Genomic DNA, 72089 nt, shown 5'->3' on the forward strand with positions numbered 1-72089 from the left:
ACTGCTTTATAAGAGCAAAATCATGGTAAAATTTGACAGAAATAGTTCCAGGATTGGTTATGGATGTAATGGAGATAAGATTCAATTCATATTCTAGGACAAAGAGAACATCTCTAAAGAGAATATGTGAATTAGTCTTAATATCCCCAATATAATGAACGCATATTTTCGATTGATTTGGTAATAACACCCTTGTATCCATAATTTGCTTCATACCCACAAATAACCCTTTATCATTACAAATATGTCTTGTTGCCCCTGAATCTAAAATCCACACATTTGACTTGTAATATCCAGTAGTTAGATTGAGAATATAGTAATTACCTGTTGAGGTCTCATGAGAAGAAGAAATAACAGTTGTAAAAGCAAGCTTGCCAGATAACAAAGCTATAAGTTGTTAACATTGAGAATTGGTAAGATTGGTCACAGCTTCACAATCATCCATAGGGATATTTGTGGTATTTTGAGTGTTATGCCCTGTGGAATCTTCTTGGTTGAAAGAGATGGAGTTAACACGATTATCATTTGAAGACTGGTTGTTTCTGTATCCTGGAGGAAAGCCATGAAGCCTATAGCATTTGTTGTTGTTCTTGTAATTAGAACGACTTTGAGATCTGTTTACAGAGTTAGAATCTCTATTTTTATTGTTAATGCGAACATTAAAAGCCATAGGTGTATTTGCTTGATTCATTCCAACATCCCTCTGTCTTTCTTCTTGAATGACAAGAGAAAAAAATCGTATTAACAGAGGGAAAAGGATCCATAAGTAGAATCTGACCCCTAATTTAGGCATATGTATCATTTAAACCCATTAAGAAACTCATAGACTGCTCTGTTTCTCTAGCTCCACCACAAACACATAAGCCACAAACTTTGAGTTTAGTGAAGTAGGTGCTTACAGAGTCCTGACCTTGAACGAGATTCATGAGATCTCTTTTAATCTGAAATATTCGTGGTTCATTGCTTTGTTGGAATCTTTCCTTGAATTCCTTCCAGATTGCTTCAGCTGTATTGAGATAGATCACAGAAGCCGACATCTCTTTGGAAATGGAATTGAGAAGCCACGAAATAAGAACTAATCCTGGATTGTCAGAATGATGCAAAAAATATGGATCATTTGCAGAATTGTGATCCATATTATTGCTAGTTTGAGTCGGATGAACATATTCTCCAGACATGATCGAAGAAAAAAAAAACAGAGATTCAACTGAATGAAGATCAAAGAATGAAGATCAATGAAATGTAAACAGGAAGATTGAAGAAAAAAAATCAAATGATAATGAAATCAAATGAATTGGAAGAATAGAATGTAACACAGACAAGAGCATCATCTCTGATACCATATTGAAGTTCACAGAAAGATGAAATTATTTCTCTTATTACTGAATTTCATCATTACAATCTGTTTATATACAGGCTCTAAACATTGCTAAATAACACCTCTTATCATACGCTATATTCTTATCATACGCCTAACAGCTATAACAATTAACTGAATGAACCGACTAACTGATTAGCTGTCAAAGAAAACGTTTGTATAAGTATATCTAATAGCAGAGGTAATGTTTAATTGAAAGCTTGCTAGTTCGATTCCCAGCATCACCATAATTTCTTCCTTCATTTGATTTTTGGAGTAAAAGAATAGCGACTGAGGTGGCTTCCTTAGTCAGCTGCCATGTCACCGTTTACAGACTAGTCAATGTTCCAAAAAGGCTTGGAAACCTTTTTTTTTTTTTTTTTTTCTAATCCTTTGATAAAAATATTAGTTCTCTTCATAAAAAGTAGGAAATAGAACCAATTAAACTAATAAAGATGTCGTTTTCCATTCATATCTGGAGTTGAATACTCCATTCAAGAATTGTTTCGGATCCAATCCAGAAAACAGCTAAACTGGAAAAAAGGGTTTAAATGACAAATTTTACCTAAATATAAGGCATCAAGGAACATAAAAATCAACTTTGGGTAAACCAGCAATTTTCTTCAAACTTAAGGGTTTTTGTCTCATTAACCCAAAAAACATCTTATTTGAACTATACAATTTCATCGGTCGTATCTTCGTGTTGCGATGACCTTGACTTTTCCCAGTAAAGGTATCTTGCCCTAACACTTATATTTTTTGGAAATGACAAATGATTAATTGGAAGTCTACTCGTATATTTTTTGGAAATGACAAATGATTAATGCCCTAACACTTACATGGTAAACCCAACCCCCATAGGGGTTTCCAGGGAAAATTTCCCCACATGTGGCACAAGTTTAAGAGTCACCCAAATTGGATTTTGCAGGGATTGAACTCCGAACCTCTGACCCCACGTGAGTATTAAACTCGGTACCTCTTCCCAGCTAGTAGTAAGGATCCGTTTCTTACAAAGGTTGACATCATGGGCCAACATTTAATAAATACTTTCATTTTATGTCGTATAGGCCCTATAATGTTTCTAGGGTTGACCCATTTAGCCAGTTAACTTATTTTGTGGCTTAATAAGGGAACAAATTAGTCTTTGTCGGGTCAATTAAGTCCTTATTTCAATTTTGAAGTGTAACATCCGAAAAACACAACCAATTTAAAATTTTCAAAACAACCCGATTTTCATTAAAATGTTTACAAAAGGTTTTCAATACAATTCATTTAAGTATTCCCAGAATCACGTTGTTACGAAATCATGAGGAACGGTACGATCGCGCCTTCGCCTTGCCACAGTCTCCTGAAGAACCTGAAAAACATTAAACCACAACTGTAAGCCCGAAAGCTTAGTGAGATACCCCCAAAATACCAACCACGTATACGCCCTTCCAGGCCGTGACCTTCCGTTCCAACACATATAAAACATACATAGCATAACAGGACATAGAACAATCATGCATATCGGGTCTACCGTGACTGGTCCGCCGTATCGGGCCTTCAGTCCATCGGATCCATCCTCCAGGTCTAGTCATGTCCTTCGAGTCTACAGTGGGGTTGGTCCGCCCGCATCGGGCCTTCAACCCACCTGGTCCACCCTCTGAGTCTACAGTGTGACTGGTCCGCCCGCATCGGGCCTACAGTCAGCCTGGTCCACTCTCCGAGCCTCGGCATGTCTGGTCCGCCCACGTGGGGCCTACAGCCTATCCGGACCGCTCACTGGGCCTTCGGAACAACCGGTCCGCCCTGGGTATCTTGGCCTACAGCACAAAGCAGGACCCGCCTCAACCCATCTCTAGTCCAAACAACCATGTGCACAAAACATACATTCATATAACAGTCATAATCAACAAACCGAGTAAGCAGATCACATAGCATATCATTACCCTAACCGGGCTACCGACCTAACCGGTCACTAGCATAGCATCACTCTTCATATCGAGATACTGACCTTAACAAGGTCCCCTAGCATGTACCATCCTAACTACCAGGATGCAGACACAACCAACAACAACATGATAGACGTAACTGAATCTCAATACAATAAAGGGTCGGCCTTGGTGCCTTAGACCCTGTTGATATAGTGAGGATAACTCACCTCGAGACTGACGGCTGAAAAGGTAAGATCCCGCTGCTCCGAACTCTGACACAACTCCTCCACTGAACATCAAACAATAACCCAATAAATACCCTTAATTACCAAAATACCCCTGGAAGACAACTGGTCAACCCTGGACAAGTCAAAGTCAACCCCTGACTGACCCTACTCGTCGAGTCAACCCAATGACTCGCCGAGTCCTTATGCTCAGAACTTCCCTCAATTAGCGACCCAACTCGCCGAGTCACCCCAAGACTCGTTGAGTGCAACAACTCTGAGTCCACTCGCACCCAACTCACCGAGTCATCCCTCGACTCACCGATTCATCGACTCAACCAGAAATATTGGGACTTCCTCGACAAGACTCGCCGAGTCCAAATGGACTCGTCGGGTCCAAGGCCATCTTCAACCTACTCGCCGAGTTGTTCTTCCAACTCGTCGAGTTCAAGGCCATCTTCAAGCAACTCGTCGAGTCCACCCATGTGACTCGCCGAGTACCACCGGTCTGAATCCATACAGAAGCATCTCAGGCCATGCAATTGATCCAAAACATAGATCCAACCTCCTACAATCCATCCATCACGTAAAGTGGCAAACTTTACGTGAATCTAACGAGATCTAAGCCATTTTCACCTTAGAACCAAGGTTTGGGACATGGTAGCTTCATTAACAACATAAAGATAGGGGCTTTAATGCTCTTAAGGTCTTCTCCACTCCAGATCTGAGGTAGCAACCTCAGATCCATCCTCCAACATCAAAATATCACACAACCAAGCACCCCACACAACCCAAAATGATGGAACTAGAAATGCACAGCCTAAGGACAAAGATATTACCTCCAAAAGATGCCTCAATAGCTGCTAAACTCGAATCCAAGCAAAGCCCTTTGATCCAAACCACTTCTCCTTCAAGATCTCTTCAAACCACACTTCTCCAAGCTCTAATTTGCTCCACAAATGATCTCTCCACGAACTTAGGGTTTCTGGAACTCAAGGGGGGAATAAGGGAGGCTGTGGAGGGGTGTAAGGCTCTTTATATAGGGCTTAACCCCGAAAATTAGGGTTTTCTTCATACAGCACCTACTCGCCGAGTCCATCCTGAGGACTCGCCGAGTAGGCCACTTGACACGCGACCATAGCCACGACCTGACTCGCCGAGTCTATCCATGGACTCGCCGAGTCACCCTCCAAACTTACACTTTTGGTCCTTCAACTCTACTCCCGCGATTCCGGGATGTTACAATTCTCCCCCACTTAGATTAGGCTTCGTCCTCGAAGCCTACGACATCTCATCTTCAAAATACTTCCCACGACGTGTCACTTGACCTTGACCGAACCAAGTCCCTCAAGGTACAACCATAGAACTAGAAGCTCGCTTCCTCCTTCCATACGGTGTCCTCACCACCTACTCAAACCGGGCACCAACTGTACCCTCCGATAACCACGCTCAACAACCGAGAATTACCCATGATGCATTATTACTCAAATCCTCATCTTTCACTTGACTCATATGGCTATAAAGCCACGAACCATCGGAGTCCCGATCCGAATTCCACTCTATCAATCCCATGCCGACCGAAAGACCCATTCCTCCATTTCGGAGCAACTCCCCCGAGTTCTCCTCTCGCCATCACACACACATGCTGATCTAGCTCTAGCACCCTCAGGTGTGGATAATCTGATATACTGACGATATCCTCAACATCCTTCCAGGATAAACCACTGATACATACCCAGAACCCTGATCAGAATCTCACTGAGAGTCCAAGACTCTTGCTCTGCATCCCTTCCGAACTCCTCTCCCTGGCTCCACGTCGCGATATTCCTTCCGCGCCCAGAGCAACATATCGAGTCGAATAAGCTTATATTCTACCGCCGCAACACACTACTCAAAGACCATCGACGGACCACTGCGATCGCAACTCTACACTACCGCTTTCACTTCCGTGAATTCGCACTCCCTTTCCGGAGTTTCATTCCTCCCTCTTTCCTTACCAAGGAAACCACTCGCGTGCCCAGTCACCATGACAGGCACCATGGTGCTCATCCTACGCCACATTACCTCTTTAAAGCGTACTCAACATCCATGCATTACCGCTACTCTGACTCTCATCACAAGGACTCTCAAGCCCATGCACTACCTTCACTGCTCAAGATCGCTAGCCGGGGCCAGACCTCCCAATGTATTCTCACTGCAACATACGCAACCCATAACCTCTAACCGATCTAACAATACCCGCAGAGTCTTCAGCATGACTGGACCGCTTCCCCAGGCCTTCAGCCAATCTGGACCACTCTCAGAACCTTCAGCCAATCTGACTGGACCGTCCTCCGAGCCTTCGGCCTGACTGGTACGCCTACCGGCCTTCAGTCTATCCGGACCGCTCAACAATCACTCATCATTCCGAACTATCTCTTCGGGAAATCCTCCCGTGCATACCGTTCTAGCCCTCTAGGGGTTCCGAACTCTATCTCCATCATACATACTCGATCCCGGCCTGCTCCCATGCCTTCCTCAATCAACTGCTCTAGGTCTATATTCCGCCCCGTACGCCTGTTACTCACCCATACGAGCCTGCTCTCGTCTGATAGAAATACCGCTGAATTCCCCAAGCGGCTAAACAACCTTCCATGCCCAACGATCATCATGAGAATTTCCAATTCTCCCCCACTTAAGACACTGACAGATAGTCACCGGTCGTCATCACCGATCTCCCCAAGCACCTTGCAGGAATCAACTCATGCACTCCAAATGTTTTTCACCAGCACCAACAACTTTCATACAAATCATGCTCCCACGCTGTACAACCCGCTCGAAAGCGACCCAATCTTCAACTATCCATTCCTCAGATTGCAGAATCCAACTGGCCTCCAAACTAATGCCGCATCCGCCACCAATCCTCATAAAGATAATCAACGATGGCTCGAAGTACAATTCCATAACCATAACGATCCCTCAGGGAACACAAGATACTAAAACGAAATCTCGATCACAACTCGCCAATCCCTCAAGGAACAACGAATACCACACGAAAACCCGAAACGCAATTCCATAACCAACCAATGAAACTAGCAGATATCAATACTCTACAACAATCATAAATAATCAAAACAGCAGAAAGAACATACCCGTAGCAGCAAGCTGAAAAACACGACCCTAAGCCCGTGGGGGCTCCGCTCCACCCTGACCTCCACCTGTGATCCTCAACGTAGCCGGTGCTGGAGCCTGCACCGGTCCTGTAGCAAGCTGTGGACAGTTGACCTTCAAATGTCCAACCTGATGACAATGATAGCATATCCTCAAATGCCGAACCAGCACTGACTGCCGACAATCCCTAGCATAGTGTCCCTCCTTCCCGCACTTGCGGCATGCTCCACCGGACCGACAAACCCCGACATGACCCCTTCCACACTTACCACAGACGTGGCCACCCTGATCTCCCATCCTGAAATCAACGGTCTTAGACCGTTTCGTCGCCGGCTGCAACTGAACCGGAGCTTGCCTCAGCTCACGCATCTGTAACTCAATCTCTAACTCACGCCGCCTGGCGGCCTCCTGCAACTCCAGCAAAGTCTCGCACCTCTGCGCAGACACAAACTGTCTGATGTCCCTCTTTAGCATACCCAGATACCGGGACATCTGGGCCTGCTCCGAAGCGAACTCAGGGCAAAACATCGCCCGCTCAGTAAACATCCTGGTGATTTCCGTCACCGATTCCGAATCCTGTTTCAGCTCCAAGAACTCCTGAGCCAACCTCTCCCTCTCGACCTGTGGAACATAACGAGTGCTGAACATCTCTCTGAACCGATCCCATGAAATCGCAGCCCTCTGCGCATCCTAGTACGATCCCGTGGTCAATCTCCACCAATCCTTTGCTCCGAGCCTCAACAGGTTCAAAGCACACCTCACCCTCTGATCAGCAGGGCATGAACACGTGAAGAAACATCCCTCCACATCTGATAACCATCTCATAGCAACGATCGGATCCTGAACTCCGTCAAAAGTGGGAGGCTTCGTATTATCGAAGTCCCTATACTGAAAACCTCTACTGGCTCCTCCCCCTGCCGCCGCTACTGCTGCGGTAGCTGCCGCGGCAGCCGTCTCCGTGAGAGCCGCATAGCGCTCATCAAAATACTCCACCATGGCGGTCTTGATCGACCCAAACAACTCTGGCAGCTCAGCCCGAAACAATGCGGCAACCTCATCATGCAGGATCTCACGAATCCTTGCATCCAACTCGTGCGTACTCATCTGGCTGACAACCTCTGGCTATGCAGACCCACTTGGAACTCCCTCTCCTGCTCCTGATCCTGACCCGGATCCACTCCCAGCGTGCCCTGAAATCTCCATACTGAAAATAAAACACCAAATCTCAGACATATTCCACTATCCCGGGAACCAGCTCTCATCCCAACCCTAGAGGTCATGGTTTCCCTGATACGCGTATGAGTCCGTGCTTTCAGTAGTACGGGCCCATACTACCTTCCACAACAACCCATATTTGTATGAAGTACTCCCACAACACCCTAGCGACACACATAACAACGCTCTATCCTCACCACTAGAGGAACACTAGAAATCTCTCACAAGGAACCCTAGGCTAGCAGGCATCATAAATCAGGCAACTCATCAATAAATCCTGCAGATCCCTAGCCTAACTCTAGCATGCTGTTCTATCAAAGCTCAATAAAACAATTGCCATGTATGGTATTTTGGGGTTACTTACTGGCTCCGGCTGATCGTACCTCCGCGTCCTCCTTTACTTATTTTGAAAACCATTTTAATTTCTCTTTTGAAAACTCTCCTCGATTTGAGACTGGAGTCACACAAGTGTTCCTCCAATTCACTCAAACCAAGGCTCTGATACCAACTTGTAACATCCGAAAAACACAACCAATTTAAAATTTTCAAAACAACCCGATTTTCATTAAAATGTTTACAAAAGGTTTTCAATACAATTCATTTAAGTATTCCCAGAATCACGTTGTTACGAAATCATGAGGAACGGTACGATCGCGCCTTCGCCTTGCCACAGTCTCCTGAAGAACCTGAAAAACATTAAACCACAACTGTAAGCCCGAAAGCTTAGTGAGATACCCCCAAAATACCAACCACGTATACGCCCTTCCAGGCCGTGACCTTCCGGTCCAACACATATAAAACATACATAGCATAACAGGACATAGAACAATCATGCATATCGGGTCTACCGTGACTGGTCCGCCGTATCGGGTCTTCAGTCCATCGGATCCATCCTCCGGGTCTAGTCATGTCCTTCGAGTCTACAGTGGGGTTGGTCCGCCCGCATCGGGCCTTCAACCCACCTGGTCCACCCTCTGAGTCTACAGTGTGACTGGTCCGCCCGCATCGGGCCTACAGTCAGCCTGGTCCACTCTCCGAGCCTCGGCACGTCTGGTCCGCCCACGTGGGGCCTACAGCCTATCCGGACCGCTCACTGGGCCTTCGGAACAACCGGTCCGCCCTGGGTATCTTGGCCTACAGCACAAAGCAGGACCCGCCTCAACCCATCTCTAGTCCAAACAACCATGTGCACAAAACATACATTCATATAACAGTCATAATCAACAAACCGAGTAAGCAGATCACATAGCATATCATTACCCTAACCGGGCTACCGACCTAACCGGTCACTAGCATAGCATCACTCTGCATATCGAGATACTGACCTTAACAAGGTCCCCTAGCATGTACCATCCTAACTACCAGGATGCAGACACAACCAACAACAACATGATAGACGTAACTGAATCTCAATACAATAAAGGGCCGGCCTTGGTGCCTTAGACCCTGTTGATATAGTGAGGATAACTCACCTCGAGACTGACGGCTGAAAAGGTAAGATCCCGCTGCTCCGAACTCTGACACAACTCCTCCACTGAACATCAAACAATAACCCAATAAATACCCTTAATTACCAAAATACCCTTGGAAGACAACTGGTCAACCCTGGACAAGTCAAAATCAACCCCTGACTGACCCTACTCGTCGAGTCAACCCGATGACTCGCCGAGTCCTTATGCTCAGAACTTCCCTCAATTAGCGACCCAACTCGCCGAGTCACCCCAAGACTCGTCGAGTGCAACAACTCTAAGTCCACTCGCACCCAACTCACCGAGTCATCCCTTGACTCACCGATTCATCGACTCAACCAGAAATATTGGGACTTCCTCGACAAGACTCGCCGAGTCCAAATGGACTCGTCGGGTCCAAGGCCATCTTCAACCTACTCGCCGAGTTGTTCTTCCAACTCGTCGAGTTCAAGGCCATCTTCAAGCAACTCGTCGAGTCCACCCATGTGACTCGCCGAGTACCACCGGTCTGAATCCATACAGAAGCATCTCAGGCCATGCAATTGATCCAAAACATAGATCCAACCTCCTACAATCCATCCATCACGTAAAGTGGCAAACTTTACGTGAATCTAATGAGATCTAAGCCATTTTCACCTTAGAACCAAGGTTTGGGACATGGTAGCTTCATTAACAACATAAAGATAGGGGCTTTAATGCTCTTAAGGTCTTCTCCACTCCAGATCTGAGGTAGCAACCTCAGATCCATCCTCCAACATCAAAATATCACACAACCAAGCACCCCACACAACCCAAAATGATGGAACTAGAAATGCACAGCCTAAGGACGAAGATATTACCTCCAAAAGATGCCTCAATAGCTGCTAAACTCGAATCCAAGCAAAGCCCTTTGATCCAAACCACTTCTCCTTCAAGATCTCTTCAAACCACACTTCTCCAAGCTCTAATTTGCTCCACAAATGATCTCTCCACGAACTTAGTGTTTCTGGAACTCAAGGGGGGAATAAGGGAGGCTGTGGAGGGGTGTAAGGCTCTTTATATAGGGCTCAACCCCGAAAATTAGGGTTTTCTTCATACAGCACCTACTCGCCGAGTCCATCCTGAGGACTCGCCGAGTAGGCCACTTGACACGCGACCATAGCCGCGACCTGACTCGCCGAGTCTATCCATGGACTCGCCGAGTCACCCTCCAAACTTACACTTTTGGTCCTTCAACTCTACTCCCGCGATTCCGGGATGTTACATGAAGGGGTTAGGCAGTCATTTTAATTCCACCTCCTTCTACTAACACCACATCGGATGCTGACTGTGACTTTCGTCTAATGCCATGTCTGTAATTAGTCGCCTCCTTCGTAATGTTCGTATATGCTTTATAAAAGAGCCCTTTTACATCCACTGTTCAACACTTCATCGGTAAACCCTTTTTCGTGAGCTGCTTCTGAATCCTCAAGCATGAAACCCGTATTCTTACAAGTAGATGTCCACTTCCAAGGAATGTTCGCCAGAAACCCCATACGCTACACCGGTGGAATTACTTAGAGGTTTTCGGACATTGATTTCGCAGGAATGGACAAGGATGGGTGTGTTGCATTCATCGAAAGGTTCACTGGGGAAAAGTGTGAGAAGCTCTATTACTGCCAACCTGATATTGATTTCCCAAAAGGTTTGACTCTAATTTGCAATGACCCCGATTATTACGACTTCATTGAAATTGCATATGAATGTGGTGTTATACTCCCTATGTACGTAGACCATTTTGGGGATAGTAACATACAGGAATGGTTGGATGAACACAAAGATGAGTTTGTTGGTAACGTTGAGGAAGAAGTACTTGATGGTGCAGGACTAGTTAAGGAAGTTACACCAGGGTATCGGGATGTGGGTGACAGTGACACGAACGATGAGGTACATAATGGCGATGATGATGACGACGAGGATGAGGATGCCGATGGCGATGAGGATGACCATCAAAAACCTCATTTTTTTTATAAAGGGTAATGAGAGTCAGGTAGAGATGTGTGAGAAAGCAGGTGCAGGTGAGTTTTTCGAAGAAGACATGGGTGACAATGAAGATGTTTATCCCGAATTGCCAAACATTTTCAATGATAAGCTCAATTGGAAGGAGCAGGAACCTGTTTTAGGTATGAGGTTTGAGAGTCCTAAGCAATTGAAACACATGCTTTGTAACTATGCTGTCGCGAATGGTTATCAATTATGTTTTGTTAAGAATGATACTAGACGATTACTTGTCAAATGTTGTGATGGCAAATGTACTTTTAGGCTTTGGGGTTCTTGGATGAGTGAAGATAAGTCTTTCCAGATAAAATCTCTTATCGGTGAGCATAATTGTGCAAAGAATTTCAAATTCGGATCAATTGTGACTTACAAATGGATAGGGACCCACTTTAAGCACCAATTTTATAACAATCAAAAGATGAGCATCCGAATGCTTAGAGAGGAGGTAAAAATAGATTTTGGGATTAACGTGAGTATGACTCCGTGTAGGAGAGCCAAGAAGTATGCATTGAGTCTAGTTGAAGGGACAATAGCTGAGAATTATGGAAGATTATGGTCATATGGTGAGGAGATTAAAAGATCAAATCCTGGATCCACAGTTAAAATTTGTGTTGATTCAATGCCTGATGGTAAGAATTATTTCAGCAAAATATACATATGTTTTGCTTCAGTAAAAGAGGGATGGAAGGGAGGATGTAGGAGGATCATTAACTTGGATGGTTGTTTTCTGAAAACTTTTTGTCAAGGGGAGTTACTTTGTGCTGTGGGTAGAGATGCTAACAATGGAATATTCCCAATTGCTTGGGCAATTGTTTCTGTGGAAAACAAAGAGATTTGGAAATGGTTCTTAGAAACTCTTTCAGAAGATTTGCAATGTTGGAATGATGGTAACGGTTTGGTTCTAATTTCGGATCAACACAAGGTATGGTTCAAAACTATTGCATGTTTTAAATTTAGTTATTGCTATTCGAATTTCAAACATTAATGTGACTTATGTAGGGTTTGATTGAGGCAGTAAAGGAAGTATTTCCAGCAGCTGAACATAGGCAGTGTGCTAGACATATTTATGCAAATTTTAGAAAGAGATTTAGTGGATCCAAGTTTGAAAATCTGTTTTGGAAAGCGAGCAAGGCAACAACTGAAGCACAATTTAATGTAGTTATGAAAGAGATTGGAAAATTAAATCCGGAAGCAATTGTGCATCTTATGGTTAGAGATCCAAAGACTTGGTCTTTGGCTTTTTTTCAGAGTTCATAATTCTTGTGAGTCAGTAGAGAATGGTTTTTCAGAGAGTTTTAATAGTGTGATTTTGGATGCCCGGAAGAAACCAATAATAAGCATGTTAGAGGACATTCGTATATATGTGATGTAAAGGATGGTGACTATGAAACTAACCGGACAAGGATGGAATTCTTATTCTGTTTGTCCAAACATCAGAATACGGTTGAATATGCTCCAAACTGAGCAAAGGTTTGTATATTTATCCAATTACAGTAGTACTTTACTCTTCACATCTCATGATATTTGCGATTTTCATCTATATATGTAGGTATTGGCATGTCATTTCTTGTGGGGGGATGAAGTTTGAGGCAAGGAAGATGGACGAGGCGTTTATTGTGGATGTTGAAAAAAAGGAATGCAGTTGCAGGCTTTGGCAACTTAATGGATATGGCTGCGTACATTCAGTTGCCACCTTAGCCTACTTAAATTTGACACCTGACGGTCCATATGTAGATCCAATGTACTTGGCTGCATTATACCATAATACTTACAAACAGCCAATCCATGGGATGAATGGACAAAATATGTGGCCTTCTACTGACTTGATACCCACTTTGCCTCCATTGAAAAGACGTATGCCAGGAAGGCCAACCATAAAGAGAAGAATAGATGCTTCTGAACGGATAGGAAAACATACCATCTGCAAGGCAGGGAAGAAAGTTTCTTGCAGCATATGCAAGGAGAAAGGACACAACAAGGCTACTTGTAGTAAAGGTGTAGGAACATCCAAACAAAATGGAACAAAGAAACAAAAAACTATACATACGCAGGAGTCTGTAAACGTTGCCACAGGAGTAGGGGATGATGAGGTAATCATAGATGCTACTGATGCTTTGGATAGGCCTAGAGATGAAGAGCGAATGGTGGGAGTCAATGGACGGGATGAAGGGGTGAATGTCAATGCTCGAGTTAAGCATGTTAAACCACCTAAAATGCAAAAGAAGTCAGAACGAATCATTAAACTGAAGCTTGCAAAAAATGTAGGAGGTGAAGGTAGCAGTGTTGCAACGGCCATGGACTTGGATTAAGTAGTTGTTTGTTATTTGTAGTGAATGTGTGTTGCAGTAAACAAATTATCTTTGTATGTTCTTTTATGGTGTACTACGAATATTTAGGGGTATTATGGGCATTTTAGCCAAAATAAAGTAAACTGACCATTTATGATGTGGGGGTATTTGAATTATTACTATTTAAATTGACCATTTTGGTTGTGGGGGCATTTTAGTCATTAGAAATTAAATTTAACATTTTGGATGTGAAGGCATTTTAATCATTAGAAATTAAAACCATTTTTGGATGTGGAGGTAATTAAGTCATTACAAAGTAAATTGGCCATTTTAGATGCAGGGGTAATTAAGTCATTACAAAGTAAATTGACCATTTTTCATGCAGGGGTAATTAAGTCATTGTAAAAAACAGGGGACTTGTGACTTAATCCATTCAACATGAAAAGGCTATCTTTAGAAAACTTTATTCCCTTTTTTTTTCTAAAAAAGGTTTGCAGACAAGCAGATATGGTTCAATCGTGTGCAAAAGAATTTTTTGTCCTTTTTCCCAAACTGCACCATTTGTGGTCCCTGTCTATGCGCATAAAGAAGGTAAATTCATTTTGCTTTGTCTTGTGGTGCCGTCCCTGTCGATGAAACATATATAATACCCAAATGTTTCTTTCTTTCATGCATACATACAGATACAAGTGAAAGACAAACCCTAATTTTTAATAATAACATATTAAAACACATTTCACCCATGGGTTCGTTTACATTGCTTTCTGCTAATCAATAACCTATTACAGAGATCATCGATAAAAAACTTCATCAAAAAACGATGACAAATCAGCAACCCAGCAACACCACCACCAAATCTACAGACCAACATCACAAACTAATACCAGCAACCCACACAAAATCTACTACTAATATTGACACTAAACAACATAGGCAACACACCAAAACACAAACCTAGGAGTGAAATGCTTCAACCTACACAACATTTTTTTTACTTAAACACCAAATACGTTAGCATAGATGCACAAACAACACCAAAAATCCCAACACAAGACATCAGCTTCTTACGTTTGTTGTCCTTGAAGACCATCTTCATATATGCTCCTTGCAGAGAAACGAGATGATTTTTAAGATCAGCAACCATATGTGAGATATCCATCTGACCAACGCGAACGTCATCGACCTCAAGGTTCATGGCATCTAAGTGTCGATTAACTGCCTGACGGAGCTCACACAACTGGTCTTGGAAGTCCTCCCATATAAGAGACAGTTCCATCTGGGTTTGCAGTAGACTGATGGCCATGTCTTCGTTGGTTACACCATTCGAATGATTCTCATCCATGTGACGGCCGTAATTTGGAGACCAACTGTGTTCTGCACGTCCGCTCGAAGCCATTTTGGAGTAAACTCAGAGACAAGATTGGGGTAATGAAGTTTGCAGATGTGCCCTTTTAGGTCAACGAAGTCTTCATTTTATATGGAGGTGCTAGAGCTGTCGACCCTTTTAGGTCAACGAAGTCTTCATTTTATATGGAGGTCAACGAAGTCTTCATTTTATATGGAGGTGCTAGAGAATGCAACTAATATGACTATAAAAGGAGTATTAAGCCAACAACGTTAGTCACACCTCCAACAACTTGCACAACACCTTTACTTTTTTTTTTGTGAGAGTCTTCCATAGCCTCAACAATTGCTATAATTGTGATCACAAACGCAAAATCCACATTGGGAGAAATGGTCACCTTGAATTTCTCATTAACGAACTTTATAATATTCTCCGATGACAGCATTTTGGACATCTACAGGAATAAATGTCATTAGTAAGTTTCAGATTGAGCTTTAAGTTATCTACAGAATCTTTTGAGTTAAACAGACATAACTGAAAACATGGAACTCTACTAGAAAACCAACTAAAAAAGGTTTGAAAATTAAATTACTTGGGCTATCATGGTTGAAGTATCTCCCATATAAATAGTGCAGTTTCTCTTCGACCGGCTTCCTTCGACCTTGAAATCACAAACATTTTTACTACTGGTTTTGTTTGCCAAGAACACATCTACATCACTCTTAAACAGCTGGATCACGCAATGTCTTTTTGTGGTAAATATCATATCCGATTTGCTTTCACTGTCACCCCTGAATACATACCATCCATCGTGTGCAGTCATGCTCTGGAAAATAAATCAGTCCATTTAAATGTTAAATTTAGCATCAAAATTTCAAAACAATCCAAAGTAATATATATATATATATATATATATATATATATATATATATATATATATATATATATATATATATATATATATTAAAAGTTAAAGTTAATAAACTCACCTTATTGCGCATCACAACGATGGGTTTGTCATCAGCATCGAGTAGTACTCGCTGCTCATGAAAGAACGAGTCGCATGGTTTCACTTTGAACATGATTTTATGGTTAATATCTGAAATCAAAAGGATTCCGCTTGAAATTCTATCAACTATAATATCGAGTTGATGTGGTGCTAGGAATTGAGACCCTATCACAGAAACCAGAGAGGATGAAGGTGCTTTGTTGGATTCAGCCATCGCCAATACTCCACACTGCAGAGAGGTCGTTCTTGATAGAGAGTGTGAGTGAAAGGCTTCTTATCAGACTATAAGGAAGATTTGTCCCTATGGGCCGATTACTTTTCTTGGGTTATATAGGAAGTTTGTCAGACACAACACATGATTGTATTGGCAAATTAAGCCTGACCTCATCTCTGGTGTAGTGCTCTCTTATTTGGTGAGAATGCATCCACACCTCCGTACATATTTGTTTTTAGATAGGTTAGAACAAGGGTTATTTTGTTTAATTTGTTTGAGAAAATATGATAGTTGTATGGATAATCAATATTTGAACTTAAATTCTTAGTTATTTACTGTATATTATTTGGTAAAAAAAGCTGCAAATAAATGTTAAACATATAACAATGTTAAACAATATCTCGTGATTTTAAAGTTATCAATAACTTATTTTTTACTGTTGTATGTTGTGTAATGTTAACAAAAGGTTGGTATTAAACCTTGTGCACCAAGGTAAAGAAAAAAGAATTGAACTCTTGTTGTGAACACGTTAGAAAAAAGAAATAAAACTTGCTATGATATTTTATTCTAAAAAACTAAACAATCTCAAAGTTTGACATCTCTTTATACAAAACAAAATAGAATCCTATTGCAATAGCAAAACTAGCAAAACACAAATCCTAAAAACTTTCCTATTAAACCATATTTAAACTAAACAAAATAAACTCCTAAAATAATAAAACTGATTAATCCAACAATCACCCCCTTAATCGGTTTGGTCATACGAGCCACTCGTCGTTCAAAACAATGTCGGTTCCTCTTCGATTAGACTCACTTCTTCCTTTTCCCATTTAGGACACTCGTTTTTATAGTGACCAAGCTCACCACATTTGTAACATCTAACGTGACTTTTATCCCGGACACGTTCATTACCATCTCGACTTCTGCCGGACCCCCGACCTCTTCCCCGGCCACATCCAAAGTCATCCCGATTTGAACGTCCATTACCACAATGCTTACAAACATGTGACTTTTCGTCACTAGCCAACAACAACCCACCTTGAGTGTTCTCCACTTTCTCACTTCCTCTTATACGCTCATCATACGCCTTTAATCTACCAACTGTTTCATCGAATAACATTGAATCCAACTCGAAACATTGCTCTATTGAAGCCACGATTTGGAGAAATGACTTACGCATCGAATCTAGTAACCTTTTTACCAAGTCACCTTCTTCAAGCTCATCTCCAAGACTCCTTACTTTTGATGCTAAATCGGATAATTTCGTCACAAAATCATCAACCGTTTCATCCTCTTTCATGCGTAAACTTTCAAGCTCCCTTTTTAAGGTTGCAAGTCGAGCCGTTCTTACCCGATCCACTCCCAAATACCGTGTTTTTAGCCCATCCCACACTTGCTTTGGGTCGGTGTAACTCGCCATTTGCAACACCATGTCTTCGGGTATCGCTTGAAACAAAAAAACAAGAGCTTGTTTTGACTTCTTTTGATCTAGTGCTTTATCTGACGTCTTTGGTTCGACCGTCTCCCATATGCCATGTGCATCCATAATTGACTTAACTTTAACCGCCCACACCGGATAATTCGTTGGAGTCAAAACCGGAACTTGATATGGCAACGGACCTCCTTCTTTAACCAACGACATCTTTTTCTCCTTAACCCCGACTTCTTTAATCAAGCTTGTTCCGAGAGCAGTTTTCCACCGGACAACAAGACAAGGTCACGACCACCTTTACCGTCTTCCGTCACCCGCAAAACGAACCGAATCAAAGCCACCCGCTTTGACGTCTTCCCGTTCGTTTACTCCGCGCCTCCGGTTAGTCTCTCACAAGCCCAATTAAAAGAAACCGGGGTTGCTTCTAATCAACCTCGAATCACACCCCCTTCAAAGAAACCGCGCTCTAATACCAAGTGTTAACAAAAGGTTGGTATTAAACCTTGTGCACCAAGGTAAAGAAAAAAAAATTGAACTCTTGTTGTGAACACTTTAGAAAAAAGAAATAAAACTTGCTGTGATTTTTTATTCTAAAAAACTAAACAATCTGAAACTTTTACATCTATTTATACTAAACAAAACAAAAACCTATTCCAATAGCAAAACTAGCAAAACACAAATCCTAAAAACTTTCCTATTAAACCATATTTAAACTAAACAAAATAAACTCCTAAAATAATAAAACCGATTAATCCAACATGTAATTAGTTTATATTTATATATTACATTAGAAATGACATAAATAGATTATAATTATGTGGTAATTACATAATAATATTTTTAAATAAGAACCATTAAACGTCTGTATAATATTTACGTCTTATATTCTTGTAGTTCATATTGACCAACACAAAAAACCTTTGATTTTTTTCCCATAAGAACCGGGAGAATTATATTAATTGTATTTTATAACCATTGCGTTTCAATGTAAGTTTAAATCAGTTAATGGTTTCGGTTATCAGTAATTATCGGCTACCCATGTTGAAAAATTAACTATATTGTTTAAATAAATATAAAATACATTGCTATAAAAGGTTAAAAACAGAAAGTAGACTGCTATTATGCAAATCTTTTATTGAACATTTTGCACATAATTAACTTTGATTTTTATTAGTATCTGGTATAATTAAAATGCAGTATTTATGTTAAGAATAGTCTGTTCCTACCCATAGTTTGAGAAAAACCGCATGTTTGTTTAGATTTGTTTCTTTATACACCAAAAGAAACTACGCACATTGCAATTCTGCAAACGTTATATTAGCCCTTGATAGAATTATGAAAGTTTGAAAGTGTGGAGAACGTAATCTTCAATCCATTTGCCCTTATGCCCTTCAATCAACTTAAATTTGAAACATCTTACATCCACACAAAATTGCAAGCGCTTATTCATTTCATGATTTATTGACTTTCATTTATTCAATTTTATGAGCATTAATTGATGGCTTTTAAAGAATATGTAATTAATAACGTATCTAAAATTTATTAGGTAAAACTCACAAAAGGGTAGAAAATAATCCTAATGATAAATATAGAAAAGTGTTTCTTAATTGTGTGTGTGTATATATATATATATATATATATATATATATATATATATATATATATATATATATATATATATATATATATATATATATATATATATATATATATATATATATAGGTGGGTTCAATTGAGAAAATAAAAAAGGTTGAGAATGGGGGAATCATTCTCAGCCATTCATTTAATCTAAGCATAAAAGACACGGTGACAAACTTGTAAATCTACTAATAACCTTCAATCTCAAATACGTAACTATAGAGAATTCGATAACTGTTCGTTCATCATCAAATTTTTTCCTTCAACCTTCAATAATCATCCAGATTTCTTTAACTAAACCGGAATTTCTTCGATGTTCATGAAATTGGAATCGGAGTTCTGGACTCGCAATCACAGTCGACATTGAGGGACTTCGAATCGGTACTCACAGGTTCCAATCGGATTTTCGAGAATCAAAATCAAATTAAGAAATCGATCAGAGATAGGGTGTCGCATCTAAAGTCGAAATCGGAAGTATATGATGATTTGGAATTGATAACTTGATGTTTTTAACATTTTTAAAATAGTTAACTTGTTTGCACTCCAACTGTTTGATGAAATGCATAAACTAAATTACCACGTTATATTCACATATGAATATGTGTTTCTCACCTGAATCAATATATGATTATTAAAAACACAAAACAAATATGCAAGTCTGTATGTTATTCATATGTGAATAACATATAAAAATTATATATATTTGTCAAAATACCTTCAATATTCATAAGTGAATATACCTTGTAATATTCATAAGTGAATATACCTTGTAATATTCATATGTGAATATACTATGTAATATTCATAAGTGAATATATCATCTAATATTCACAAGTGAATATACTCTGTAATATTCACATTTGATATACCATGTAATACTATGTAATATTCACATATGAAATATAATTTAATACTCATAAGTGAATATACCATCTAATATTCACAAGTGAATATACTATGTTAATATTCACAAGTGAATTCATCGTCCAATATTAAAATATGAATATACTATGTTTATTATATGCTATATTGATATATGAATGATACTTAAATTGTAAAAAAAAAAAACATATTTTTTATTCATAAGTGAATAACGAATGTACTGTAATAAAACCTGATGCATTGTTATTCATTTAAGAATAACGATAGCTGAAAATATAAAAAAATAAAATTTTTATTTTATCTAAAAACTATATCAATATGGATGTCTATTTATAGAGAATAAAAAATCATGAAGTTTGGTATATTTAAAATCATTTTTTTAATAAAAATAGCTTATAAAAATAAAAAGAAAAACGAAAAAAAACTATGTTTTTGTATATATTAAGGTAATGATTAGCATAGTTTAAGGAAATATGTTATGTTGGAAAACACATGTGCATTCATTTCTCATTTCCGCCAGTACATTGAAGCCTTTTGCGGCAAAAATAAATGATTGGCTGAGAATGATTCCCTCATTCTTAACCTTTTTTTTTTCTCAATTGAACCCTCCCCTATATATATATATATATATATATATATATATATATATATATATATATATATATATATATATATATATATATATATATATATATATATATATATATATAAAGCTTAGGAATAGTAAACCGGACATTTTTTTGGCAGAAATGATCCCTGCACTTTGCTCCTAATTCGTTACATATTTTGATATTTTTGGTCCTTGCAATCAATATTTTACACTTTTTAGGAACCTTTTTAATATTTAAAGTTTGACCACAAAACTTTAACGGTTTGACAACTTTGAATCATTTTCTAAAAATTTATTAATTCCTACCCCTTTAATTCTTTAACCGTTTTGAAACTTCTGATCCTTGCAGTCAAAACTTTTACATTTTTCAATATAAACATGAAAACCACGGTCCGGGGCAAACTCCTGGTTTTTCATCATTGCACTTTCTACGTTTGTCGTATTTATCGATTCGAAAACAATATTGAAAGTTTTTGGCCCCCGCGTAACGGGGGTAACCTTTCTAGTTCTCATTGTATCTTTGTATACTTTTATAAGTTGATTACACTAGAGTTATTTTGATTTTTACCAAAGCTTTTATAAATTATAGTTAGATACTGGAATAATAAATAATATTTTAGAACTCTATATTAAATATAACGTTATTCTTCCAAGGGTTGATGAAATGGGGTTGTATATTTGTAAAAAAAAAGTGGTAAAAAGGTGTGAAAGCGTTATGATTTAGAAGTACTCAATAAACACAAAAATATCACGATGATAAAGACGCTAAGACATATAACAGATAACACAAGAAAATTTAACATTTGTCACTTGTCAGAGTAATCAAGCTACGTCCACATACAAACTAGAAATATCTGATATTTGACAATCAATGTTGATATACACACTCACATACACTCTTTTCTGTGCATCCTTTTAACAATACAATCAATGAGATTATTTATAGTGATGTTGACCTAAATCTTATGGGCCGGTTCATGGGCCTATGATGTCGTCGGCATAGGCCGACCTTGAATTCACATACCCAAATTTTCAATTAAGGTAGAACATACACTTGTTTACTACGGGGGAGGGAATGGAGAACACCGAAGGCAAAGCTCATGAGATGAACTTCACTGCCCGTAGTTGCACTTTGGTACATGCATTCACTAACAAAGCTTCATACTTTAGTCTTCAACAGATGCTTCATTTCTTTTAAACCATGAATTCGCTTTCTACTGAAGCCTTGCCTCTTTCTAGCTACAATCCTTGGATATCCTTTGTCAAGAGTATCCTTTATCTTTGAAACCTTCACTAAGTGAATACTCCATGGTTATTCTCTAGACCAAATCTCATAACTGTGTTCCTCGATTTGGTGTTAGATCATGCTTATCTCCCAACACTCTCTCACTTGTAGGCTAATTGAACCTCTATTGACCTCCAAGCAATACAACAAATAATATTTATTTCTTGTTATTTTGTAACCCCGTAAATTTCCAAACAAAATTTTTATTTAAAAATCACATTAATTTCATTATCACAACCATAAAAATCACCAAATATCGAGTTATAAAAAGCACATGTTCATTAATTGTTTAAAACACAATCCAGGATCCTCCAAAAACATATCTCCAACTCGTGTGTGTACAATCAAACCAATGCCTTCCCGTGATCCTCATAAGTACCTGAAACACAAAACACATAACACGGTAAGCACGAAGCTTAGTGAGTTTCCCAAAATACCAAACATGTCGCATTGGCATCTCATGGCTATACTTAGATAAGACCCTCCAGTCAATGTGTCTCAGTGGGACCCTCCGGTCCCAGAAAATCGGGTGGACCCTCCGGTCAATATGTCTCAGTAAGCTCAGAATAATACACATCATAAATCACAAAGACATAATGCATGATATCACAATACTCAATATAAACACATAAGACCCTCCGATCACACACAAAGTTACAACTCTAGGTAAGTATAGTGAGAAGACTCACCTCGTAAGAAATCGGATAACCTCGAACTCAAATCACCGATTTATCCTCCACCTAACACATACGATAATTATTTCTAATTAATAATAGCTCTAAAAAAAGCTAGACTAAACCCTTCTACAAATTCACAGAAAGGATAAAATACCATTTTACCCTTCCATGCCCTTAATAGCCCACAAATTAACAGAACCCTAAAAGTCAACTAAAAATCAATGGCAGTGCGTACGCCGCGTGTACCAGCCCTCTACGCTGGGCGTACTCCATCGCCATGCATGCTTCGGGGATTCTCGAACTTACGCTGTGCGTATTGGGATTACGCTCAGCGTACGTCCTAGTTTTGCTCTTCCTACTCATTTGGTCTTAATCCGTTTAAACCTTAGCTCAAATATCAGATATGGACGCCCTAAAGGCTCATACTCGAAAAAGTCTATGACTTTAAGATTTTGCATGGCTGATAAAGTCACAAACACCAAAAGTCTGACTCTCTATTCTCAAGAACGCTCATATGTCATGCATGGGTAGGTTTAAATGTCCACGTCTCGATGTTTATGACTTTACACCTCTAAAAACACTTAAAAGAGCTGATAATAAACTCTGGAGCTCAATATCACATAAAGCATCCAACTTTGGGTACAAAACCCTAAAATGACCTAAAATGATGCACAAAATCAAAAGGCTGAGAAGCTTTGAGCTTTATACCTTTGACTGAAGCTCCAATCACAGATAAGCTCACATCAAAAGCCTGGACTCCCACTCCTTCCTTTTCAAAGCTCCTTCTTCACTAAAAAGAAACCACAAGAACAGTTAATAGCTTACAAATGGACACACAAGCTCAAGGGACGAGAAATTAGGTTTGAGAGGATTGATGTTTGGGAATTGTGGCCAGAAATGAGGCTATCATGTCCTTTAAATAGGGACACACCCTAAATTAGGGTTTTCACTTTGGGCCTAGTATGCCTAACATACCCTCTGGTATGCCTAGCGTACTAGGTGGCTTCCGCATCAAAAACATGAACATAAGTACGTTGAGTGTACACATGCGAATGCCCATCCTACTCATTTACCACCTTTTTCTCAAATAAGGGTTAAACTTGACAATTACTAAAAGAACAAGGGTTTACAAGGTATACCTGGTCTTGAGATGTTGTAGATTTGCTTTAGTAATGACGAAAGACAGTTCAAGTCATACACAACTTCATGATTGGTGCTTGTGGTTTGCAAAAGGTATCACGTTAAGGTTAACTATCACAAACGTTACGTTTCTAGTCATCATGTTTTTATTTTGTTGCATGATTAGTCCCTTGGGACTTAAATATTATGTTTGAGTTGTTACTTTTTTAAAATGAAAAATATACCCTTTGACCAAATATGAAAAATATAGTACACCTCAAGGACAATTTTCGTAATTACACTCCCGTCTCTTTACACTTTCTCTCTCTTACTCTTAATAACTATATTTGTCTCTACATCCTCACCACTCTAGCCGACCATCTCCCATATCCCTCTATCATAGACAGAAATGCCTCATCTATCATCTACCATATGTCCTACATAAACTACCATCATCGCCTTTACACAAACCCCATTGGATTACTTGCAACAAAACTTTTCATAGCCAACACAACCTCCTCCTCTATCTCCACCATAGCAACACATATTTAAGAAAGAGGTTGTTGGATAAGTGAAGTTATATGGTGGATTTAAAGGGCCACTAGAGCCTCCATGACCGTAGTTCAATTGAAAACCATGATTGGAGTGATAAGTGTCTCATAAATATTGGCTCGACCAAGTTTTGTTAAAAAACATGAAAGGAAGGGGAATGATAGATACATTAAAAAGTGCTTCCCGATTGAATGTGGAAATATAGAATATTGCTTAAGAGAGATTTGGTAAGTACTTTTGAAGTTGTATTGTCACACCCCGACCGTCGGCGGAAATGTCGCGGTTGCAATTTAATAGTTTGGATCACAATTAACAACACATATTGAATAATACAAGGATTTATGATTACATTACATTCTTCCATAAATCCAGTATGAGGAATTATATTGTTGACAATTTAACAAACGGTAACTACTTAAACAAGTTTTGCATAATGTAAGTCAAAGTGGAACAAAAAGGCCTAACATGTCGGCCAACCATTTAAACAAAAAATGTATTATTCCATGACACACAAGGTGTGTCTTGCAGCTCCTAGGTTCCTGAAGATACATACATTTGAAAACAATACGTCAAGAATAGTGTTGGTGAACTTTATATGTTTTGACTATGTATGTTTTTATCAAGGTTATAAAAGGCAACATGTTCTACCCTTGTAAACATATACAAGTAAAATATATTTGTTTATCGTTTTGACTTCTTGTGTTTTTATAATAAAAAAATGTGTATAGACCAATGAATTATAAACATGTAAAGTGCAAAATGTTCTACCCTTGTAAATCCATACAAGTTAAAGAGGGTTTTTTTAATCATTCCGACTTCATGTATTTTTATAATCACAAGTGTGTTTAGACTAATGAATTATAAAAGTGCCAAGTATATTGGGTTTTACACTTGTAATCCCACACACGTAAAAAATATTTGTTTGTCTATATAAATTACCAAACCTAAGTTATAAAAGTGCTAAGTATAAAGGGTTCACGACCCAACTCGCCAAGTCAGATGAGCGACTCGTTGAGTCGTTTACATACCATCACCATACAGTTGATTTTAAACGATTTCAATGCATCCAATTCATAGATCTTGGCTTCTAGGGCTTGCATAACACGTAAACTTGCCAACTTTACGTGCATACATTGTGATATGAAGCTAAAACATCAAACTAGGCTAGAAATGGAGACCTAAGGTTTGGGATAGGGCCTTGGTTGAATAAAGGTGGCTACCATGAGCTCCTGGAGCTCAAGGGTGTCCAGATTTGAAGTCCATAACCCCATGAGAGCTCCAATTCTCGGGGTTATCATTGAAATGACCCAAAAGTCACAAAAACAAGCATAGATGAAGATCTAATAAGGGAATGATCAAGTTTGAGGCTTGATTACCAGAAGATGTAGCAAATGACGTGTTGCTCTTGGATCTTCTTCTTCTCTTTTGAATCTTCTACCTTCTTCTTCTTCTACAAGCTCCAAAATACACAAATTCACTTCAAATTGGCAAGAAATCACTCAAGCTCACTAATGGAGGGTTAGGGTTTCGAAGAAGGTGCTGTGGAAGTGATGGAGGCTGGAGTGGGGGGGGGGGGGGGGGGTGCTATAATGACGTTTAAATAGGGTACAATCCCTAAAGATTAGAGTTTCATCCAGCCTGGCCGACTCGCCGAGTCGTGAATATTGACTTGTCGAGTTGTCCCACCAATCTCCGCGTACTGTCCCATATCTAGTCGATAAGTTAGGGCTACCGACTCGTTGAGTAGCCCTTATAAAATGGAAAATAAAATAATTAAAATTACATATCAGGATCGAGACGTAACATGGTTTTGCAGGGATTAAACTCCCAACCTCTGACCCATGTGGATATTAAACCAGGTACCTTTTCCCAGCTAATAGATGTGTATCTCATAAAAGACCCCAACATTTATGTGAATTATACAATTTAGGACTCAAGGGGTATAGTAATCATCCGTTTCTTACAAAGGTTGACATCATGGGCCAACATTTAATAAATATTTTCAGTTTACGTCATATATCTTATTTCAAATTTATAGTATTATGTATTGTGTTTAGATATTTTTCATACTAATACAATTTTTTATATTAACTTAAAAATATAAAAAAGAAATTACGCAATTAAATAAGAGCTAATTGATACGTGTAGAACAAAATCAATATTGAAACAATTTTACTAAGCCTTTTTATCATAAATTTTAGTTTTAGTTTTATAAAACGAAGACAAATATTAAATATGTTTTTGGTTTTATAAACATTCTTTATTTTTGTTTTATAATTTTAAATGTGAAATATAGATATTAAAATAATAAAAACATGAAACCCATTTATGAAATACACATCTACGTCCACAAATTGCTTAATAATGAAAGTGGACTGGAAGGACTTAACATAATATATAGGAAGAATTGCTAAAAAGTATTGTTTAATACAACATCATATTTATGAAATGAACACATACATCTGGACTATTGCTAGATATTTATATTACAATGTTTGATACTATTGAATAGCACTTCTTAATTGTTACACAAACTTCAAAAAAAAATTCCAAAGCAGCATTTATTCTTCGGCACTAGGATACAACTAATTAACATGTCCAGATTATAACTTAATTACTTCTAATTAACACAATTAAGGAACCATAATTTGAGCCTATCATGGTAATCATACCATATCCATCACGATGTGAAAAGATGAAATGAATTGCCGGATAAGCCATATATAAACCCGTTGATCCATGGAAGAATTTAGGAGTAGAGAATGCAACTAATATGACTATAAAAGGAGTATTGTGCCAACAACGTCAGCCACACCTCCAACAACTTGCACAGCACCTTTACTTTTTTTGTCGGAGTCTTCCATAGCTTCAACAATTGCTATCATTGTGATCACAAACGCAAAGTCCACATTGGGAGAAATGGTCACCTTGAATTTCTCATTAACGAACTTTATAATATTCTCCGATGACTGCAGTTTGGACATCTACAGGAACAAATATGTCATTAGTAAGTTTCAGATTGAGCTTTAAGTTACTTAAGAGTCTTTTGAGTTATACAGACATAACTGAAAACATGGAACTCTACTAGAAAACCAACTAAAAAAGGTTTGAAAATTAAATTACTTGGGCTATTGTGGTTGAAGTATCTCCCATATAAATAGTGCAGTTTCTCTTCGACCAGCTTCCTTCGACCTTGAAATCACAAACATTTTTACTACTGGTTTTGTTTGCCAAGAACACATCTACATCACTCTTAAACAGCTGGATCACGCAATGTTTTTTTGTGGTAAATATCATATCCGATTTGCTTTCACTGTCACCCCTGAATACATACCATCCATCATGTGCAGTCATGCTCTGGAAAATGAATCAGTCCATTTAAATGTTAAATTTAGCATCAAAATTTCAAAAGTTAAAGTTGATAAAGTCACCTTATTGCGCATCACAACGATGGGTTGGTCATCAACATCGAGTAGTACTCGCTGCTCATGAAAGAACGAGTCGCATGGTTTCACTTTGAACATGATTTTATGGTTAGTATCTGAAATCAAAAGGATTCCGCTTGAAAGTCTATCAACTATAATATCGAGTTGATGTGGTGCCAGGAATTGAGACCCTATCACAGAAACCGGAGAGGATGAAGGTGCTTTGTTGGATTCAGCCATCGCCAATACGCAGAGAGGTCGTTCTTGATAGAGAGTGTGAGTGAAAGGCTTCTTATCAGACTATAAGGAAGATTTGTCCCTATGGGCCGATTACTTTTCTTGGGTTATATAGGCAGTTTGTAAGGATTGTATTGGCAAATTAAGCCTGACCTCGTCTCTGGTGTAGTGCTCTCTTATTTGGTGAGAATGACATCCACACCTCCGTACATATTTGCTTTTAGATAGGTTAGAACAAGGGTTATTTTGTTTAATTTGTTCGAGAAAAATATGATAGTTATATGGCTAATCAATATTTGAACTTCAATTCTTAGTTATTTACTGTATATTATTTGCTAATAAAAGTTGCAAATAAATGTTAAAAACATAACAATGATAAACAATTTCTCCTGATTTTAAAGGTATCAATAAGTTATTTTTTACTGTTGTATGTTGTGTAATTAGTTTATATGTATATATTAAATAAGAAATGACAAATAGATTATAATTATGTGGTAATTACATAATAACATTTTTAAATAAGAACCATTGACGTATGATATTTACGTATTACATTAATGTAGTTCATATTGACAAACACAGAAAACCTTTGATTTTTTTTCAGGAAGAACCGGGAGAATAGCCCTTGACAGAATTATAAAAGATTGAAAGTGTGGAGACTGTAATCTTTAATGCATTTGCCCATGATGCCTTTCAATCAACTTAAACTTGAAACATCTTACATCTACACAAATTTGCAAGCGCTTATTCATTTCATGATTTATTGACTTTCATTTATTCAATTTTATGAGCACTAATTGATGGTTTTTAAAGAATGTGTAATTAATAACATATCTAAAATTTATTAGGTAAAACTCACAAAAAGATAGAAAATAATTCTAATGATCAATATAGCAAAGTAGTTAAAAGTTTCTTAATTCTAATTGTATCTTTGTATACTTTTATAAGCTGATTACACTGAGTTATTTTGATTTTTATCAAAGCTTTTATAAATTATAGTTAGATACTAGATTAATAAATAATATTTTAGAATTGTATATTAAATATAAGGTTATTCTTCCAAGGGTTGATGAAATGGAGTTGTATATTTGTAAAAAAGGTGGTAAAAAGGTGTAAAACCTCTACGATTTAGAACTACTCAATAAACACACAAATATCATGATGATGAAGATGCTAAGACATATAACAAATTACACAAGGATATTTAACAATTTTCAGTGGGTCAGAGTAATCAAGCTACGTCCACATACAAACTAGAAATATCTGATATTTGACAATCAATGTTGATATACACACACTCACATGCGTCCACATACAAACTAGAAATATCTGATATTTGACAATCAATGTTGATATACACACACTCACATATACTCTTTTCTGTGCATACTATTAATATTACAATCAATGAGATTATTTATAGTGATGTTGACATAAAACTTATGGGCCGGTTCATGGGCCTATGATGTCGTTGGCATAGACCAACCTTGAATCCACATACCCAAATTTTCAATTGAGGTAGAACATACACTTGTTTACTAAGGGGGAGGGAATGGAGAACTCCGAAAGCAAAGATCATGAGATGAACTTCATTTCCCGTAGTTGCGCTTTGTTACATGCATTCACTACCAAAGCTTCATAATTTAGTCTTCAACAGATGCTTCACTTCCTTTAAACCATGACTTCGCTTTCTACTGAAGCCTTGCCTCTTTCTAGCTGCGATCCTTGGTCAGCCTTGGTCAAGAGTATCCTCTATCTTTGAAACCTTCACTAAGTGAATACTCCATGGCTATTCTCTAGACCAAATCGAATAACCGTTTTCCTCGGTTTGGTGTTAGATCATGCTTAACACCCAATAATCTCTCACTTGTAGGCTAATCGAACCTCTATTGACCTCCAAGCAATACAACCAACAATATTTCTTTCTTGTGATTTTGTAGTGCTGTAAATTTCCAAACAAAATTTTCATTTAAAAATCACATCAATTTCATTATCACAAACATAAAAATCACCAAATATCGAGTTATAAAAAGCACATATTCATTAATTGTTTAAAACATGATCCAGGATCTCCAAAAACATATCTCCAACTCGTGTGTGTACAATCAAGCCGGTGCCTTCCCGTGATCCTCAGAAGTACCTGAAACACAAAACACATCACGGTAAGCACAAAGCTTAGTGAGTTTCCCAAAATACCACACGTATCTCATTAGCCTCTCATGACTATACTCAGATAAGTTCCTCCGGTTCCAGAACTCGGGTGGACCCTCCGATCCTAACTCAGTAAGCTCAGAATAATACGCATCATAAATCACAAAGACATAATGCATGATATCACAATACTCAATATAAAGACATAAGACCCTCCGGTCACACATAAAGTTACAACTCTAGGTAAGTATATTGAGAAGACTCACCTCATAAGAAATCGGATAACCTCGAACTCAAATCACCGGTCTATCCTCCGTCTAACACATACGATAATTATCTCTAATTAATGACAACTCTCAAAAAAGCTAGACTAAACCCTTCTACAAACTCACAAAAGATAAAATGCTATTTTACCCTTCCATGGCCTTAATAGCTGTAACGTCGTGATTTTTACCATAGTTTTTTTTTCTTTTTAAAACATTTATTTAACAGAATACGTTAGAAGAAGACTTAGTTTTTTTTATTCGAAACATTTTTTAAACAACAACGTTACTTCAAAAATTCAAACATAATTCCAAAACATTTAAAATGTAAATAATAGTACTTTAAAGTAAATAATAAAAAAACGTGTCCAAGAGTGGTATTGTTAATATAAATCTACTACCCATAAGAACCCCTCTCACAAAGGCCAATCTTCTAAAATGCATGCACAAATCATAAGACATAAAAGAGAAAAGATACAAGTGTAAGCCCCTACTGAGTGCGTTCAAAACGTTGCACATAAAACATACAAACCCCAAACGGGTCAATCATTCATTTTATGATGAAGCATAAAAATAAAAGACAAATACCACTTAGAAAACAATCGCATATCATAATTATTCAACCGCATACATGCATATATGTTTCATCACAATTCTACCACATAACATATATGATCAACCAAATACCACATAAGCAACCGCATAACATATAAATAATCACATTTCATATTTAAGCAACCTTTAATTGTTCAACCTTTTATTAATAACCAACCTTTGTTATATATTCAACCTTTTAATATGCAACCATCCTTTTGTTACATGTTTAACCTTTTATTAATAACCAACCTTGGTTATATATTCAACCTTTTAATATGCAACCAATCGTTTGTTACATGTTCAGCCTTTTATTATATCTATCCAACCGATTGATAGAAAAGTGTCTCTTAGTGCAACCTAACCAAAGAGAAACATCCCGTTCACTACATGTGTGCACGGCCAGCCGAATGCTCTAAGTGGCTCATGACTTCCAACCGAAACACCAACCCCGTGACTCCACTTTCGCTACTCCGACTTTGCAAAGTACAAGTACTCGGCGGTGTCGTTCAGGATCGATACAAACGGTGCCAATTCCAATGATACACCTCCCGATTCCCACGTGATGTTTGCGTTGGCCGCGAACGAGGGACCAACATCACTCCATCCCACGAACACTGAAGTGCCCGCAAACCATGTGTCACATGGTCATCTAGAAAGACCGGAAACTAATCACCATTGTAGCTATAGCTCTTCCTATAGGTACTCTTTCAACCTAGTAGGCACCCTTAATGATCCGGATAAGGTTTTAAGCAAATATCATCAAACTACCCAAACCCACTACGCATAACCCCGCAATCTCCTTTATACATTAAGTAAAGCATGTAATGCATACCATATAAATGTGTATTAAACATGCAATGTATTCATAACCAACACATCAAAACATAACCATACATCATATTTCAAGTAACTTAAGCTAGCATGTCGTATACATCAAGGACATCAAAGTGTAAGCAACATAGCAATTAGGTCATATCATGGCATTAGGACAAAGCGTATTTTAGCATCATAGGTATCATATCATCATTAAGCACAAGTAATGACATGGTCATCCTAAAGTGAATCAAATCACCATCTACGGATTGCACGTGTCAATAATGCAACCTTAGTGAGTTAAAACTATGAACTCACCTTTAGCCTTGATGAAATCTTCCTTCTATTCCAAGTGTTGAACTTACTTGAAGTTCTCAAGGCTCTATCTAAACACCACACATAATATTCAATTAACAAATAAAGTATATGTTTCAAAAATACAACTTTATTCTAACTTTTATATTAATTTTTATATTTTCCCTACCCGACCGCCGTTCAGTGTTTTAGTTATAAAGCTAATGTAACGACCCAATTTTCACATCCAAAAAAAAATTTGTTTAAAAACGTTACTTTAGAAAAATTAATAACTAAAACATCGTTTGATCAACCATAATATAAACTGAACCATGTCTGAAAACCAAACCATACAACTAATCAGAATATCAGAGTATCAATCCCAGAAAAGCTAGTAAATGCGGAAACCGGAGAGTGTGTGTGTGTGACATGCTGCTACCGCGCCGGATCCTTTCCCCTAGCTGAGGAAGTACTTGAAACCAAAACTGAAACTGTAAACACAAAGCTTAGTGAGTTCCCCCATAATACCCCATACCATGCATACATATAACAAACAATGTTCAGCTAGGAGTTACGGGCCTTGCCCACACTCGGGAAGATACGGGCTCTGCCCACACTTCGCTAGCCGGGAGATACGGGCCTCGCCCACACTTGTGAAGATACGGGCCCTGCCCACACTTCGCTATCGGGGAGATACGGTCCTAGCCCACACTCCAACCTCGGAGAGATACGGGCCCTGCCCACACTCAACCGCTAACCCATAACATACAAGTATCACGCAGACAACAAGTATAAGCAACTCTATCATATTAACACACATTTCATACTTGACTAAACCCAGAGGTACGGCCTCGGCCCACACTCTAGTACTAACATCTCGTCTACGCGGGTCGGCCTTGGTACCTTAGACCCATTCCTACTGGAAAGGAAACTCACCTCGAAATAGCTGCTGGTCTGTGTGGGAATTGATCACCTACTACTGCTGCTGCTGCTCCGGAAACTCCCCGGCTGTAATTCCCACAATATACTTAATCATACACTGCTAACTGTCCTTTGGATTAAAAGACCATTTTACCCCTGGTCTAGCCCTAAGTCAAATCAGAGTCAACTTTTAGTTGACCCGACTCACCAAGCTGGATCTCCAACTCACCGAGTCCCTGTCCAGACAATTGTCCTGGGTCCCTGATTCTACTCGTCGAGTTAGGCTATGACTCGACGAGTTCATCTCCTAAACTGACATTCAACCCCTTCATCCTACTCGCCGAGTTGTATGAACAACTCGTCGAGTTCATCTTCATCCGAAGAACACTTATGCTAAGACTCGCCGAGTTGTATGAACAACTCGCTGAGTCTGTTCTTGATCTATGAAGATTGCCTTGGACTCGCCGAGTCAGGGCATTGACTCGCCGAGTCCTAACATGGGTGAGTTCAGCTCCCAACTGTTGGGTTTTGAGCAATCTAACACTTCCTAAGTGTGCATGCAACCCTAATAAACCTTGGATCTATGTTTGTCTAAATACATGCAAAATAATAATTTTCCAAGGTTTATGACCTATCTAACATGGCATGGGGAACATTTCAACATAAAAGAGTTGGAAGAGATTACATACCTTTTGGTGAGTTTGGTTCTAAGGAGTTTGAGGGCCAAGCACCAATAGTGTGAATGCCTCAAATGGAATCACAAACACCACAAACTCTTGGAAAACTTTAAGAGAGTATACAACTTGTATAAAAATCAGCCACACACATGCACACACACACTAGTTCCTAATAACCCATGTCTTTTCCTTTTCCAAGGATCCATGGGTTAAAAGCTCCATGGACTTCCACATAAGCCTAGCCCATTAACAAATGAGTATTAGCCCACACTATATAAAAACAAATAGCCCATAATTTAATTAGTATTCCTTTTAATCTCTAAATTAATTCATAATTAATTTAAGACTAAAACTAATTAAATAACGTAACTTCATATTAATATATTATAAGTCATAATATATTAATAAACATATGTGTATAACTCTCATAAAATTATCCATAATAGTTTGGATGAGATGTAACCCAAATGGACCATGCCGGTCGGGTCAAGTATATACCAAATAAGTTATGGACTTAGACACCTTATCCAACAGACTCCCACTTGGATAAGTCTAATAACTATATTTGCCTATAACTTCAGGAACCAACCAGCAATCGTAGCTCTCGAAAACTCCCTCGAACAATGAAGACTCTGTCGAACTATGAAGCGCCATTTTAGATAAGTGATCACATAATCCACTGTTCTCATGATATCAGCCGGACAAACACATGGAACTATGTCTTGCTTATTATCTAGCAGTTGTTTCTCGATTTTCCGATTTGTTTGACGAAGAACTTCACTGAACACATCAGTTTAGTTCTGACCAGGCCTGGTACATGGGTCAACACAAAATCATCGAGGGGCCCAGATATCGCTTCTATTTCTAGAAGGAACAGATAAACTTCGACTGATATGCTTGTTCTACTACTTATTGAATTGTACACAAAGGCACGTTTTATAACATCAAGTTACTGATGCGTTTACGTGCAATCAATGCACAACCAACTCATAGGTAACAACTCATATCTCTAGGTTTAAAGATTTATATGATGTTATCGTCTCACGATCACTCGAGATAAATTCCATGAAGTGATACAAGTGAGCGTGGGTTTATACCAATACTCATAACTTATGAGTACTCATGAATGTTGCAGCAACCATTGCCATGTCTAAACACCTTTAAGGCATCTACAAACCCAATTCATGACAATCTTGATTCATACCTACTTCCGACGTATGATCGATTGTGGAGGTTTGAATAAATTAATTATTCTGGAAGTCAAAACATGCAAAACTGAAACAATAGTAAATAATTGACAATGATAGTAACACTTTACTCATAAATAAATCACAAATTTTATTCATCATCAAACGTCGATTACATTTTACAAGTTTCAGGAAAACTATCTAATCTGATAAACTAATATCGTCCCTCAGCCCGATGCGTCTCGCATGCTGAAAATGCTTAACCCTCGTCAGTCCCTTCGTAAGGGGATCTGCAGGATTCTCATCCGACGATATCCTCCTTGTCACAAGGAGTCCTTCTTCAATCTTGTGTCTTATGAAGTGATATTTTCTGTCAATGTGTCGAGATCTGCCATGATCTCTTGGTTCCTTGGCTAAGGTAACCGCACTATTGTTGTCACAGAATATCTCTACAGGTTCCTTAATAGCTGGTACAACTTCAAGGTCTCCGATGAAGTACTTTAGCCATATCGCCTCCTTCGCTGCTTCACTCGCTGTTATATACTCTGATTCACAAGTCGAATCAGCCACCGTCTCCTGCTTGGAACTCTTCCAAGAAATTGCCCCTCCATTTAAGGTAAAGATCCAGCCCGACTGAGAGCGGAAATTATCCCTATCAGTCTGAAAACCAGCATCACTATACCGTGGTCCAATGAGCCTTGCCAGGGTTCCCCTGAAACCTGCTAACCATGCTCAAAGCAAATGCCACATCAGGACGGGTACAAGTCATAGCATACATGATCGAGCCAACTACGGAAGCATACTGTAATTGGCTCATCTCAGCTATCTCTGTCTCTGTACTCGGACTCTGAGTCTTACTCAGTTTGGTATCGCTTTGGATCGGTAAATCTCCTTTCTTGGAATTCTCCACGTTGAACCTTTTCAACACCTTGTCCAAGTAGATACTCTGACTAAGTCCAATTAGTCTTCTACTCCTTTATCTTAATATCCTTATCCCTAGGATATAGGTAGCCTCCCCTAGGTCCTTCATAGCAAAGCACTTCCCAAGCCAGGACTTAACCTCCTACAAGGTTGGGATGTCATTTCCTATGAGTAGTATGTCATCCACATACAGTACCAAGAAGCTAACTATACTCCCACTAGCTCTGACATACACGCAAGACTCATCTTCGCTTCTCAAGAAGCCAAACTCTTTTACCTTCTCATCAAAACAAAGATTCCAGCTACGAGATGCTTGTTTTAATCCATAAATGGATTTCTCAAGCTTGCATACTCTATTAGGGTACTCTGCACTGACAAAACCCTCTGGCTGATTCATGTACACATCCTCAGCCAACTTTCCATTAAGGAAAGCGGTTTTGACATCCATTTGCCATATTTCATAATCATGAAATGCTGCAATGGCTAACATAATCCTAATAGACTTAATCTTGGCTACCGGCGAGAAGGTTTCATCATAATCAATACCTTGAGTTTGAGTAAAACCCTTCGCAACCAGTCGAGCCTTATAAGTATGCACTTTTCCTTCCATGTCGGTCTTCTTCTTGAAGATCCATTTGCACCCGACTGTTTTACGGCCTGGTACATTGTCAACCAAGTTCCAAACTTGATTGTCATACATGGACTGTATCTCGCTGTCAATAGCCTCCTTCCATTTAGCAGACTCCAAGCCTGCCATGGCTTCCTTAACACTGCTGGGTTCATCCAAATTTACCAGTGTACTATCACTAATAAACGTATCACCTTCCGTAGTAATATGAAAACCATAATAAAACGAAGGTGTATTCCTAACCCGTGTGGAATGCCTCGGAGGTACAGACTCATCAGCTAGATCAACAGGAGTTTCCTCCTCAGTTTGATTGCCAGTGTCTGAGGTTCCTTCACCAATTGATTCTTGAATTTCTTCAAGATCAATCTGCCTCCCACTGTCTCCTTGGTTTATAAATTCTTTCTCGCGAAAGATCCCTCTTCGTGCTACAAATACCACATTCTCACTGGGTCTGTAGAAGAGGTAACCGAAGGATTTCTGTGGGTAGCCGATGAAAATACACCTTTCACTTCGAGGTTCAAGCTTATCATGAGTTTCACGCCTCACTAAAGCTTCGCAACCCCAAACTTTGATGTGGTCCAAATTGGGAACCTTCCCAGTCCACATCTCATGAGGTGTTTTGGTAACCTTCTTTGTAGGGATTAGATTAAGGATATGGGCGGCAGTCTCTAAGGCATATCCCCAAAAAGAGATTGGTAACGAAACTCGACTCATCATAGAGCGAACCATGTCCAACAAAGTTCGATTACGCCTCTCAGCTACACCATTCAGCTGTGGTGTCCTGGGAGGAGTCAATTGTGAGACAATCCCACACTCCTTAAGATAGTCAAGGAACTCGGTACTAAGATACTCACCACCTCGATCGGATCGAAGCATCTTAATGTTCCTGCCCAATTGATTTTCTACTTCCTGTTTGAATTCCTTAAACCTTTCAAAGGTTTCAGACTTATGTTTGATTAGGTAGACATACCCATATCTACTAAAATCATCAATAAAAGTCACATAATACCGATTAGCATCCCTTGTGGCGGTTTTGAATGGCCCACATACATCAGTATGTATTAGGTCCAACAAACCTTCACCCCTCTCACAAGTTCCAGTGAAGGGTGATTTTGTCATTTTTCCAAGTAGACAAGATTCACAACTATCATCTGATTTAAGGTCAAATGATTCCAAGACTCCACTCTTTTGGAGTTGGCCTATCCGTTTCTTGTTTACATGTCCAAGACGACAATGCCACAATGATGCTTTATCTAGGCTAGTAGAAGAATCAATATACAACACATTATTTCCTAAGTTGTCTACAATCGACACAGTTTCATACACACCATCACAAGGTAATGCTTTAAAATAAAACACATTATTAAAGAAAGCATTAATACCACCACATTCATTATCAAACGAAAAGGTAAAACCTTGTTTGTACAAAGCATGAAAAGAAATAATATTCCTCGCCATTTCAGACGAGTACACACATTTATTCAAATCTAATTTTAACCCATTATTAAGCACCAAATTATAAACTCCAATCTCGGAAACAGGTGAAGCCTTCTTATTCCCCATGATTAAGTTTATCTTCCCGTGCTCCACATCCTCACTTCTTCTTAGGCCCTGCATATCAGAACATATGTGAATACTACATCCTGTATCAAGCACCCAAGAGTTAGAGTATGTTGAGTAATTAGACAATATGGTGTAAATACCTGCATAGGTGGGTTTCACTTTCCCATCCTTTAGATCCTGCAAGTACTTGGGGCAGTTTCACTTCCAGTGTGCCTTTTCATGGCAATAAAAGCATTCAGCATCCTTGGGAATGGCAGAAGGAGTGGCAGAACCGCTCTTGGTCTTTGATGAGGAGCCTTCAAGAGATTTTCCCTTGGTACCCTTCGAAGGGTGCTTCCTCTTCTTCCCTTTGCCTTGCCCAATAGCTAAAACAGGGGTAGATGTTGGAGTAGGAGTAGTAGAGGTAACAACCGCTTTACCCTTAAGACCGGTTTCAGCGGTCTTCAAGAGTCCTTGAAGCTTGCTGAGGGTAACTTCCTCCTTGTTCATATGATATGTCATTCGAAAATGATCATAACAAGAAGGCAAGGAGTGCAAAATGATGTCAATTGCTAACTCCTCGGGGATGTTAACATTCAGCTTCAGCAAACGGTCCACATACCTTTGCATCTTTTGCATGTGGCCTGTGACGGATTCACCGTCCTTCATGCGGGTAGTTATTATGGAGGAGATTATTTCATACCGCTCCTGACGAGCACTCTGATGGTACCTTTCCATCAGGTCTTGGTGCATCTCAAAAGGGTAGAAATCTTCATACGACTTTTGGAGCTCGGCTGTCATCGTGGCCATCATGATACATGCCACCTTAGTAGCATCTCTCTCATGAGTCCTGAATTCAGTGATCTCCTCAGGAGTAGCAGTAGACTCATCAAGTTCTTTTAACTCCTTATCGAGGACATATTCCTTGTCCTCGTAACGAGTAACCATCCTGATGTTCCTAATCCAATCCATGAAGTTGGAACCATCAAAGATGACCCTCCCACAAAGATTCATGAGAGAGAAAGAACTAGTTGGGTTAGAGCCTAAAGCATTAGTGTTGGAAGACATCTGAAAGAAGAGAGTAAGTTTAGATTATATATTTGTAGGATCCTTAATAAGACACCCAAATGTAATATTAAGGCTAGGATCCAATCACAATATATTACACTTAGAAGAGGGATGCCGTAATCTAAGTAATAATATATTTGAAAGGTAGGTGAATGACGATTCACCAATTTCCACCATGAAAACGAAATGATTTATTAGGTTTAATTGGATTTGAAATTCCTAGATTCTTTTGAGATTCATTGAACTTTTCAATGACATGTTTCAATCTCGATTGTGCCCTTCAAGTTTTGTGACTGGGATGCCGAGGATCACAAAACAAGATGTGAATAACCATGCTAATTCACTTGGTACTCTTAATATTATCACCTAATCAATGTGCCGATTAACCACACACGCTCCATTGATCTATGACAAACATTAAGTCACCCTTCGTGATCCTTACTAGTCCTAGTTAGTGTGTCGGTTAACCACACACGCTCCACCAACGACTTGGTAAGGTACAAAGTGTGAATTCCATGGATTAGCACCATGTTCACATTTTCCTAAAATAACTAAGATTGGGAATTAAAAGAGTTTAGTTATTTTATAATATTCATTATACTTTTAATGAGGATTTAAAGTCATTGTTCTACCCGTTCGGCTAACGACCCTCCACCGATCAAACAAGCGGTAGGTGAGAGTATACACCCATTAAGTCGCCATTTTATAGGCAACAACCTTATACCCACCTTATAGACCGGCTTCGTGAATGAGGCCTACTAACGGTAAAACGACTTATTCTTATACATATATATAATAATTAACCATTAATGTTATAAATAGTATAAGGGTTGAATTTTAACTATTAAAACTCTAAGGTTTGGAATTAAAGTTTATTAAAGTGTGTGAAACTTTACAAATTCCAAAACTTGAGGGCAAGTTTTGTAACTTTGCAAAACTCTTCATTTCATAACTTATGAATTAAAGGTTCATAAAAATGAAGACTCTTCATTTTCATGTAACTTATGTGTTTTAAGTGTGTGTTAAATGAAAGTGACCTTTGGTAATCCATAACTTGAGGACAAATTATGGACTCCATTAAAACACATAAATGATAAAGAATTAATCCTAAACAATTCAGCAAATAATTCCTATCATTTTCTAAATTCATAAGAACATGAACATGATCATCAAAAATTCAAGAATTATATGAACACATAAAATCATGGAATTTTGATATATGCTATTGTAAATGGATTAGAACAACCATTACACCAACTAAAATAAGTTTTATAACACCAAAACAATTTAGGGTAATGTTTCTAGTCCATTTCCAGCAGCAAAAGTCGAGAATCTGCATTCTTTCGATCCTACTCGTCGAGTGCATGAACGGACTCGCCGAGTAGGTTGAAGTTTGCCTTGGACTCGTCGAGTCCCCCCAATGGACTCGGCGAGTCCACCATGCTGACAGCAACGATTTCGACTTTTTTCACTATTTTGCATCAAGTATCAAACAAGCAAGCCTAGGCTCTGATACCACTGTTGGGTTTTGAGCAATCTAACACTTCCTAAGTGTGCATGCAACCCTAATAAACCTTGGATCTATGTTTGTCTAAATACATGCAAAATAATAATTTTCCAAGGTTTATAACCTATCTAACATGGCATGGGGAACATTTCAACATAAAAGAGTTAGAAGAGATTACATACCTTTTGGTGAGTTTGGTTCTAAGGAGTTTGAGGGCCAAGCACCAATAGTGTGAATGCCTCAAATGGAATCACAAACACCACAAACTCTTGGAAAACTTTAAGAGAGTATACACCTTGTATAAAAATCGGCCACACACACGCACACACACACTAGTTCACTAGTTTTCTCTTAGGCTCCATTTCATGCTCCATAAGCATGCTTATATAGTATGCATGGTTAGGGTGAAACCCTAATAACCCATGTCTTTTCCTTTTCCAAGGATCCATGGGTTAAAAGCTCCATGGATCATCCATGGACTTCCACATAAGCCTAACCCATTAACAAATGAGTATTAGCCCACACTATATAAAAACAAATAGCCCATAATTTAATTAGTATTCCTTTTAATCTCTAAATTAATTCATAATTAATTTAAGACTAAAACTAATTAAATAACGTAACTTCATATTAATATATTATAACTCATAATATATTAATAAACATATGTGTATAACTCTCATAAAATTATCCATAATAGTTTGGATGAGATGCAACCCAAATGGACCATGCCGGTCGGGTCAAGTATATACCAAATAAGTTATGGACTTAGACACCTTATCCAACACCAACTCACCGAGTCACCCCCTGTGACTCACGGCTCAAACTCGATACATCATAAAGGGACCAATTCGGTGACTCGCGACCAGACTCGCCGAGTCACATATACGACTCGCCGAGTCGCCGCCATGCATCCACCAAATACACCGATTTGCTCGATTCCAGTCCATGCCATTCATAGATCTGGAATTCTAGGACACAAATCACACGTAAAGTTTCCAACTTTACGTGTGGATATTCACCAATATGGATTTTAGGGCTCAAAATGCCTTAAAAGGGTAGATCTAGGGCTAACAAGCAACATGGGACCATAAAGCTAACAGATCTGAGCTCTTGGAGCTCAATCTTGCCTAGATCCAGCGGCCAAACATCTTATTACGACATATAATGCACATACAAGCTTGGGGATTTGATCAAGAAAGATCCAAATGAAGTTTTAAGCATAGAATCATGGGGAAAACGGGTTATACCTCAAGGGAACTGCTGGAAGAACACAATAGTTACCTGGATGGCTTCCCTTCTTCTGGATCTACTTCCTTCCTCCTTCAAAACCTTCAAAAACACACACAATAGCCTCAAACTCTCAAGGAACAGCTTAGAACGAGGGATACAGGGCTCTAAGGGTGAATGAGTGCTGGCTTGGGGCAGTGAAGTCGTTTAAATAGGGTACAAACCCCTGAAACTTAGGGTTTCATCCAACAGCGGCGACTCGCCGAGTCCAGGATATGGACTCGTCGAGTCGCCAACTTAAAACGTGACCTGGGTCACGTCTCTACTCGGCGAGTCGGACCTATGACTCGCCGAGTCCTAGGCTAAAATAGGCAATATTCGAATAAGATTTACATACCAGAAACCAGGTGCTACAAATCTCCCCCACTTATTTTAGACTTCGTCCTCGAAGTCTGTTGCTCGATCCTGAAACAGCTCGGGGTAATGCTCCATCATCTCGTCCATCGGCTCCCAAGTCCATTCCGAACCCTTGCAGTGCTGCCATTGCACCTTCACTAACTCCACTCTCTTGTTCCTCAAATCCCTCGACTTCCTATCGAGGATTGCGACTGGGCGCTCAATGTAATTCAGGCTGTCATCAACCTGAATATCCTCCAAAGGCACTACTGTTGAATCATCCACTAAGCACTTCCGCAACTGAGAAACATGGAAAGTGCTGTGGATCTGGCTGAGCTCGGCTGGTAGATCCAACCTGTACGCCACCTTGCCCACCCGGGCTACGACCCTGAACAGTCCGATGAATCGCGGGCCCAACTTGCCCCGCTTCCTGAATCGAATGAAGCCTTTCCAAGGCGACACCTTCAGGAGAACCATATCACCGACTTGGAACTCCAAATCAGATCGACGCTTGTCGACATAACTTTTCTGCCGACTCTGAGTAGTTTGAAGCCTGCCTGGACCTGCTGGATCCTCTCAATCGTCCTGAGCACCACTTCGGTGCTCCCCATGACCCTTTGGCCAACTTCACCCCAGCATATCGGGGTCCTACACCTCCTTCCGTACAACATCTCGAAGGGAGGGCAGTCGATACTCGCGTGATAGCTGTTGTTGTAGGCGAACTCGGACAGGGGAAGATAGGTATCCCAGCTACCACCGAAGTCTAGCACGCACGCCCGCAGCATATCCTCCAGAGTCTGGATGGTCCGCTCGCTCTGGCCATCCGTCTGCGGGTGAAAGGCAGTGCTAAAATGCAGACGAGTGCCCAACTCGTCATGGAATTTCTTCCAAAATCTTGAAGTAAAACGTACATCCCTGTCCGAGATCACCGATACTGGCACCCCATGCCGTGCCACAATCTCCCTGATATAGATGTCGGCCAATTTTTCGGTCGATATGCTCTCCTGAATCGGAATAAAGTGAGCACTCTTGGTCAATCTATCCACGATGACCCAAATCGAATCCACTCCACGTGCGGTCCTGGGAAGCTTCGTGATAAAATCCATCGTGATATCTTCCCATTTCCACAGTGGAATATCCAACGACTGCATCTTGCCATGTGGTCTCTGATATTCGGCCTTGACCTTCCTGCAGGTCAAACACCGCTCGACGTACCATGCCACATCCCGCTTCATGCAGGGCCACCAGTAATCCAGATGAAGATCCCTATACATCTTCGTCGCCCCGGGATGAATAGAGAATCGGGACTCGTGCGCCTCCTCCATTAAAATCTGGCGCACGCCTCCGTGATACGGCACCTACACCCTATAGTGTAGTGTCAATAGTCCTCGGCTATCATAATCAAAGGAGGAAACCTGACCCACCACGCACTCGCTCTTCCGATGCTCCTCCTTGATAGCCTCCTGTTGAGCCTCCCAAATCTGCTCCAACAGGGGAGTCACCATGGTCATCCTCAAGCAGACGTCCCTGATCGGCGCCGCCTTGCGGCTAAGCGCATCGGCCACCACATTGGCCTTCCCCGGGTGGTAAAGGATCTCGCAATCATAATCCTTCACCACATCCAACCACCAACGCTGCCTCATGTTCAGATTCAGCTGGTCCATGAGGTACCTCAAACTCTTATGGTTCGTGTAGATGGTACACCGAACCCCGTAGAGGTAATGTCGCCAAATCTTGAGAGCAAAGACCACCGCCCCCAACTCCAAATCGTGCATCGGGTAGTTCGCCTCGTGAGGCTTGAGCTGCCTCGAAGCGTAGGCAATGACATGCCCCCTCTGCATCAGTACCGCGCCCAACCCAGAAACGGACGCATCACAATAGACCACAAAATCCTCTACGCCCACTGGCAGGGCCAAGATCGGCGCCTCACACAATCTCTGTCTCAGCGTCTCAAATGCAGCCTGCTGCTCGGATCCCCACCGAAAGACCACGGCTTTCTTCGTCAGCCGCGTCAGGGGTACGGCTATCTTGGAGAAATCCTGGATAAATCTCCGAATGTAGCCCGCCAATCCCAGGAAACTCTGAATCTCAGATGGAGACTTCGGGACCTCCCATCTCATCACGGCCTCAACCTTGGCCGGATCAACCAGAATCACGTTCTGGTTGACGAGGTGTCCCAGAAATTGCACCTCGCGCAACCAAAACTCACACTTGGAGAACTTGGCATACAAGCTCTCCCTCCTCAGGGTCTCCAATACCTCTCTCAGATGCTCTTCGTGTTCCTCCCGAGTCTTGGAATAAACCAAGATATCATCGATAAAGACTATCACAAACCGATCCAGCATCGGTCTGCATACGTGGTTCATGAGGTCCATGAACGCGGCAGGAGCATTGGTGAGCCCAAACGGCATCACCACGAACTCATAATGACCATAGCACGTCCGAAACGCGGTCTTCTGCATATCCTCCTCCCTGACCCTCATCTGATGAGAACCCGAATGCAAATCAATCTTGGACAACCAAGATGCTCCCTGAAGCTGGTCAAATAGGTCATCAATCCTCGGAAGCGGGTAACGGTTCTTCACCGTTACCTTGTTCAGCTCCCGATAATCTATACACATCCGATGCGACCCGTCCTTCTTCTTTACAAACAGATGCGGGGCTCCCCAGGGTGAACTGCTCGGATGAATAAATCCCTTGTCTAGCAGCTCCTGCAGCTGCGTAGACAACTCCTGCATCTCGGGAGGGGCCAACCGATTCGACGCCTTGGCTATCGGAGCCGCGCCAGGGACAAGGTCAATCCTGAACTCCACCTGTCGCTCCGGAGGTATCCCAGGAAGCTCCTCTAGGAAAACATCTGCAAAGTCTCGGACTACCGGAACCTCGTTCACTGTCGCCTTACCCGCCTCCCGGGTATCCATCACATATGCGACATATCTTGCGCATCCCTACTGAAGGTAGCGCCCAGCCCTCGCAGCTGAACATACAGTGGGTCCACACTGAGGCCTCTCTCCATGAATCACTAACTCTCCCCCGATTGGGGTCCTGACCCGTACTAGCTATTGCGCGCAATCTATCACCGCCCCATTAGGGCTCAGCCAATCCATGCCTATAATCACCTTGTTCCCACGCAACGGAATGGGAACCAAATCTACCATATAGCGCTCCTCAAACAAACACAGCACGCAATCTCGAAATATCATCGATGCTCGTACCGATCGATCGTCAGCGATCTCCACTTCCAAATGGCAATCTAACTCGCCCGATGACTCATGAAACTTCTTGCTAAGTGCAAGGGAAACGAATGATCGGGATGCACCTGAATCAAATAACACTTGAACTGGGAGGCCATTCACATGGAACGATCCTAATGCATACATATACATATAGAGCACATATCAATAACATAACATCATAAAAAATAAGATAGAGGGAAAGAATCATACCCATCACCACATCGGGTGCGGCGCGTGCCTCCTCGGCAGTCAACTGAAATGCCCGGCTCCTCACCACTGGAGCCTCTGCCTTGCCCCGCCAACCATCCGTGATCCGTAGGGTCGCTGGAGCTGGCGCCTTCACTGGCGCTGCAACTGTCAACTGGGGGCAATTGGCCTTCTTGTGGCCCCTCTGGTTGCAGTGAAAACACATCAACTCTGATGTCTGAATAGCTGAAACTGGAGTAGTACAATCCCTGCTAAAGTGCCCTGTCTTGCCGCACTTGTAGCAGCCTCCTGATCCCATCCTACATGCCCCCACGTGCGTCCTGTCGCATTTCCCGCAGCGGCTCGGTCCTGACTGGCCTTTCGGCCTATCTGATCCCTTGGGCTTCTTCCCCGAAGCCCCTCCTACCTGACCCTCCTCTAGTTTCCGTTTCTGGATGTGCTCCAAATCTATCTCCCTCTCCCTAGCCCTGGCAATCATGGAGTCCAGGGTAGGGCAAGCCGAAAAGCTAACATGCTCCCGGATGTCAGCTCATAGCATATCATGGTAACGAGTCCTCCTCATGTCCTCGTCACCAGCATACTGGGGCACCAATAAAGCCCTCTCCCGGAACTTGGCGGTGATCTCCGCCACAGTCCCCGTCGTCTGCCTCATGGTAAGAAACTCTCTGGCCAGCTGCTGAAGCTCGATAGCCGGCGCAAACTCTGCCCTGAACCTGGTCACAAAGTCCGACCAGGTCATTGCCTCAATAGCTGAGGCTCCCAACGAGTCACCCACTGACTCCCACCAATCCCGGGCTCGGTCCCGTAAACACCCCGCTGCGTATCTCACCTTCAACCCCTCGGGGCAGAAGCTAGTCAACTGGGCAGACTCGATATCTGCAATCCATCGCCTGGCGACAATGGGGTCTTTCACCCCATGGAAATCCGGCGCACCACTGCCCCTGAAGTCCTTGAAGGATAGTGTGCGAGATCCTGACTGGCTAGAGGCCATATCGCTCCTGAATGCCCGTAGGTGATCCTCCATCAACCCCATGATCCCTTCCTTGATCAACCCGAAGAGAATGGGGGTCGACTCAAGGATGCCCCTGGTGATCTCTGACGCGATGAACTCACGTAGCCTCTCATCAATCGGCTCGGAGCCTGATCCCGAACCTGACCCCTCTCCTGAAACCGCCGTCTGCCGGTCTCGATCGAAGTACCACCATTTTGCAATACATCACAACAATCATTAGTGATACTGCTACTTCCTGAGGGATCACAACTACTTACAGGTTCCCTGGTATTATCTTGGCCTTCCTTGGTTCGGGTACGGATCCTCTGCTTTCAGTAGTACGGGCCCATACTACCTTCCACATCTATCCATACCTTCTCCAAGGAATGCCTCGACTCCACCAGATCCCCTTCACTACTGTTGATCACAGCTATACTCATCCTAGGCTTGCCCTAGGGAGATCTCTAATTCTACTCTAACCAGTCCTCAGCTGCTGCAGGCCTCACTGTAATGCCAATTGGCCATTACCCGAATACCATCACATGTGACGAGTCTCAGATAATCCTTCGAGTACCCGACTCGTCCCTACAACGGTTGGACTCAAACAAGAGCTGCGCAGTAGGATCAAATTCGGCACTCTAAGATTATTTAATCCTGATTAGATGTGACGTGACGCATTCGCCTAATGGCTAACTCCCATTATTCAGAGTCCCACGAAGCACGAAGCAAGTAGCATTCAGACAAGGGTAACAATCTCAATTAACTCTATCCACTTTCAGGAACTGAGCTAGCATATAGTGCTAAGCTCATACTACCAGGCATAACCTAATCAGGCTATCCTACTTACTGTCTACTCAATAACTAGCACGCAATTTTCTCATACAACTGAAACACAAATAGTAGGCACATAAGGCATCACTCCTAGATCCTTAGTCCTATTCTAGCATGCGGTTCTAAAAAAGCTGATAAACATAACATAAACTTGTATGGGTACTATGGGGAATACTTACTTGAGCTCGGCCGGTCGCGCACATCACACACTTCGTTCTTTCTCAAAAATCTTTTATAAATTTTAGAAAACATTTTCTTTTAGAAAATCTTTCAATCCCTCGATATGAGTTCAGACACTCCCGAAGACGTGTCCGAATCCCTCAAACTAGGGCTCTGATACCAACTTGTAACGACCCAATTTTCACATCCAATTTTTTTTTTTAAAAACGTTACTTTATTAATAACTAAAACATCGTTTGATCAACCATAATATAAACTGAACCATGTCTGAAAACCAAAACATACAACTAATCAGAATATCAGAGTATCAATCCCAGAAAAGCTAGTAAATGCGGAAACCGGAGAGTGTGTGTGTGACAGGCTGCTACCGCGCCGGCTCCTTTCCCCTAGTTGAGGATCCCCCATAATACCCCATACCATGCATACATATAAAAAACAATGTTCAGCTAGGAGTTACGGGCCCTGCCCACACTCGGGAAGATACGGGCTCTGCCCACACTTCGTTAGCCGGGAGATACGGGCCTCGCCCACACTTATGAAGATACGGGCCCTGCCCACATTTCGCTATCGGGGAGATACGAGCCTAGCCCACACTCCAACCTCGGAGAGATACAGGCCCTGCCCACACTCAACCGCTAACCCATAACATACAAGTATCCCGCAGACAACAAGTATAAGCAACTCTATCATATTAACACATATTTCATACTTGACTAAACCCAGAGGTACGGGCTCGACCCACACTCTAGTACTAACATCTCGTCTACGCGGGACGGCCTTGGTTCCTTAGACCCATTCCTACTGGAAAGGAAACTCACCTCGAAATAGCTGCTGGTCTGTGTGGGAATTGATCACCTACTACTGCTGCTGCTGCTCCGGAAACTCCCCGGCTGTAAATCCCACAATATACTTAATCATACACTGCTAACTGTCCTTTGGATAAAAAGACCATTTTACCCCTGGTCTAGCCCTAAGTCAAATCAGAGTCAACTTTTGGTTGACCCGACTCGCCGAGTTGGCTCTCCAACTCGCCGAGTCCCTGTCCAGACAATTTTCCTGGGTCCCTGATTCTACTCGTCGAGTTAGGCTATGACTCGACGAGTTCATCTCCTAAACCGACATTCAACCCCTTCATCCTACTCGCCGAGTTGTATGAGCAACTCGTCGAGTTCATCTTCATCCGAAGAACACTTATGCTAAGACTCGTAGAGTTGTATGAACAACTTGCCGAGTCTGTTCTTGATCTATGAAGATTGCCTTGGACTCGCCGAGTCAGGGCATTGACTCGCTGAGTCCTAACATGGGTGAGTTCAGCTCCCAACTCACCGAGTCACCCCCTGTGACTCACGGCTCAAACTCGATACATCATAAAGGGACCAATTCGGTGACTCGCGACCAGACTCGCCGAGTCACATATACGACTCGCCGAGTCGCCGCCATGCATCCACCATATACACCGATTTGCTCGATTCCAGTCCATGCCATTCATAGATCTGGACTTCTAGGACACAAATCACACGTAAAGTTTCCAACATTACGTGTGGATATTCACCAATATGGATTTTAAGGCTCAAAATGCCTTAAAAGGGTAGATCTAGGGCTAACAAGCAACATGGGACCATAAAGCTAACAGATCTGAGCTCCTGGAGCTCAATCTTGCCTAGATCCAGAGGCCAAACATCTTATTACGACATATAATGCACATACAAGCTTGGGGATTTGACCAAGAAAGACCCAAATGAAGTTTTAAGCATAGAATCATGGAGAAAACGGGTTATACCTCAAGGGAACTGCTGGAAGAACACAATAGTTGCCTGGATGGCTTCCCTTCTTGTGGATCTACTTCCTTCCTCCTTCAAAACCTTCAAAAACACACACAATAGCCTCAAACTCTCATGGAACAGCTTAGAACGAGGGATACAGGGCTCTAAGGGTGAATGAGGGCTGGCTTGGGGCAGTTAAGTCGTTTAAATAGGGTGCAAACCCCTGAAACTTAGGGTTTCATCCAATAGCGGCGACTTTCCGAGTCCAGGATATGGACTCACCGAGTCGCCAACTTAAAACGTGACCTGGGTCACGTCTCTACTTGGCGAGTCGGACCTATGACTCGCCGAGTCCAAGGCTAAAATAGGCAATATTCGAATAAGATTTACATACCAGAAACCAGGTGCTACAGCTAATCTACAGCTCCAATTGGGATTACATCGGAAATTCTATAAACTAGATTTGATTTCCTAGAACTTCTTAAGAGAGGAGCATCTTCCAATTCTTCCCGAATTAGAAGCTATAGCTCTCGCAAAATGGGGAAAAGTTGTTGTGCATAATTCTTACATTCACCAAAAATCACTATATGATTCAAGACTTTAGGTAAATGATTGTAGTTGCTCAATTTTACACACAAGATGATTGAATGGTAGTATTAAGACATCAATTATGTACTTTTATTAGAATATCAAACAGATGACACAAAAACATTGAGAGTAGAATGCCTAAACATATAGACGAACGTTTAGAACAAAGTTCAAGATTTTGACCCGCAACAGCCACCTGTTCAAAGCCATTTTAACACCACCAATGACTGCAAATTATACAATATTATTGTATATTCAAGTATTTTATACTTTTATATTTCCAGAAAGTACTTTTAAAAGTCCAAATGATTTTTCTACAATTTTATATGATATTTAGAAAGCAGTTTATCTGTACAGCTAATTTCCGACCAATCAGTGAAAAAGGCAATTTAGGTTGAAGGCAACAACAAGTCTTGGAAAAATTCATGGACAAACTAGACTCGAATTTAAAACTTTGAGAATATACGGATCATTAATCCGACTTCTAATGATTTTTCTAGATTTTTTGAAAACAGGGACAGATTGGTAATTTTTGTTGAATTTCCCTGCAATGCATTTTAAGGGTTAATTGACAACTTAACCCATTAAGCCACAACCAAAACCAACTAGAAAGTTGTAAATCGAGGTCTTAACAGTAGCAACATCTCAATAAGTTAAAATAATAATTTTAATCTCAAGCCATGATTCAAAGTACATTGCTTATATGAGAAAAATAAGGTACTTTGCTAATAGAGAAAACACCACTAGGGCTTGAGTTTTCTCCACCATTAAGCCTCACATTAAGACCTTTTAAGGACTCTTTTGAGGACCTTTTGGGTGGTTCAAAACAAGTTCTTAGATGAGGAAATTAATCACACGAATCTAAAAGAATGAAGATAACAAAAACATGAACTTGAACAAGGAAATCACTCAAGGTGTTCATAAGAAATTTTGACAGTAATTAAGCCATCAAAAACACCCTACACCAATGGAATAAAACCATATGAACTTTCAAAGGTTGCTAGGAAGAAAAAGATGAGATTGTAATCATAAAAAAGGAAGAGAATTGATAACCCTAATATTCAATTGACAAGGAATTTGACATATGAACACAACAAAAGAGATTAGAAGAGAATTTTTTTCCACAATTAGCCAAGAATCGCAGCCTTCTTCCCTCTAGGATCGATCAAGCAAATCCTTCTCTCTTCTTCCTCCTTGCTCGGCTCGACTTTTCTTCCCCTCCAAGCCGCTCATGCTTTTTTTTCTTTTCTTCTTGGCCTTCAACCGACGACACACACAATGAAGGAAGAAGTAGTGATCGTTTTTTTTGTTCTTCTTATGTATTCACGTGAATGGATGGACACAAGGAGAAGGATCGATCCTTCTCCTTGGGGGTTACTCCAAATTTTGCCATCTAGCCCCTTAATTCTCCATATTGTACCCCTTTTACACTAACCCTAGTATTCTTGACAAATTAGATTCCTATAAATGACACCTTAGCACCTAAACTCATAATAAACCCTAAAATGAATTATTTTTACCCTAATCATTCCATAAATCAATTTCATTAATTTACACATTTCATGTGATTAATTCTTTTTGATATTAAATAAAACTATTTTTAGTTAATTTATTCCCTTTTAACCTCATAAAACTAAAATATTTTGCATGAATAGTTCTTTGAGTAACGGAACAACTAACATTGTTTACGATAGGATTTTTGGGTCGTTACTGTTCTCCCCTCCTTAAAAAGATTTCGTCCTCGGAATCTCTATATCTATGCTTCTTATTATTCCTATGTCGCCTCTTTGTGTTATACTCCAACATGAATCAATGTCAATGTAAAAGTGTTTTCACCAACAGAGATATCACACCAATCAAACTTTTCATGTATTATGACTAAATCAAACATAGCCACATCAATATCTACATCGTAACTAATGGAGTCCGAGACACACCATAAATGACTACATAAATGCAATGATACAAACTAGTTACTAAAACTAGCATCAATGTGACATCCCCAAAATCTCGGCCAGAAAAGACCGATTTTCATTTATGCTTTTAAAATAATTTTAGAGTAAATCCTTTTTATTTGAAAGAGTTGCGGAATTTGTTCCCAAAAACAAAGTATGATAAAATAATATTTATCAAAGTATTTCATAAAGAAATGTATTTTCATTATATAATCAAAACTCAGGATGTTATGGTCCGATACAGACCATAAAGCATAAACGATAACATTACAAGTTATTCAATAAATATATACATATACAGACTTGTAAACAAAACAACTTGATGATTCATCCATCTTATGCCCTTGCGCCACTTCCTGTAATACAAATAAACTGAGTGGGTCAGGCTTTGGAGCTTGGTGAACATATAGGTTTTTCAACCCACAATAAATAATTAAATTAATTTTCATCAACCAACAATAACCCAATTACCCATTCCCGTTATTCTCACTTTACGTCCCTAAAATAACTAACACAAGGGACCTAGTCTAAGAATATTTCATCGAGGCGACAACACATGCATTCGGGAGTTTCTCGGCAATATATGTCAAATAAGGCAACCATGAGAGCGATGGAGTACAACGAATAACCAACCAAGTTCATTAACACCTACAGGTGGCGAACCTGCTAGTGTTTCACACGACTATCTAGAAAAGTATGTGGTCGTCATCTAAACTCCGCTAGCTGACTGAATAAAAAACAACATCGAGGCCTCTCATCTGTTTATCACACAACTATCTACCCATGTTCTATCCGACATATTAGTAGATAAATATATATATATATATATATATATATATATATATATATATATTTATACATAGTTAGAACCTGTATAGTATTCTCATTCAATACATATTCCAAACAACAGATGAGACACATACACATAACACGTATTTCATAGAGAATAAATCATATCTATGAGATAGAAGAAAGTGAATATATATTCACACATATAACAACAAAATATACACATAACACGTATTTTGTATAAAATACTTTATAATTATGCGTTAGAAGAAAGTAACCACATACTCACCTGATCAGAAGATGATCGGACAGCACTACAGCTTGTAGAAGTAGTATTCTTCGGAAGATTTGGAAGATCTTCACAAAAACCGGACTCCTTACGGGCAGAGCTTCGACTTGGGAATTGCACTTCTCGGGATCTTCGGGTCTTCGGAACTTGCTTTGGGGCTTGGGAATAATACCGAGGCTTCGGGTTATAAACGGCATGCAAATCGAGGCAAAAACTAGAGAGAAAGGAAGAATTTGGCAAAAGAATAAGGCTGCCCTCGCATGCCCTTTTATAGGAGGCTGAGGCGTTGTAGTACGCTGGGCGTACTCCCCTTACGTGGGGCGTACTCCTCCGAAGTGGTCACTGCTTGCATCATCGGAGCTTCGTCATCATCGGTTACGAACCCGGAGCACTCGAGTGGTACGCTGGGCGTACATCACTATGGTGGGCGTAATGTTGATCGGAACGGTGACTCCTCCCCCCTTCGGATATCATCCGATATATATATACATATATATATATATATATATATATATATATATATATATAATAATAATAATAATAATAATAATAATAATAATAATAATAATAATAATAATAATAATAATAATAATAGTAATAATAATAATAATAATAATAATAATAATAATAATAATAATAATAATAATAAAATTTGAAAATTCATATCTTCTTCATACGAACTCTATTTTTGACATTCTTTATATCCACATGTAGGTGAGACTACGCTCCACAATTTTCGTTTAGACTTCGTCGGCTAATTTTGACTTTATTTTTATTATTTATTTTTCGTAGGGCGGGACAGGAAAACTCCGTTATAAATTCATAACTTCTTCATGAGACGCCCGTTTTCGCCTATCTTTTTATCGTTTCACTACCATCGACGAGATCTTAGATTCTCATTTAGATTGTTTTGGCTAAAATCCGCTCGGTCTCAAATCGAGTATTCGGGCTACATACTGCTAAGTTGAAACTTCGAAAAATCATAACTTTCTTATACGAAGTCAGATTTGAGCATTCTTTTTATGCACACTCTTGATTTAACGAACTCTACGATTTTCGTTAAGATCACTAAGGCTAAATATTGCTCTAACGTAAAGTTCACTTTTTACGTCATTCAGCGTTGTCGATTCTGTCGCGAAACATCGACAAGTCATAAGTTCTTCGTTATAACTCGGATTTCGGCATTCTTTATGTCTTCGGAATCCTTTTTTCGACCACTATATCTTTATGCAAAGATATCGAGCTTATCTCACACTTCAAATTTGACGCTTATTTTATTCTTAATTCATTAAATTATAATAATTAAGAAAATAAACACATAATTCACATAATATTCAAATATTTCATCATTAATACTTCAAAAAGAGTTACAAGGGTTAACGTAGACTTTTACATCAATGATAATGCCTAGCCTGGAAACGTGGGCGTTACAATCAAATAACACAAAAGCACAGATAACACATAAACATGTACAAAATTAACTAAGAGGGTTCCCAAAAATTACCTCATCGGTTGTCATATTGAAAGCAAGAGCTTTCACCTTTGGTGCTTCATCTTTCTTCTCACCAGCTCCCATCTGGACCTCGGGGTTGGGACATTGCGTATTGATATGTCCCATTTGGCGACAATTGTAGCACATAGGTTCAACACTCTTATAATCTTCATAACGGTGTCGCACCTTACCACATCGCTTGCAACTCTTGGTACTGCTACTACATGGACCTACATCAGAAGAGTGACACTTCTTACAAAATGTTGATGTTTCACCCTTCTTTTGAAATTTCTGCTTTTAGAGGACCCCGATTGACCCTCCCACTTACGTTTTTCCCCGTTCATCGTTGTGGTACGATCCCAAATAGCTATATCGTTCTCTATCTTGCGGGCCTCATCCATGGGCTCGACCAAAGTGGTCTTTAATCTCACAATTGCACGGTACTTAAATGGTAACCCTTCAACATAGTGACAAATCAACTTCTCCTCGGTCAGTCAGTAATCAGTAGCGAACTGTGACTTCTCAGTAAAGGTGGTGTTATACTTAGCATTCGTCATGCTACCTTTCTAAAGATTCAAAAACTCCTGTTGCGTCTGTTGTACGCTACCATCACTGCAGAAATGATCTTTCACCTTCTTACTAAGAATTTCCCAAGTCATAGCCCTCCGAGTGACCTTAGTGAGTCGTACATCAATAGTGTCCCACCACTCGAGTGCTTCCTTGTCGAATGTTAGCACCGCATAATTCATATTCTGGTCCTCAGTAAATTCACCAGATTGGAAGGTTTGGTCCATCTTCCTAATCCAACGAAGGCATGCCACAACACTCTCGCCTCCCTCAAAGGTAGGCAGCTTACAGTTAATGAAGGTTCTGAATGAACTTCCTCGGCCTCTGACAGCTCCAACGACCTCCTGCCTTGGCACGGAACGACTATGTGCTTCGTTATCAAATGATTGATCTCCACCCTCGTTCTCGCCCTCAGGTGGCAATAGACCAGCGACATGCATCTCCTGTCGCATCTGCTCTAACGCCTTATCCCACTCCTGGAACTGCTCCTGAAGGTCAGCAATGATGGTGGCACTTACAGTGCTGCGTGCGCTCTGTGACGGTTGGGCTCGTGGCTGGAAGTTAATGGGCAGGGTCGAAAACATGAACGGCGGTGTCCCAGGAGTGCGATTATTTTGGCTGCCACCCGTTCCTCCAGCATTCACATTCTCCATAGCGTTCGACATTATCCTAATTTATAAAGAGTTTCATTTTTATTAGGAATGGAAACTTGATAAGCAATTATCCTACAATGCTCAACACACACCCTTCCCCCCTCAAGTACCTAAAGGTCCTAAATGAGCCAACTAAGCTGCGAGTCTGAACACTGGCATCTGTATTCAGTTCACTCCTAGCATGGCTCTGATACTAATTTGTAACATCGTGAATTTTACCATAAATTTCTTTTAAACATTTATTTAACAGAATACGTTAGCAGAAGTCTCAGTTTTTTTTATTCAAAACATTCTTGAAACCACAATGTTACTTCAAAAATTCAAACATAATTCCAAACCATTTAAAATGTAAACAATAGTACTTTAAAGTAAATAATCAAAAATGTGTCAAAGAGTGGTATCGTAAATATAAATTTACTACCCATAAGAACCCCTCTCACCAAGGCCAATCTTCTAAACTGCCTACACCAATCATATAACACAAAAGAGAAATGATACAAGTATCAGCCCCTACTGAGTGCATTCAAAATGTTGCACATAAAACATACAAACCCCAAATGGGTCAATCATTCATTTTATGATGAAGCATAAAAATAATAGACAAATACCACTTAGAAAACAATCGCATATCATAATTATTCAACCGCATACATACATATATGTTTAATCATAATTCTACCACATAACATATATGCTCAACCAAATACCACATAAGCAACCACATAACATATAAATTATCACATTTCATATTTAAGCAACCTTTAATTGTTCAACCTTTTATTAATAACCAACCTTTGTTATATCTTCAACCTTTTATTATGTAACCAACCTTTTGTTACATGTTCATCCTTTTATTAATAACCAACGTTGGTTATATATTCAACCTTTTAATATGCAACCAACCGTTTGTTACATGTTCAACATTTTATTATATCTATCCAACCGATTGATAGAAATGTGTCTCTTAGTGCAACCTAACCAAAGAAAAACACTCCGTTTACTACTTGTGTGCATGGCCAGCCGAATGCTCTAAGTGGCTCATGACTTCCACCCGAAACACCAACCACATGACTCCACTTTCGCTACTCCGACTTGCAAAGTACAAGTACCCCACGGTGTTGTTCAGGATCGGTACAAACGGTGCCAATTCCAACGATACACCTCCCGATTCGCACGTGATGTTTGTGTTGGCCGCGAACGAGGGACCAACATCACTCCAGCCCACGAACACTAAAGTGCCCGCAAACCATGTGTCACATGGTCATCTAGAAAGACCAGCAACTAATCACCATTGTGGCTATATCTCTTCCTATAGGTACTCTTTCAACCTAGTAGGCACCCTCAATGATCCGGATAAGGTTTTAGGCAAAGATCATCAAACTACCCAAACTCACTACGTATAACCCCGCAATGTCATTTGTACATTAAGTAAAGCATTTAGTGCATACCATATAAATGTGTATTAAACATGCAATGTATTCATAACCAACACATCAAAACATAACCATACATCATATTTCAAGTAACTTAAGCTAGCATCTCGTATACATCGAGGACATCAAAGTGTAAGCAACATAGCAATTAGGTCATATCATGGAATTAGCACAAAGCGTATTTTAGCATCACATATATCATATCATCAGCAAGCACAGGTAATGACATGGTCATCCTAAAGTGAATCAAATCATCATCTACGGATTGCACGTTTCAATAATGCAACCTTAGTGAGTTAAAACTAAGAACTCACCTTAAGTCTTGAACTTACTTGAAGTTCTCAAGGCTCTACCTAAACACCACACATAACATTCAATTAACAAACAAAGTATATGTTTCAAAAATACAACTTTATTCTAACTTTTGTATTAATTTTTATATTATCGCTGCCCGACCCCCGTTCAGTGTTTTAGTTATAAACAGGGCCGCCCCAAGACGATTTGAGGCCCGTGGCAAAAACAAAAAATGAGGCCCTTTAAAAATTAATAATCACAAACGATAATACAACGATGTCAATGGAGACGGGTATCGGAGGACTTGTTATTACACCATATATATATATATATATATATATATATATATATATATATATATATATATATATATATATATATATATATATATATATATATATAGGGCTGTAAACGAACCAAACGAACACGAACAAGGTCTTGTTAATGTTCGTTCGTTTAAATTAGCTGAACAACAAACGAATACGAACGGATAAACGAACGAGATTTTCTTGTTCATGTTCGATCGTTTAACAAATTACTTTGTTCATGTTCGTTCATTTATGTTCGTGAACATGCTAAACGAACAAAGATTAAAAAAAAAAAAAAAAAAACACAATTAAACATATATGAACATAAACGAACATATAATATAGCAAAATAATAAAACATAATTGAATATAGATGAATATATAAATAAACTTAAACGAATGAACATAAACGAACATAAATGAACATCATAAACGAACGTTCACGAACATAAATGAACGAACGAGACCATTGTTCATGTTCGTTCATTTATTAAATAAACGAACATAAACGAACTTCCAGCCGAACGTTCAGTTCGTTTACAGTCCTATATATATATATATATATATATATATATATATATATATATATATATATATATATATATATATATATATATATAATAACATATTATGTTTAAAGAATATGAGTTAAAAAAACCAAACAATCTAACAAACGAACCATTTTGAAAAACGGTCACTTTGATATTTGGAAACAAATAAAAATGAGTATTTGAAAAAAAAAAAAAAAAAAAAAAAATTCTTACCTTGATGAAAACTATAAAAAAAACTAAATTTGAAGAATAACCCGTCTTATCGGTAAGTTATTATGATTTCTATTAACAAACCTACAAATAATTGTTATTATATATATATATATATATATATATATATATATATATATATATATATATATATATATATATATATATATATATATATATATATATATATATATATATATATATATATATATATATATATATATATATGAAAAGATGGTGCAAAAAAAAATATTGCATATATAAAAGTTATGATTGATAATTGGCCTAAAAACACCAAAGATTTAAATGAAATATATAGTTGGGTTGTTTTGTCAAAATCAAGAAGAGTTAAAAAGAACATTTCTATTATTTGGTTGTTTTATTTATAATACCAAAAAATATAAGGGTGATATTTTGTAATTTGGATTTGAATTCATTAAAGTCAAGGAAATACGAATTAAAACGTAAGTTCTTTAAAGTATTAAAAAATATTTAAAAAAAGAATTATAAAAACACTCTATGATCATTATAAAAAAAGGCGCCCAATTGAATAATAAAAGATGTAAGAAATAGAGACAATGCATGCGAGCAAATTAAAAAAGTTGATTTAACAGATTAGATTCGAACCGACACCAATTAAAAGTGAAACGTCTAAAATAACAGCTCATAACCATCTCAACAGCCAAAACTTTCGTAAATAATTTTATAAAATGTATATATATAATATGAAAAGAAATTAATTTTGGGGCCCTAATCATTGTGAGGCCCAGGGCCGTCGCCCAGCTTGCCCGCCCTATTGGGCCGCCCCTGGTTATAAAGCCTAATCTACAGCTCCAATTGGGATTACATCAGACATTCTAGAAACTAGATTCGATTTCCTAGAACTTCATGAGATAGGAGCATCTTGCAATTTTGCCCGGATTAGCTGCTATATCTCTCACAAGATGGGGAAAAGTTGTGCAGAATTCAAACATTCACCAAAAATCACTATATGATTCAAGACTTTAGGTAAATGATTATAGTTGCTGAAGTTTACACAAAAGGTGATTGAATGGTAGTATTAAAACATCAATTATGTACTTTTATTAGAATATCAAACAGATTGACACAAAAACATTGAGAGTAGAATGCCTAAACATATAGACGAACGTTTAGAACAAAGTTCAAGATTTTGACCCGTAGTAGCCACCTATTCGAAGTTGTTTTAACACCACGAATGATGGCAAATTAAACAATATTTTTGTAGATACAAGTATTTTATACTTTTATCTTTTCATAAAGTACTTTTAAAAGTCCAAACGATTTTTCTACAATTTTATATGATTTTTAGAAAATAGTCTATCCGTACAGCTAATTTCCAACCAGTCAGTGAAAAAGGTGATTTTCACCTAAGTTGGAGGCAACAAAAAGTCTTGGAAAAATTCATGGACAAACTATAATCAAATTTCAAACTTTAAGAATTTACGGATCATTAATCCGACTTCTAATGATTTTTCTAGATTTTTTGAAAACGGGGACAGGTTGGTAATTTTTGCTGAATTTTCCAGCAATGCATTTTAAGGGTTAAGTTGTCACTTAACCCATTAAGCCACAACCAAAACCAACTAGAAAGTTGTAAATCGAGGTCTTAACATTAGCAACATGTCAATAAGTTAAAATAACAATTTCAATCTCAAGCCATGATTCAAAGTACATTGCTTATATGAGAAAAATAAGGTACTTGGCTAATAGAGAAAACACCACTAGGGCTTGAGTTTTCTCCACCATTAAGTCTCACATTAAGACCTTTTAGGGACTTTTTTGAGGACCTTATGGATGGTTCAAAACAAGGTCTTAGATGAAGGAAATTAATCACACGAATCTAGAAGAATGAAGATAACAAAAACATGAACTTAAACAAGGAAATCACTCAAGGTGTTCATAAGAAATTTTGACAACAATTAAGCCATCCCAAACACCCTACACTAATGGAATAAAACCATATGAACTTTCAAAGGTTTCTAGGAAGAAGAAGATGAGATTGTAATAATAAAAAGAAAGAGAATTGACAACCCTAATATTCAATTGACAAGGAATTTGACATATGAACACAACAAAAGAGATTAGAAGAGAATTTTTCCACAATTAGCCAAGAATCGCAGCCTTCTTCCCTCTAGGATCGATCAAGAAAATCCTTCTCTCTTCTTCCTCCTTGCTCGGCTCGACTTTTCTTCCCCTCAAAGCCGCTCTCGTTTTTTTTTTCTTTTCTGCTTGGCCTTCAACCGGCGACACACACAATGAAGGAAGAAGTAGTGATCGTTTTTTTTTCTTCTTCTTATGTATTCTCGTGAATGGATGGACACAAGGAGAAGGATCGATCCTTCTCCTTCGGGGTTACTCCAAATTTTGCCATGTAGCCCCTTAATTCTCCATATTGTACTCCTTTTACACTAACCCTAGTATTCTTGAAATATTAGATTTCTATAAATGACACCTTAGCCCCTCAACTCATAATAAACCCTAAAATGAATTATTTTTACCCTACTAATTCCGTAAATCAATTTCATTAATTTACACATTTCTTGTGATTAATTCTTTTTTATATTAAATAATACTGTTTTTAGTTAATTTGTTCCCTTTTAATCTCATAAAACTAGGGATAATTTCATATATACCCCTCTTAAACTTCAAAATATCATATTTGCCCAACTTAATTTCTCAATATCATATTTACCCATCATAAACCTTCAAAATATCATATTTGCCCAAATCCTCTTTTATAATATTTTTAATATTTTATAATTATTCTTTATACCTTAGAATTATTATAATAATTAAAAATATTAACCATATTATCCATACGTCTATGATAATGGAATGTGAACTTCTAAATTGTTGGAATGTCGCCCTCTTGACAAACAAATAAAAATTCATCTTCAACCCTCTATCTAGAATACATATTTTGATTGTCTAGTTTTTGTTGTTGTTGATTATTATCATGTTGTAGATAGATGTTATTTTAGATATTACCATTGATATTTTGATGTTAAAATGTACATATATGATATTTTTGATATTTAAGAAGGGTATATATGATATTTTGAAGTTTAAAAAGGAGATATCTGATATTTTGAAATTTTATGAAGGGTAACTATGATATTTAGAAATTTTATAAAGGGTAAATATGATATTTAGAAATTAAGTTAGGTAAATATGATATTTTGATGTTTAGGAAGGGAATATATCAAATTCTCCCTAAAAAGAAAATATTTTGCATAAATAGTTCTTTGAGTAATGGAACAACTAACATCGTTTACGATAGGATTTTCGGGTCGTTACAATAGCCCACAAATTAACCAAACCCTAAAAGTCAACTAAAGGTCAACGGCAACGCGTACGCCGTGTATACCGTCCCTCTACGTTGGGCGTACTCCATCGCCATGCATGCGCGTACTGGGATTACGCTCAGTGTACGTCCCAGTTTTTCACACCCCAAACCAAGGATGGCGGAAACGTCTGAGGTGTAGGACTTCATGTATAATATCACAACAACGAGTAAAATAGTGCTCAAAGTACAAACAACCAACATAAATATAATTGAAAAAGTTACATCATAGTATAAGTTTACATGTTTGTAAATCAATTACATTATGTTGATAAAAATACAATGTTTGACGCCTTATCTTTCCATCCTCAAAAGCGGCTGATTACCTGTTTTACGGATTCCCTAAGAATACAAGTAGTTTTGAAAAAGTGTCAACAATTAAGTTGGTGAGTTGATAAGCTTTTGAATGAAATTTTGAAATCCTTTCTTGTAAAAGTAATGTTTGTTCAAGAAAAATCCAATATTTTCCCTTTTTAAAATGTATTGTAGTCTTAAATGCCAAGACTAATAATGTACTAGTATTTTTCCATATAAAATTGTAAATCATGCAAGTTTAAATCGACATAATCTTCTTTAGTTTAAATGGAAATCCCATAAATCTTATGTTATGTTAATACCCCATGTGAGTTATTATAACCATACTATGACTTAGTCGGCCTTGGATACGACGTTCTTCAGGCGTCGGAATGTTAATAATATTTGTCACCCCAGACCTGTCGGTCTAGCTGTTGAATGCAACTAAGGTGTTGGTTTGTCAGACCCAATATAGATCTATATACAACTATCATGTTCTCCGTATAAGAGATTCTTGTTATAATTACATGACTTTTGTTGCACTACTTTGGAAGTAACATGAAGCGAATGTCTCACAAAATTAATCATTAACAGATTTACGTAGTGTGAAATTGAAAACCCCTTTTAGTAAAAATGTACTCTTTCGTAATGTATATGTAACATACACTGTATCTATTATAGTTTATCAAAATGTTTGGAATGTGTAGTATTCTTTTTCTATGTAAGTAGAATATATAGCAAAACGTAACTATGTTTTCTATGCTGCATCATGCATTAATTGTAATAATAAAGAGTTCTTACAATTTAGTGAACATTTTTTGTAATATAATTATATCCCAATAGAAAACACATGCAAAATATGAACGCATGAAAGGTTTACACTTTGCTCAACATGTTACAAAGTGTTATTAAAGTTGTAATCTGTAAATTCGTTTTTACCATTTCTGCATTGATTTAGAAAAATCGAAGAAAAATCATACAAAATCAAAAACTAGATCAGTAAACTCTGAGAGTTTAGAAAATGTGTTTAGTTGGTTCACAAATTTTATTATGATTTTTAGAAGCCCCAAACTAGTGTGAAAATGTTCATATGCATTGATAGGTCCGAATTCATAGCTACAGTGATAGACAGTTTTGTAAAAATCACTATAAATTGTAGAAAACCGTATGGACATGTACAAGTAGTCATTTGCACCTAATATAGTTTTGAAAACTAAAAAGTTTAAGATGTTCAAAACAGTACGTGAATGAACATTAACTTTTCTGTTGAAAGCTAAAACATGAAAATGTGGGGGTATGAACTCACATTGAGTGATTTCAGTAGATGGACGATGAAGAAAATGAGTTTCCAAGTCAAGAACACTTGGGAGATACTTGAGGACTCGAAGATCTAATAACAAACATGATGATATTTTTGTAAGGAATCCATGAGTTGTGTGAAAGGATGAAAGATAATCAAATGTAGGATGAAGTTACTTACCAAACTTGGAGGGAAATGCTCAATAATAGCTCCAATTTCGAGTTTTTAGAGAGAGAAATAGGTTTGATTCCTATGGAGAAAGAGTGAATATTGTGGGAAGAGAAATGAAGGTTTCCAGCCCTTTGATCTGATAATGGACTGGAGAAAGAGTGTAAAAGGACAACTAATTGACTAAGTATGGAGGAATAGTGACTGAGTATGGCCCTGGAGTGGGTGTGGTGGGTTGCTTGTGTTATGACTTAAAGGTAAAGTCAACACTCCACCTCAATATCTTACCCATTGAATTATATTCTTAAATAAAGATTTCCCTAAAAATGTGTTTAAATTATGAATATTTAGGGCCTTATATGTCAAATATGAGCTTGGGTGAAAATCCCATGTGAAAATCATGAAAAATGGGCTTAAAACGTGAAAGTGGTCGAAAACCGAGAAAAGAAGCCAAATCTTCAAAGTTCGGAAATAGGAGCCGAGGGTTCGGTCTTCAGGGGTTGGGAACCGAAGGTAGGTTCGGCCTTGGATGATTTAGGACTGAGAGGAGGTTCGGTTCCAGGAAATATCGCAGGTGAGCACGGAAGGTGCGAAGGCGAGAGTGGGGAAAGAAGCGAAAGCGAAGCTTGGTTTCGGTTTAGGTGAGGTTTGGTCCTAAGCAGCTTTCGATTCCCTGGTCTTCGGCTTCGGTCCTATTACTTTCGGTTCCTTGGTCTCGCCTCTTAGGTTTTTTGCTTCTTAGGGTTTCGGCCCTATAAAGTTATTTTTGGCATAAATTCTCCGTTTTGCGTGGTTTTTGGATAAGTTAAGGGTCGAGATGCTCCCAAATGATTATAAAAAGTTGAGGGAGGTTATGAGAGAGATTTGGGAGAGAGAGATATTGATAAAGAGAGATTGAGGGAAACTTCGTTTGTGACCTTTTTGGATGTTTAGCATCAACACAAGGTTCCTACACCCCATTAAGCCTCGTTATGATTGTTATACGTCCCCGAGGGGCATGGAATAATGTATTATTGAATAGTTTCATCAATTACCCCGATTAGGATTTAAATCTTTTGAACGTACGAACTTTCCAACTGATAACTTCTTATTAAAATAGCGAATTGTACAATAGTAACATAATGTAAACCCTAATATACAAGAGTTAGATGAATTGAGTGATTTGACCTGTTGACTTTATTTGACTTTGACTCGATCGGAAACTGACGGTTTTCACAAAGTTTTTCTCTTCCTACTCATTTGGTCTTAATCCGTTAAGACCTTAGCTCAAATCTCAGATCTGGATGCCCTATAGGCTCATACTCCATAAACTCTATGACTTTAAGCCTTTGCATGGCTGATAAAGTCACAAACACCAAAGTCTCACTCTCTATTCTCAAGAATGCTCATATCCCATGCATGGGTTGGTTTAAACGTCCAAGTATTTTATGACTCTACACCACTAAAAACACTTAAAAGAGCTGATAAGAAACTCTCTAGCTCAATATCTCATAAAGCATCCAACATTGGGACCAAAACACTAAAAATGAACTAAAATGATGCACAAATCAAAAGGGTGAGAAAGCTTTGAGCTTTATGATGGGTTTTAGCCATAAGAACTTTCCTATGTGCGCATGCAAAACCCTAATGCTTGGATCTAGGCTTTCTAATAAACATGCTTTTGAATCCAAGACTTCTAATAGCTAATTAGGTCAAATAACAAAATTGAAACAGATCTAGAATCATACCTTTGAATCCCTTGTTGATCTTGTTTGTCTAGGAGCTTCTAGAGTCACAATTGTCACTCCTCTAATGGCTTACAAACACCAATAGCAAGCAAGATGATTTAGGAGAGAGGAGAGGGGAGGAATTCGGCCAGAGTATCCTTGCTTCAGGTTGTGTGTCGAAATCCCTCACCCATAGGGTCTATTTATACTTGTAGACTCCTTAAGGGTTTCACCCTAAACCCTAATTGGATAATCTTCTCTTAAGGCTATCCAAATCCATTCCATAGATAACCATATGGACGATTTGAGCTATCCCAAAGCTCTTAGAATCCGTCCAAGGTCCATCCTAATGGATTTACAGTCTAAAGTCTAACTATCAAACAATTGACAGTTTATACCCTCTTATTTAATTAATCTCTTTAAGTCACCAAATTAATACCAATTAATTTATGACTTATATTAATCAAATAGCTAAATATTATTTCTTATAATATTTACTCTCTCTTAACAAATCATCCTTCAAGTTGCTATGGTGAAGGCAACCCAAAAGGACCATGCACAACCGAATATAGTTACAGCCTTAGACACTATTCCAACAATTTATACCTCTAATTGAAGCTCCAACCACAAATAACCTCAGATCAAAAGCCCAAACTCCTACTCCTTCCTCTTCAAAGCTCCTTCTTCACTCAAAAGAAACCATAATAACACTTAATAGCTCACAAATAGACACACAAGCTCAAGGGACGAGAAATTAGGTTTGAGAGGGTTGATGTTTGGGAATGGTGGCCAGAAATGATACCATCACGTCCTTTAAATAAGGACACACCCTAAATTAGGGTTTGCACTCTGGGCCTAGTATGCCCAACGTACCCTCTGGTACGCCTAGCATACTAGGTGGCTTCCGCGTCAAAAACATGCACATGAGTACGCTGAGCGTACATACGCGAACGCCCCGCGTACTCATTTACCACCTTTTCTCAAATAAGGGCCAAACTTGACAATAACTAAAAGAACAAGGGTTTATAAGGTATATCTGGTCTTGGGATTTTACATATATGCTTTAGCTATGAGGAAGGACGGTTGAATTCATACACAACTTCACGATTGGTGCTTGTGGTTTGCGAAAGGTATCACGTTAAGGTTAACTATCACAAACGTTGTGTTGTTGGTCATCATGTTTTCGTTTTCTTGCATGATTGGTCCTTTGGGACTTAAATATTATGTTTAACTTGTTATTTTTTTAAATGAAAAATATGCCCTTTGACCCGATATGAAAAATACAGTACATCTCGAGGACAATGTTCGTAATTACACTCCCCACTTTTTATCCTTTCTCTCTCATACTCTTAATAAATAGGGTAAATTACACCAATCGTCCCTCGTGCAGGTGCCAAAAAGCGTGTTTAGTCCCTATTTTCAAAAATTAACTCGGACCGTCCCTGTAATGTATTTTTTTAACTCGGATCATCCCTGATGGACATAAAATGTCTATTTTACCCTTTTTATTTCTTTTTTGATATATTTTATGACTTGTTTGTTATTAACTATTTAAAAGAAAAATAAAAAATCTAGAAAACAAAAAATGGGCCCACCACCCCCAAACACTTACCATCTACCCTAATCCTACCCACACCATTCAATCCCAGTTGGTTCATCTCCTTCACATGGGTCCCCGAAGCTAGAGAGAAATGGGTTGTTGGAGCCACCACCGCCATCGGTTCACTCCACCTGCACATCGCTTCTCCTGCCGGAAACAACCATCACGAAACTGATATTATTCCCTTTCCCTTTATCTTTCTCCTCCCCCTTTCTTTTATCACTTGCATCCACAACCCTGTATCAGATCTGAGGTCTTCATCATCTCTTCAAATCTTCACCTCCATGTATCAGATCTGAACACCTCCAACAACGTCGCTAAAACGATGCCACCACCATACCTGCAACTCGTAGAGTGGTCGAAGAAGACGAAGGAAGAGTGGAACAAGATGGGTTCGGGTGGAGCTTTTTTTGCATTGAGTCTCCTGTTCTCGCTGATTTCTTTGAAAGCTCCTTTGTTTTTTATGGAAGTGATTTCCGGAGAAGAAGACAACCACCATACGTAGGATTTTGATTTTGATTTTAGTTTCTGGAACCAGTTTCGATTTTATTTTCTGGAACCAATTTCAAGTTTCTTTTTTTATTTTGGTTTGGTTTGGGGCTCTTTACAGGTGGGTGTTGGAGGCAAATGGTGGTGGTTGCTAGAGGCAAAGGGTTGTGGAAGCTAAAACTGGTCGGAAACCTTCATCTTCTTTGATGTTTAGTAGATGTGAGCACTGGTAGGTGCTTGGAGGTGATGGTAGGTAGTCGGAGATGAAGGTCAATGGCTGGCTGGAGAGTGGAGGTCACTAGATGCATATCCTCCTCCACTGTATGTATTGCAACACCTAAGCAAGAAAAATGAGATTCATGGTGCTCCTTCCTCATTCTCATCAATCTCCTTTTTCTCATTAAGTCGGAAAAATGAGATTCACAGTCACCGGCGACAAAGAGAACACAGACTTCTAATTGATTTGTGCTCTAATGAAGAGATAAAGAGATAAAGAGGGTATACGTGGTGGGGTCCATTACTTTAAATAAACAAATAAATATTTAATTAATTAAATATAACTAACAAATAAAAAAAAATCAAAAAGATAAAGATAAGGGCAAAATCGTCTTTTTATGTCTAGCTAACGAAATTAGGGATGAAACGTGAAAATTTTAAACAAATGAGGGACTTTCCGAGTTAATTTTTGAAAATAGGGACTCAATGTGCAATTTGACACTTACGGTAGGGACGAATCGTGTAATTTACCCTAATAAATATATTTGTCTCTACATCCTCACCACCCTAGCCGACCATCTCTGTATCCCTCTATCATAGACAGAAATGCCTACTCTGTCATCTACACTACGTTCTACATAAACTACCATCATCGCCTTTCCAAAAACCCCATTCGATTACTTGCAACAAATTTTTTCATAGCCAGCACAACCTCCTCCTCTATCTACACCATAGCAACACATATTTAAGAAAGAGGTTGTTGGATATATGAAGTTATATGGTGGTTGTGAAGGGCCACTAGTGCCTCCATGACCATAGTTCAACTGAAAACCATGATTGGAGTGATAAGTGTCTGATACATATTGCCTCGACCAAGTTTTGTTGAAAAACACGAAAGGAAGAGGAATGAGAGATAGATTCAAAAGTGCTTCCCGATTGAATGTGGAAATATAGAATATTTCTTAAAAGAGATTTGGTAAGTACTTTTGATGTTGTATTGCCACACCCCGACCGTCAACAGAAACGTTGCGGTTGCGATGTAATAGTTTGGATCACATTTAACAACATATATTGAATAATACAAGGATTTACGATTACATTGCATTCTTCCATAAATCCGGTATGAGGAATTACATTGTTGACAATCTAACAGACGATAACTACTTAAACACGTTCTGCATAACATAAGTCAAAGTGGAACAAAAAGGCCTAACAAGTCGGCCAACCATTTAAACAAGAAATGTATTATTCCATTACACACAAGGTGTGTCTTGCAGCTCATAGGTTCCTGAAGATACATACGTATGAAAACAATACATCAAGAACAATGTTGGTGAACTTTATATGTTTTGACTATGTATGTTTTTATCAAGGTTGTAAAAATCGCTCGACGGTCGAATGATGTTAAGAGATTAATCGGTATTGGCGGAGATTAATCGGGACCATAGATTATTAAAAAAATATTAAAATTAATCAAATATTTATATATCTTAAGAAAAACAAGTACTTCAAAATTAGAAAATAAGAAAATTTGAAAATACGAAAATATGAACATTTTGGTATTATATTTGAAATTTCGAAATTTTGAAAATTTTGGAGTAAAAAAAGAGTTGATTTTCTGATTTTTTTTTTTTTTTTTTTTTTTTACCTTTTTTGACTTTTTTTCCGACTTTTTCAACTTTTGTTGACTTTTGTTGACTGATTAATCCTGCCAAAGCCGACTAATCCTAAATTTTCGATTAATACCCTAGTCCTCGACAGTTGGAGAACGATTAATCCACGATTAATTGCCGATTTCCCGATTTCTACAACCATGGTTTTATAATCAAAACTGCGTTTAGACTAATGAATTATAAAAGTAAAAAGCAACATGTTCTACCCTTGTAAACATATACAAGTAAAATATATTTGTTTATTGTTTTGACTTCTTCTACTTTTATAATAAAAAATGTGTATAGACCAATGAATTATAAACATGTAACGTGCAACATGTTCTACCTTTGTAAATCCAAACAAGTAAAAGAGAATTTATTTTATCGTTCTGAATTCATGTATTTTTGTAATCACAAGTGTGTTTAGACTAATGAGTTATAAAAGTGCCAAGTATAATGGGTTTTACACTTGTAATCCCACACAAGTAAAAAAGATTTGTTTGTCTACATAACTTATCAAACCTAAGCTATAAAAGTGCCAAGTATAAAGGGTTCGCGACCTGACCTCGCTGAGTCAGATGAGCGACTCGTCGAGTCCTTGACATGCCATCACCATACAGTTGATTTTAAACGATTTCAATGCATCCAACTCATAGATCTGGACTTCTAGGGCTTGCATAACACGTAAAGTTGCGAACTTTACGTGCATACATATTGATATGAAGCTAAAACATCAAACTAAGCTAGAAATGGAGACCTAAGGTTTGTGATAGGGCCTTTGTTGAATAAAGGTGGCTACCTTGAGCTCCTGGAGCTCGGGTGTCTAGATCTGAAGTCCATAACCTCATGAGAGCTCCAATTCTCGGGATTATCCTTCAAATTACCCAAAAGTGACAAGAACAAGCATATATGAAGATCTAATAAAGGAAGGATCAAGTTTGAGGCTTGACTACCAGAAGATGTAGTAAATGAGGTATAGCTCCTGGATCTTCTTCTTCTCCTTTGAACCTTCTACCTTCTTCTTCTTCTTCTTCTTCTTCTTCTTCTTCTACAAGCTCCAAAATGCACAACTTCACTTCAAATTGGCAAGAAATCACTCGAGCTCACTAATGGAGGGTTAGGGTTTCGTAGAAGGTGCTCTGGAAGTGATGGAGGCTGGAGTGGGGTGCTATAATGACGTTTGAATATGGTACAAACCTTAAAGATTAGGGTTTCATCCAGCCTGGCCGACTCGCAGAGTCCGAAATATTAACTTGTCGAGTTGTCCCACTAATCTCTATGTGCTGTCCCATATCTACTCGACGAGTTAGGGCTACTTAGGGCTACTGACTCGTCGAGTAGCCCTTAAAAAATGGAAAATAAAATAATTAAAATTACATACCAGAAATGAGGCGTTACATGGGTTTTGTAGGGATTGAACTCCCGACCTCTGACCCTACATGGGTATTAAACCTGGTACATTTCCCAGCTACTAGATGTGTATTTCATAAAGAGGACCCAACATTTATGTGAATTATACAATTTAGGACTCAAGGGGTGTAGTAACCATCCGTTTTTTACAAAGGTTGATATCATGGGCCAACATTTAATAAATATTTTCATTTTATGTCATCTATCTTATTTCAAATTTATAGTATTATGTATTGTGTTTAGATATTTTTCATACTACTAAAAGTTTTATATTAACATAAAAATATAAAAAAAGAAATTACGCCATTAAATAAGAGCTAATCGATACATTCAATGCAAATGTTACTAAACCTTTTTATCATAAATTTTAGTTTTAGTTTTATAAAACAAAGACAAATATTAAACATGTTTTTGGTTTTATAAACATTTTTTGTTTTTGTTTTATAATTTTAAATATGAAATATAGATATTAAAATAATAAAACCATGAGACCCGTTTATGAAATACACATCTACATCCACAAATTGCTTAATAATGAAAGTGAACTGTAAGGACTTAAAATAATATATAGGAAGAATTGCTAAACAATATTAATATATAGGAAGAATTGCTAAAAAAAATATTGTTTAATACAACATCGTATTTATTAAAAAGCTGAACACATACATCTGGACTATTGCTAGATATTTATATTACAATGTTTGATACTATTGAACACCACTTCTTAATAGTTACACAAACTTTAAAAAAATAAATAAATTCCAAAGCAACATTTATTCTTCGGCACTAGGATACAACTAATTAACATGTCCAGATTATAACTTAATTACTTCTAATTAACACAATTAAGGAACCATAATTTGAGCCTATCATGGTAATCATACCATATCCATCACGATGTGAAAAGATGATATGAATTGCCAGATAAGCCATATATAAACCCGTTGATCCATGGAAGAATTTAGGAGTAGAGAACGCAACTAATATGACTATAAAAGGAGTATTGTGCCAACAACGTCAGCCACACCTCCAACAACTTGCACAGCACCTTTACTTTTTTGTCAGAGTTTTCCATAGCCTCAACAATTGCTATCATTGTGATCACAAACGCAAAGTCCACATTGGGAGAAATGGTCACCTTGAATTTCTCATTAACGAACTTTATAATATTCTCCGATGACTGCATTTTGGACATCTACAGGAATAAATATGTCATTAGTAAGTTTCAGATTGAGCTTTAAGTTACTTACTGAATCTTTTGAGTTATACAGAGATAACTGAAAACATGGAACTCTAC

General features: G+C 38.7%; 2 protein-coding genes and 1 pseudogene across 3 annotated transcripts in view; all 3 read right to left on the reverse strand.

The window, feature by feature from the left end:
• Positions 1-15224: 15224 nt before the first annotated feature.
• LOC145010174 (protein LURP-one-related 10 pseudogene) lies at positions 15225-16276 on the reverse strand (annotated as a pseudogene). The gene is made up of 3 exons (XR_013663867.1): positions 15970-16276; positions 15573-15806; positions 15225-15434 (listed from the first exon to the last, which is right to left on the reverse strand). The product of XR_013663867.1 is annotated as a protein LURP-one-related 10 pseudogene (transcript).
• A 10543-nt stretch (positions 16277-26819) lies between these two features.
• Positions 26820-28210, reverse strand: LOC145007998 (protein LURP-one-related 10-like). The gene is made up of 3 exons (XM_078966608.1): positions 27831-28210; positions 27523-27756; positions 26820-27383 (listed from the first exon to the last, which is right to left on the reverse strand). Exons 1-3 carry the CDS (start codon positions 28062-28064, stop codon positions 27177-27179), a joined length of 675 nt encoding a protein of 224 aa, XP_078822734.1. The 5' UTR covers positions 28065-28210; the 3' UTR covers positions 26820-27176.
• A 43233-nt stretch (positions 28211-71443) lies between these two features.
• The window catches only part of LOC145011907 (protein LURP-one-related 10-like), a 1184-nt gene continuing 538 nt past the window's right edge, over positions 71444-72089 (reverse strand). Inside the window, exon 3 of the mRNA XM_078970657.1 lies at positions 71444-71987. Coding sequence (XP_078826783.1) covers positions 71754-71987 — 234 coding nt within the window. The 3' untranslated portion in view covers positions 71444-71753. The remainder of the gene's footprint in view (positions 71988-72089) is intronic.

This window comes from Lactuca saligna, chromosome 8 (genome assembly GCF_052625555.1).
Source record: "Lactuca saligna cultivar CGN05327 chromosome 8, ASM5262555v1, whole genome shotgun sequence".
Classification (NCBI taxonomy): domain Eukaryota; kingdom Viridiplantae; phylum Streptophyta; class Magnoliopsida; order Asterales; family Asteraceae; genus Lactuca; species Lactuca saligna.

Excerpts from the sequence above, each read along its gene's own strand:
- LOC145007998 (XM_078966608.1), bottom strand. The coding sequence starts at position 28,064 with ATGGCTGAATCCAACAAAGCACCTTCATCCTCTCCGGTTTCTGTGATA. Across the intron at positions 27,757-27,830 it reads TCGTTGTGATGCGCAATAAG|AGCATGACTGCACATGATGG; the intron begins GTGACTTTATCA and ends TTCATTTTCCAG. Across the intron at positions 27,384-27,522 it reads CTTCAACCACAATAGCCCAA|ATGTCCAAACTGCAGTCATC; the intron begins GTAATTTAATTT and ends TTGTTCCTGTAG.